Source organism: Cebus imitator, unplaced genomic scaffold, assembly GCF_001604975.1.
Source record: "Cebus imitator isolate Cc_AM_T3 unplaced genomic scaffold, Cebus_imitator-1.0 Scaffold198, whole genome shotgun sequence".
Taxonomy (NCBI): Eukaryota; Metazoa; Chordata; class Mammalia; order Primates; family Cebidae; genus Cebus; species Cebus imitator.
In genome coordinates, this window is record NW_016107513.1 from 126204 (window position 1) to 198292 (window position 72089).

The following is a 72089-nucleotide window of genomic DNA, read 5'->3' on the forward strand; positions in this document are numbered from 1 at the left end:
TTCTGCTACCGTGGGGCCATATTAACCTGGATGCCCCATGAGTACTTCAAATTTGGCAGGATCCCAGTCAAATTCTATGTGACATAGGAGTTCAAAGAAGGAATTCTCTCCAGAAGTCAGTTCGTCCTTTTGATGTTGACATTTCTATTAATAGTAGAAACTTCTATCAGTTATAAAACTTTATGTTCATATTTGACTCATTCCTTCCTCTTTTGAAATGCCTCTTAAACCTGTCCTTATTTTTTCAATACCATTGTCTTTACTATGATTTCTAAATGTCATCATTGATCTAGAAAAAACTACTCTTAAATGTTCTCCCTATCTAGGATTATGATTTCCGTGGTTTTCAATAAATACATATATGATAAATTTATGCATGCATGAATCAATGAATCCTTCCTAGAACTAACAAATGAGACATCTGAGAGTAAAATTTCAATCATACCACTCAAAAACATTCTTATTTTCATTTTCTATGGGAAAAATATTATCTTAGTCACATATTCAAACTCTTTTTTCACTGGACTCTTTTTTCCAGCTTTGTCTCCTAATAATCCTTTATACATAACTCATTTCCACTCAAAGTCTACCTAAGTCAGTGGTTCTCAGAGTGCGGTTTCCAGAGCAACACACGCATTAGGAATGAAATTTCTGGGAGCCCATCCCAGACCTGCTGACTCAGAAATGCTGGGTGTGTTTTAACAAGCCCACCAGGTGATTTCAATGCATGCCAACATTTAAGATTATGTTTTCAGCATCGCATACATGTTAGTGTCATTCTTACAACATGTAATATTCCCTCTGCTTCTCCTTTTATAATGAACATAGTCTATTTCAAGGCTCAAATCGAGTAGTCATCTCTCTGAAAACCTCCGTGGTTTTCTCGTAAGTTTTACTTACTAATTCAGAAACTCTGGATGTGTTTTAACAAGCCCACCAGGTGATTTCAGTGCCAACATTTGAGATTATGTTTTCAGCATCACAGACATTAGTGTCATTCTTACTGCTTGTAATATCCCCTCTACTTCTCCTTTTTATAAAGATCATAGTCTATTTCCAGGCTCAAATCAAGTAGTCTTTCCTCTGAAAACATACTTGCTTTTCTTGTAACTTGTACTTACTAATTCTGCTTAATGGTTGCTTCCCTGAACTCTCCTATCTCTTTCTGGCTAGAGTTAAGGGCACTGATAACATACTACCAGTAAGTTGATACTAACTGCTACTTATTTCCCTTTCAGTCTTCCAATAACACACAATAATTTTGATTCAGTGCCACTATCTTATTGAAATGATTTCTCTGAAATCACCAGTGATTACTCAATTTCACCAGATACTATGGACACCATTTTTAAACACCCTTCTTCTCAGAAGCACTGTGCATTATTGGCTGTACCTTTCTTTGTAAAACTCTTAGCTCCCTTGACTTCTATGCCAACTGCCTCTCCTGGTTTCCTCCTCCATCAATAACGACTCCTTTATATTTGTTCACCAAGTCACTCCATTTTTCTCTGAAATGTGGCTGCTCCCAAAGAACTCAGTCTTCTACTTTTGTCACTCAGTGCACTCGCTCACTTAAACATTCTTAGTTTAAAACCATTCACTACTCACAAATCTGTATGTCCAACTTAGCACCCTTAGATACCTCCTATGGACATTTAACCTAACCATATACTGGATCTCTCCATCTTTATGCCCCATCTACAGGCATCTTAAATTTAATGTATCAAATTCATAGTTGTCTCCTCTCCTGTATTCCAGAAACCTTAGATTTATCATAAGCTCCTCCCTTTAACTCACCATCCGTCTCCATTTGAAACATCTTTTAAGCCCAGTAATTGAAATTGTGTATCTCTGTTATCTGTTTTCTTTTCCCAATAATCTGGCTTCTACTGTCAGATTCCAGGCTTCAGTTGTTCATCCCCTAAATGGTCTCTCCTTTTTTTTTTTTTTTAAATTATGGCCGACATCTATGTTCTTCTCCCCATAGTCTTTACTTCAATAATATACTTTTTTCAAAGTGGTTTTTTAAGAATTACAAATCTGATCATGACGCTTCCTTTCTTAAAACCTATTAGGTGCTTCCCTCATCAATTAGGATAGTAATGCCTTAGCTAATCACCTTAGATTCAAAATGGACTATCTGCCACTGATTTTCTAGCTTCATCACCTGCAAATCTTTGCAAAGATGACATACTTTTTCAAATCTCCACTGGTATCCTTGTTCTGTTGTTTGTCTAATCAACACATACTCCCTTCAGAAGGCCTCCTGGCATCCCTCCAATGCCGTATTTGATTATCCTTCTATGTCTAATTTTATCCTAGCCCATTCCATCTACTCTAATATCCTTCCTCCACTCCTGCTGAAATATTCTCAGGGCAGGGCAGACAGTATGTTTCACTGGATGTGGCAGCTTCAGCTTCCAGCAAACTGCCTGCCTTCTAGAAAATGCTTACCAGATGTTTATTGAGTGAATGAAGATGTGAGTGTAGCTATACTATCTTAAGGTGCAGATACAAAGTTCATTAAAGACAAGCAACACTGAGTACACTGCATTCACCAAGGTAATTAATTGGTGCCCACATCAATGTTAGATCTCCAGCTTATTAGTTGAATCTGTGATCTCAAACATTTCAAAGTTAAATGTACCAATTATCTACATTTTAGATGTGAATACAAATGAAGATATCCTCAGACTTGTTTGAGATGGTTAGATTTTATATTTCGTTATATTGTTTCAACAAAAGTGTATGACAGAACTTGGTAATAGGTGATTGTTTATATCTAGAAATACATTATTAACTTTGAGGCCAAATCTTAATGTATTAAACATAAGACAAGCTCTAATTTAGAAGAAACCATGATTTTGGTTTATTTAATATACAGTAAAGCTGAAATTTTACAAGGTTCCTCAGAAAACCCAGCTAAGAAAAGATAGAGATAGAGCCTCCAGAAAAGCCTGGTGATGGCGTCTGTGGAAGCTTCACAGAGCCCAACCTCCCTCACTCTGCTGCTGAGGAAACAAGTGGCGGGAAGGGCCTCATGGTTAAAGTCTGTCCCCATCCAAATGCCAGAAATCAGTACATTTAAATTCTTCCCTTGTACTTGGAACAGGTCTACAGATAAAACAAGTAGAGTTCAGCCAATATGTATAAAACATACACTGTCTGCCAGATACATTTGGCACCTGGGAATTTAACATGGGAAAAAAAAGTGAGTTAAGAACACATTTTTAATTATAACAGGGAAAAGAGGACTTAATCAATAATTAGGGTTTACATCACACACTTAATTCTTTTCCTAGGGCTTGAATATTTCTGGAGCCCTTCCTCCATTACCTACTTATACTGCAGGATATTAATTTTACTCATATCAGCCTAGAGGGATTGAACATGTGAATCTTCAGCCACTTAAATTGTAACAAAATCTTGCTAATTTCCTCTCTTGTAAATATTTCCACACAACTTCTACAATCTCTCCAATACCTAACTTGTGATTGTCTATTTTATTAAAGAAATGATAAAATAGCAGATATTCTTATACCATTCAGTGTCATTACCTTAATAGATTCAGAGGAGGTAGACAAGAGCAGTGATCCCATTATTGAAAAGTAGGAAATGTAGAAAAAGAACGTGATGCAGTAACACTAATATGCATCCACGTTAATCTCTCCTTACTTTGTAAAATGAAATGCTTCTGTGACCAGTCTGCATGATTCCATGACTGGGTCTGCTTGTCCTTTTGGGCTTGTTGGTCCCAAAATGCACTTTAGCTCAGAGAAGCATCTTGCATAGGTGTCCCATTGCTTTCCAAATGGTAGAAGTCTCTGTATGAGCCACTATAGAAATTCAGATAAACTTTTTTTTTTTTTTTTTTTGACGGAGTTTCGCTCTTGTTACCCAGGCTGGAGTGCAATGGCTCGGTCTCGGCTCACCGCAACCTCCGCCTCCTGGGTTCAGGCAATTCTCCTGCCTCAGCCTCCTGAGTAGCTGGGACTACAGGCATGCGCCACCATGCCCAGCTAATTTTTTGTATTTTTAGTAGAGATGGGGTTTCACCGTGTTGACCAGAATGGTTTCGATCTCTTGACCTCGTGATCCACCCGCCTCGGCCTCCCAAAGTGCTGGGATTACAGGCGTGAGCCACTGCGCCCGGCCCTCAGATAAACTTTATAAGAAGTCGGCCCTTTGCTGGGCTCTAGCGGGCACCATGGAAGATTCAAAAGACACTTTCAAAGATTAATATTTTCTCATGTTCAAGGTCTTAAACACTTCCTCATTACAGTCTGGCTCTATTTAGCACATTTATGTACTAATATTAAAACAAAACAAAACAATCAATTCTAAAATGCAAGACCTTTTGGGTCTGGATCATCAACTTCTTACTCAAGGCTGTAAAATGAAGCCAGCCATTGTTTTATCTCCAACATTCCTAGACCCTGAAGACCTAGATCATGAAGACTAAGCAAAAGTAACAAACAAGTTGATGTGGGAACTGTGGCATTATTTCAAAGTGTATGTTTTTATTAAAAATAAATACTTACATATTAAGAGTGGTACAACATTTAAACCCTTTCTAATTACCTAACAATATCATCTGTTCTAATCACTATAAAAATCACTAATCATTACTGTCACCAATAGCTACAGTGACACCTGAATGCCTCCATGACACATAAAATCATAACCAAGCCTCAAGGAAAATAGATGCTTGGATGTGGATTCCACAAATAGAAAGGTCCAGAAGCTTCAGGACTTTAACTGCAGACCTCATACATGGCACTTTCTTCTGAAAGATAAGGCCTAAAAAGGATTATATACTTTGAGGAGATCAGGGAAGTCCATCCACAAGAATTCATTTACAGACAATCCAGTCAAATTAACTGCAAGAGGCTATAATCAATCTCAGCCATCTTCCTTTTGGCCCACAGAGTCATTTCTTCATTAGGCATTCTTCTACTTATCCACTTTTTTCAGAGACATTCCTATTATTCTATTTTATTTGGGCACAGCTTCAGAGGGTGTACAAGAAAAATAATGGAAATGAAATTAAACCCAGTCAGATTTTCAATTCCTTAGTAGCTCTGGATTTCAATTGGGGATGAGGTTAAAATTACTTGCCTTCAAATGAGTCTTGGTAATTAGTTGTAAAATTTAATTGCCCGTGCTTTTCCTATTCCCAATTCCCAGACTAAACAAAAGTTTGTTGTATTTCTTTTTGATTATTCATTTCTTCCTATTGAAGGGGGGGAAGAAAAGGGGATATTTGCATTTAAATTTCAAAAAAATTAATAACGCTTTTTAACGTCTATATGTATCTTTTTAAAATGTAACATTCCGACATCTATAATTTCAAAATAAAGTGGGGAAAAATCTATTTTTTTCTCCCAGAGAAATGCTTTCCCCCAAAGACCAGCATTCTACTTATTTTTCATTCACATTTAGTAAATATGCTTTTTAGTTATTCTAAATTGCTAAAATTTTAACCTACTAAATCCTTATTTGGCTTAGGAAAAAAATTTTATCAGGCACGAATTTTATCTCTGGAAATATTTTATAATTCCTAAAACATCAATTTATTTTTGTGGAAACATCATTAGTTAATACTCATTAATTTAAAATACTAATTTAATGATCCATTGTCTAAGTAAGCTGTTGACCAATTTTTCTTAAATCTGTTCATCTTTACCTTATGTTTTATTATTAGTTACATTTGTTTACTTTTCTTAAAAACTTATTACAAAATATCTGTTTAAATAAGGCCAAATAAACACTGAACCATTTATCATCTGGGTCTCAAATATGTGCCGCTCTAATGTCATGTAAATGAGATCAAACAAGGAATTAAGTTTTTAGCCCTATAAACTGCCACAAGCCAGGTGACTATACCAAGTAGAGAATATTCTCATTGTTAAAGAAGCTGGTTAGGAAAAGCACTGGAGATCTGGATGATGCTCCTTAATTCAAGTTAATTCCGTTAGTTCAATTCAGCACCTCCAGTTCCTGTTTGTAGGGGCCACGGCGGTAGACCACGGCTGATGTTTAGAAATCCAGATTCAGAGAAGACTTCGAGAATCTACTCATTTTGCTTCAGCCTGTGTTCCAAGGCAGTACCTGAAGAGCCTAGAGGGGAGGTGCTGCCCAGTGAGCTTCCTCACTCTTCAGAAGGGGATGTCGTGCTTTCATCTGTTCTCTACATTGCAGTACAAAATAAGACTTCAGTTATAAGCTGGGTTTTGTCATAAAAACATATGAAAAATCTCTAATTTGGCCCATTTTCCCAAATTTGCAGATGAGAAAACTAAGACTTAGAGAGTTAAGTCACTGGGTAAGTCCTTGTAAATACTTTATGGCAAAATTAGAAGCTCCATTTTAATACAGTCTTCAAGTCACCACAGCAGTTTGAGCCTTGGAGCCTAGATAAGTACCTTATAAGTGTTAGGAATGTAATAAATGTTGTAGTGATTATGCAGAATTTTTTTAATTGTAATCTCTAAGGTATATTCTAATGATTTAGGAACATCTTTCTAGTCACACAAGGCCACTAGAGATGATATGAGAACTGTGATGTTAAATACAAGAAAAGGATTATTTAAATAAAAATAAATGATAGATCTAATTCTAGATGTATATAATTCTACTTTCATAGCACACTAAAAAGGATCTTACAGAAAACACTTGATGGAAACTTATTAGACTAACTGCATATATTCCTAAGCACACTCCAAGACCTGGGAGAGGCAGAAAGAAACAAGAAATGCAAGTCTAGAATATGAGATACAAAGTTTGAATTTACTGGGAAAGCAAAGAGAACACTTCCAAAAAAAAATAAGAAGAAAAAGAAATGGTGTGAATATTGGTTGCATTGCAGTTGGAATGAAGAACAACAAAATGAGGGCTAGAAGCCAAACTGGGGGTAAAGACGGGGTTAAAATGAGGAATAGAATTTATCTTTAGTAGAAAATAATAATAGCCAGAATAATAATAACCATAAGGTAAGTGAGTAACAGATATGCACATATCAGCATATTTGGCCTAATTCAGGAACATTTAGCCAGAAGCTTGATTTGATTCAACATGTATTTAACATCTACTCTGTTGCCGTCATAGTTTCATTAGGATCACAAATAAAATGAATAGAAAACTTACCTATATCTCAAATAATTTGTCTTTATATATTATTCTTTCAGGTATTTTGTATACAAGCCCTATTTAATAACCCTCTGTCCATAAAACATGTATGTTCTGCTGCTTTTCCCATGGAAATGAACTTGTACAGCCTCGTCTGTATCTCAACACCTGATTTACTTAGTGATGGGACTTTGAAATGTATTTGGCTGGATGACAGATGCACTTGGTGTCTGCAGAACAAAGCAAAGCTATCTGACTCATGCAGGGATATTGGACCCAGGACTTTAATCTCATTAGCCTGAGCTAAGTAGCTTCATTTCCCCAAGTAAATAAGTTCTACAGAGAAACTAAAAATTCACCCTAAATTTTGACATGCTTCAAAGAACAAAAATGCCATCATACATATGCATAATTCAAATCAACCTAAAGTAAATTAAATATACTATTCGCAGTTAGAAAACATCAGATTTCAAAATATCATGAAGCAACAAATAAGAAGATAAATAAATGTGGTTTATTCTCTATGCCTACTTATTCATACCACCCGGCATCAGCTTCCATCTGACCTGGCCTATATCTGTTAGGTAGATATTAGTGTGATTGCTAATAAAAATAATTATTTTCAATTCCCCTGTCTACCTGCTCTCACTCTTCCTTTCTCACCTTGACAAGGTCCTGTTCTGCAATAAACAGAGGACAGTAAGATGGTAACGTAGCATTATAAACACCAGAATTAGTGCCAGAACTATGATGCACAATACAAGAAAAATTTTTTCTAAAAGGAAAATGATAGCTCTAATTTTAGATTTATATAATTCAAAATTGTAGAGGAACATTAAAATGAAATGTTACACCTAATGAACCTTATGTAGCAAGGGGAATTTGAATACACATTGCAATATATTAGTTTGCACTACAGGAGAAAAAAGCAAAAGAAAAATTATGAGCACCACAAAGGTGCAAAACTCACTTTAAGTAACTGAAAACAATTGATAAAAGTTATTCATAATTGTTGTAACTCTATTTCTCAGTTGGTGAGCATGCCTTAGTGCCCTATTTTATTTAATGCTAGATTGACATTTAACACTGCTGTAGAGACATATCTTGTTAAGATGGAATATGATGCAATTATCCAGAAAGTTTCTTCAAATTACAAATCTTTGTTTTTATCTGAGTGATTGCATTAAGCTACACATTCTCCGGAGAATGGCACCATTTAAATACATAATGTTGTGTCATGTCAACGCGATCCTCTACTGTGAAGAAACATGCTTTAAGTCTATTGGAGAGGAGCTCTTTATGAAAGTATTTGGAATCTCCACGCCCATTCTTCACTCAGACTTTAAGTACGAGTTTTATAAATCTTTTTGGATCAATAGACATTTTTCTAATATCTTTCAGAAAAGTTTAAATTTCCTATATTTCCACAGTTCTCTGGCCAATGACCCAGATAATAAAATACATGTTCATTAAATTCATGGCATCAAGTTGGGTATAATGTTTAATACTCCAAGAAGCAGTATTATTATTTCAAATTATCTCAACATCTTACAGATGTCAGAAACGAAAGAAGAATGGTGAAAACAGAAAGTCAACCTCAGTACCACAAAACCAGAGATGAGCATGGGGAATAGGTAAGTAGGTAAAATGATTTTGGCAGAACTTTATCTATGATATGGGAGAATTAAAATTGAGTGATTAAGATAATAAATTCAGGAATCAATGAGTAGTTAGTTCTCTTAATACTCCTTGTCCATACAAAAATGATGTTGGAAAGTTCATCCTTTAGAAGGAGAAATCAAGATGTAGATCAAGGGTTGGCAAACTGCATAGTACAGGCAAAATCCAGTTTGCTGCCTGCTTTTGTAAAGACATAAAGTTTTATTGGAACATGGCCATGTTCATTCATTTCGGTATTACCTATGGCTACTTTCATGCCAAAAGAGCAGAGTTAAGCAATTGTGTCTTACTGAATGTCTTCCAAAGCCATTTATGCAACTAGAAGTTCTGCCTACCCATAATCTAGATGATGTGTGGACACCAACATAATATTTGGAATAACTAGTCTGGTCAATCTTCCAAGTCATTCTAATGACAAATGGCTTCTACAGAAGCACTTCATCATTCACATTGTTACTATCCTTTGAAGTAAACCTCTTCTATTTTACTTCAAATTTATAGATTTTTCTCTTCCTTCATGTATCACAGAAGTGATATATCTTACTGAGTCCAAGGTTATTAACCTTTTGGTAAATTCTGCTACTCACTAGCTGTGAATGATCTTCAGTTGGGCTCTCTCTGCTCAAATTCTAGTCGTTATCCTGATCAACTTCAGCATTCATGGAGCTGACACCTTTCACACTGTAGCCTCAAAAAATTCCTTGACCTACTTATCTCCAAAATTCTTACTCACCTTCCTTGAGATGTTTCTTGCTCATTTATAAGATAGCAATATAGTGTCTATCACCTAAGATTGTTATGAAAATCAATGAGATGAGATATAGTGGTAACTTTTGTCACATGGGAATTTAAAAGTTTTAAATTTGTGGTAGGATCCAAGGTGCTAGGGTGAAGGACAATATCTCCTCTGGCTCCTTCCACTACTATTCCATTCTTATCTTGGCCCCACACTTAAAGATATGCTTGCTTTTATCTGATATCTGTTTATAATACATATTTTTGACCTTCTTACTTCAGCAAAACCTGGTTCCCTTTCCATCTCCACCCCAGACCACACATTGAGAGTCCTCAAATTTCTTTCTGATATAGGGCTATCATTTGACCCCTCTTTTGTCGTTTATTCTACCTCAACCCTCACCAAAAAATATATACAAGACACAAAGTGTTGTATTACAAAAACCATATCTTGTTGCCACTTTCAGACTTCTACTTTAACGCTCCCATTCAAAGTCTCTCCTCTTTAAGTCTAATTCCATCCTGCTACTTTTCTTTCTCGCCATAATCTACCAGTTATAGAGCCACACCCGCAAGCTTGGTATTGGCTCACATTTTCTATATCCTATCTTCGAACATTAACCTAGTAGATATTACTCCTTTAAATAATGCATTCAATCATCTATTATCAAAATTTGGGGAACTTTTGAACTCAAATGGCCTTCCTCAGCCATCCCAGTTCAGCCATACACTTCTGTAGTATCTTTAGACTTTATCACTTGGATCTGCTTCACTTGTGAAATATTTTACTTTGATATCCTGTGTTCTGGTCACAGCCTTGTATCTTCCCATTTTCCCAACCCTCTACTTTCACTTCACCTGCTCATAATTCACTAAGACACAAAATGAGCTTAGAGTCTCTGTTTTGTTCCCAGTTTCTCCTCTCTCAAAACCTCTAGTTTCATGTCTCTTCCAGTCTAGCACAGACATCCTTTTCCTTTATAATATCTTTATTACCAAATGTCATTTTGCCACATTTACCACAAACCCTCACTCTGGAGTCAATCCAAATGTCTACCTTCAAGGAGTGGGCACCAAAGACAGTCTCAGTAAGAATGGACCCAGTGGAGAGAGGCAGTGGATTCTGAGAACAAATGATATAGTGGGCATATTATTTCTTCTTTCACCAGTTCATTCTTCTGTGTCCTCAGTTTGTCAATGGTAGCATTACTCTGCTATTAACACAGACGGCAAATTTTAAATTCATTGGTGACTTTTTCCATACTGTTGCTTATCACATTAATACACTTGCAAAGTATTATCAATATTTACATTGGTCTGTTCCTTTGTGTTTTCCCTGTTACCACTGAAATTTAAGTTTTCATTATCAAATATTGAAATCATCGCAAGATATCCCAATTCACTATTCTTTCCTCACCTCCTATACAGCATTGACAGAGTAGATTTTTTAATACCCAAATCATAGTGGATAAGAAATAACACTCAAAAGCCTCCAATAGATTCCTTCTGCATTTATAATTAATTTCATAATCCCTAGCCTCACTTTGAGGAGCTCTGTAATCTGATTGGCACTGCCATTCTAATTACACATCATGCACTTACATATTACCTACATTTTTGTTATCGTAGACTTCTTACCCATTCCACAACACAGCACATTTATTTCTCTGAACTGCATGCCCTCATTCAAGCTTTTCTGCCACCTGAAGTGCTTGCTCCATGTTCTCCTCCTCACTTGTGCCTTGTGAAAAATCTTCCTGCCAATCAAGGGCCCGTCCAAATGTTACTGCTTTCATAGAGCATTTCCCACTCCTGAACTCTTTTCTCACCTCTGTATTTCTATAGCCCCCTGCTGCCCAAAGTGTGACTTTTGAACCAGCAGCATTAGTTAACATCGCCTTGGAGCCTAATAGAATTGCAAGATCTTGGGTTCCACCCCAGATTTACTGAATCAGATTCTGGAAATAAAATATACATATAACATACATATAATATATGTGTGTGTATAAGTATGTATGTATGTGTACATATATGTGTATATACCTATATGTGTATATATGTGTGTATATATGTATGTACTTAGGTGATTTATATGCACACTCTAGTTTGAAATGCATTGCTATAGTACAACTCCTGCGAGGCAATGGTGCCTTACATTACTTTGTGTACATAATTTCAGGAAAAAGGGTGTTAGAGTCAAAAAAAAAAAAATACTAGTGTCAGTGCTGCCTCCACCTTCCCATGTTATATTTTGGAAGTCTCTTAATTTTACTTAATTTCAGCTTTCTTTGCTACAAAAATAGAGGAAATAATACATAGCTTCAAGGGATATTTGAAGATTAAATGACATTAGTTTTGTGAAAGTGCATTTCACAGTCCCTGGTACCTAAGTTTAATAAACATTGATTTTATATTTACCTTCCCTAGAGTGAAATTTCTTAGAATGGAGGAATTGTGTCGGATACATTTGTCAGGTTCCCCAGTGACTTAGGTCAGTGTAAAGCAGGCTCCAGAAGGCAGGGATCCTGGCTGTTTGTTCACTGCTCAATCCACATAGACAGTGATCAATAGTATATATCGGCAGGGGGTGGGGAGCATGGAATGTCTTATAGTGAATGACCGACTATTATTTGAGAAAGTCATGACAATATAATACCTATAAAAAGGGTTTAGAAGTAATAGAGTACTTAGTTTGGAGAAGAAAAGCCTTGGATAACTTTAATAACTGAGTTCTAACATATCTTTATTAAACAGAGGACATGTTTCACTTTTTTTCTATTCTTACTACTTCTTACAATATATATGAGAAAACTACACAAACTTTTTAGACTATCGTATCCATAATACCACTATTTGTTTTAGAAACAGAAAGATGTACACAACAATATAACCACAACGTGCTAAAAGTATGACATTGTCTGAGTGTCCTGTTTTCAGTTACCCAAATGTAACTGGGAGATAGAGCTGAGTTGGTTATCTCTGAGAGCAAGAGGAAAGAGAGTCTTGTTCCTCTCCAGCAAGTGTTTTCTTAGGAAAATAACAGGTAATTCCCTACATACTGAGACTCCCAGGCCTAAGTCAATGGGAGAAAGAAATTTTAAATGTCTCCTAATTTTTGCCAACTAATTTTTCAGGTTAAGTTCAAAATAGTTAACATGGATAAATCCATTTTGTACATAAAATTAATTTTTTACTAAAAAGGATTATTTTACAAACTGGTCACAGTGAAAAGTTGTAATGTTTTCTTTCCTTGGGATCTTTGTTACTAGGACTGACTTTGATGGGTTTAAATTTGCTGCTAAGAGTTAGATTATTTCCTCTAGACTTCAGCCCTAGAATCCTGTCATTCTGTATTTCAGCAAGACTAAGCTATGAGCAGTTTAAAACATACAGGTAAACAGTAGGCTTCCTTTGTTTCCATGTCCCTGTTCAACTGACATCAGCAATTAACTTTATTCTTATTCTTTAAGAATCTACAAGGTTCTGTGAGCTGTGAGTGTTCACATCACAGCCACTGTCCTAAGTACATCCTTAACCCAAAATCAGTATATTTTTTCTTTAGCCCGCTAGACTTGATATGTCACTTCACACAATGTTATTTCCCATAAACCATGAATGACCTTTAACGCATCAGTGACTGCATCAAACATTATGATAAGTTTTTTAATGACTGAATAATTTGGGGACCATTGTAGAAAAATGAAATGACAAAAAAAAAAGAAGATAATATGAATTGTTTAGTAAAAAGAGTTAAAAGGATTTTTCTCCTTGTGTCTGTGACGCCTATAAAAAAATGTAGATTTATGTGCCTTCCTAACCTCTGTTTTACCTCTTCTTTTCAGCATTTAACATTATATGTAATCTACAAAAAGCTAACTGTCTTGAGGCCTAGACCTGCCTATCATCAACCATACCTCATACCCCACAAATTCAATTCCAGATGCATGAAGAATAATGTAGACCTTTATTGCAGACTTTCCAGAAGGGGAAAGAATGGTTCATAGAAAGCTTTGAGTAGTGCTGAGCAAAACATGCTTAGTACTTCACCAGTCTCAACCCCCAGGGATTCCCACACAGACTGTGCAGAAACCACTCTGTGTCTACTAAGCTCACCCTCTCCATGCAGACTCCACACTGCTGCACCTCTCCAATTCTTCCACCATGAGCCCTACACATGGTCTCTCCGCCAGTACGACTCTCTGCAAAGTACAGCCACGTGGAGAAGAGTCAGAAACTTCTCCAGCAAGGCCCAGCCTCCTAAAGATGTGGGGAATAAACTTTTAACTACAATTCAATTTAATTAAAAAAATTACAAAGTGCGTAATCTGTGTTAGGTCCATGGCTAAGTGCTATGAAAGCCAGGTGAAGAACAAAGAACATTTGCATAGTTTTGGCCCACTGAGAGCATGCAATGTAGTGAAAGTAAAAAAAAAAAGGAGGACTGCTAAAGAAAGATATAATTTAATGTTGTATATTGTAGAAGGGCTGAGAAAAAAACAATTAAGTTTTAGAGAGGAGATGAAAGAAGCAACTAATTTAAGTGGGGACATGAGGAAATGAGTATCAGAGAATAAGCCATGGACGCTATGAGTATAATTTCAATAAGCAGAAAATGCATTTCATACTGAAGGAAGATGATAAACATTGGCAGATAAATACGAAAGTACATTATGTGTTTGGGGAGTATCATATTGTCATTAAGATAACCGGAAGATAAGGAGGATGCGGAAACGGGAGGTGGGTGGGAGATAAATTGGAAAGTGAGTTCCAATCCATTCAGTTATTTAACAGATAATATTGGGGTGTCTACAGTGCGCCAAGCATACTGTGTTAGATGTTAGGGTATATGATGAGTAAAGGTGCACACATAACTCCTGCCGTCATCTATGTATCATAATACATGCCATAAATAAACAAGAATTGTAGCCTGCGGCAGGCCAGTGAAGAAGAGGTTAACAGAGTGAGGGTACATTGCATGGGGGCCTGGCATGAAGGCCTACCCTCTTCTGGGAGTTCAAGGAAGGCTTTCTTCAGCAGGGTTACTAAAGTGGAGATCCAGAGGATTATATTTCACCAGGCAAAAAGGTGAGAGAACAAGAACATGACGGAATGGCACATTCAAAATGGCACACTCTGTGGATAAAAATTAAGACCTAAATCTAGAGACGTAAACAGGAAACAATTTATGCATGGCCTAAGGTCTGTCATCAGAGGATTGAGGAATCATTGAAGGTGATGGGTAGTATTTATCTAAAAAAGAAAATTTTTCCCGGATCAAGAAAGTCTATCAGTCTAAGAACTTGGCATAGAAAAGATACATGCAAATCCCATTTAGCATAGGGAATGCATTTTTATAAGCAAGAGGGCTGAATCAGCAATAACTGAACCACCCCTGCAGAAATGTATGCTCTCAGCATCATCTAGAGAGAGGGATGAAGTCACTCTGTCATACTCTTCCAATCCTCTGAAATCATGGCATACCTACAGCTTTCAGTGTTTGCAACTATATTTTGTAAATATAGTTGGTCAGTATTTCCATGCTGTGCTGATGTTTTTAATGCCCCTTATAATGCCAAAGCCCTAGTCCTTAATTCCCTGCCATCTTTACCTGGATTTTCTTACCATTGAATTAGGTTTTTTCAGCCACTTGCAAAAATTAATTTTTATGCTTAGTAAGATATTCTTTGCTTGTGTTTTTTGGGGGTGGGCAAATTCATTGCATTTTTCTGGCAGTCATTCTAAGTAAAAAATATTTGCAGGAACATACAATAATGACAAAAGAGAGACTGAAATTGAAAGAATTTGCAGGATGGTACACTGACATTCATTGGCAGAGAGAGTAAGTCTAGCACAAACTGTCACACTAGCTCGTATTGGCTGAGAGGCTCTGTTAGCACACAAAGCATGGAGAGCTATATCTAGACAGTATACGGTTGTATTATATATAAGTATGCATATAGGTTATTCTCAGAAAAAAAAGATTTGGAGACAAATAGCATTATAGTATGTTAGTGGGCCTTATAACAAATAGGGACACCAAATTGAGCTTGTGTATTTAGACAGTTTGTAATAATACAATCATATTTTTTTTAAGTTTGGCAATATTTTTGTGTAATGTTAGCAGAACTATAATAACTGATTTGGTACATTTAGAAGAATGTGTCTCGGTGTACAAGATATATGAAGGCATTAGTGAGGTAAGCCAAAAAAGGAAGATTTTTTGCAATAACAAAAAATGATAGCTCCAAGTTGAGAAAAGATCGCACCTAAAAGGAAATGCACAGCGTCACTCTTGATAACTTCTGTTATAATATCTACTCTTCAAGCCAAAAACATTATAATAAGCAAACACATATGCAAATGTATAACTAATAATCAGGGCTAAAGTAATGTGTGATCTTGTGAAATTCACATGGAGGGGCGTTGGGGGTAGTAATATAAAGAATTTAAATAAAGGGAGGACAAAAAGTGAGATTGCAAAAAGGGGTATGACTTGAATGATAAATACAGAGGAATCCAATGAGGACTTTAATTTTTTTGTATGCTGAGCATTAGCTTGTTCATTGTCACTAAACGAACAGACTCTAGGCAGAAAGACAATGGCATTTATTTACCTGGTGGCTTTTGTTCATTGACTTAGACTATAGCAGTTGTGGTCATTTCTCCTTTTGAAAGTTCCTCCTACTCCTTCATACTCCAAAGATGTCTGAACCAGGCCAGGAGAATGAGAATAAGAAAGTCAAGAAAGCAGTATTAAGAATATGTGTTTGGGGAGAGAAGTCCAGTTTCAGTGTGGAGAAGGTATTTAAAAGGGGCAAGAATAGATTAAGGGACACCAGCAAAGATATCACAGCAACAGCCTAACCAAGAGGATGGTTTCTTGGACTAGCTCGTTTCTATGCTTATTTTTCCATCCCTGATAAGCCATACTGAAGTTCCACTGCACAACCAAGCCTGAACAGCTTCTTATTGACTCAGCTTACATTCAAAAAGAAACACTTGCTTTTTCTCCCCCAACTCCATGCTATTCCAATGTGTTGCCCTCTGATATTCCCAGCCGTTTGCTGAGCCACATTCTCTACCACCCTTTCACCACACACTCTCATAGCTGTTGGGCAGCTCTCCAAGTCCTCTCCAGTCCAACTTAATCTGCAGCTTTAGCAGTAAGGTGGCAAGCCACTATTACTGATAAAATTGCCTTGTGGGCACCTGGCATTGTTCACTGCTATTGCACGCATCCTTACCATAACTCTTCAAAGAAAACCTTGTTCCCACTCCCTGGATGCAAGAAAAGGAACCTTGTGGGGAGCAAAAAGGCTTGGTTCAAGTCACACAATGACCGGACTGATTTGAACCCAGGTCTGTCTGACCTCAAAGTCCTGGACCTTCTCACAACATTGTGCTGCCTCCTAGTGGAATGTTTGCCTTTGGCCTACTTTTGTAGTATACAGAACAACAAAAAAAGTTGATATAATTTTGAACTGCTTTTAAAATAAAAAGAATATTGATATCTAGTTCCTGTGTGGGGCATGCTGTGGAGCTTAAAAGGAGGTTTACTTTTTTCTTAGATTTTCAGCTATCTACTTTTGGTGAGAGAGGGTAGATCAATAAGCTGTCTGCATCAAATCTGATGGTTACTTTTTGTGGGGGATAGGGCATCATTTTTTTATAATTCTAATATAAGGTATCCTATGGAAATCACTGGACATGGCTTAATAAAATGAGCCTAGGATCATAGATACTCAACAGAAACAGGATGGAGGAATGAACAAGAACTCAAAATAGCAATGCTACAAAAATAACAGTAACAATACCACCTAATTGTACCAGCAGCATTCACATTACTTTTCAGATGCTGAGCCCTTTAATCTCCTATGAGATAGGCATTCCTGTCTATTTTATATGCGAAGAATCTGAGACTTAGAGAAGTCAACTAACCCATGCAAGGGTGCATAGCTCATGAGAAGAGAAGAGGGAATTATAACCCCAGGTTGCATTGCTTCAAAATTCTTGCTTTTTCTACTATGTGATTCTATCTTCCTGCTTAGAAATCTCTATACAATAAATTAAATAAATTTTTAAATGTATTTTGTAAAGCACTACAAGAAATACCAAGAAGAAAACAAAGATGAACAAGACAAAAATAAATTGTAGTGGCTCCCATCCAAAAACTCCCCATCCAGGAAACTACTTCCAAAATATTTAGTAAGCCTTTCTGACATTCTAGTGATCTAACCAGACCTTCAAAAATCCGTTTCCCTTATCCCAAAGAAGGGTACTTTTCTCATTATACGCTTCCCACTTTAACTGAAACAGGACACCACTTCAAAATAAACTCATCCATATTTTTAACTTGACCTTTCTATACATTTATCTATGTATAAATATGTAGACATCTTTATATGCATCTATATGCGTAGATATCTATTTGTTCTACATGTAGATATATGTATTAGATTTAAATTAATTTAAAAGTAATTAATTTTTAAGGCATTCATATATAAAGACAATAATCTTTATTAAAAATCATTCATTCTTTATACAAAATGAAAAAGTAAAGAGCTACTTTTGCTTTGTATGATCAAATGAATGGACTCAATGTTATTAAAATGTATGGCATTTTTATTATTTCTTCCCCATTCATTCAATTCTCTAGTCATAGCATCATCTTTCACTCAGAAATATGTACAAGTCAAATTGACATATTCTATTTTTTAAAATATTAACAAAGGGCCAGAACAGTCTCACACATTGTTCCATCACAGTTAAACTTGATCTTTTTTCCAAAATGATTATTGGGGAAACAAAAATAATGGTTTCCATGTCCAGGTTATGTTGCAAGTATAGATAGTAATTTTGATGACGACAGTTGTATGTCAACTAAACATGGGACCAAGATGATTAACACATTTTATTTTGATCATCAAGTATCAATCAAAAGACAATGACTGGCACTCATCAGTGACTAGTTCTGGATTTGAACTTGTGACCTGAAAGCAACAGGCTCTTTACTTGCTGCTCCTCACCCCATTCCCTAAAGTCATGCACTCCCCCAGTCTGGTATCCCCAGATTAATAATTGGACACGTAACAAAGCAACAGATGGCCTGTAGATTTCTAGAGATGTAATATTGAAATGGTTTGTCTTTTCTTTTTGGTCTTCCTTTGCCTTTCCAGTTTGACAGTTAAAAAAAAAAACAAAAAACTTACAGCATCCTGTTTAGATGCTGCAAGTTGAAGTTTTGGACAATCAACCATCAAATATGTTTCAAATGGAGGAGAAATAAATCCTTGCTGGAGAGCCTTTGCAATATGATGCAATCCCCAGAGAGTGAGAGCAGCACTCAGAGAAAGATGCTCAGTGAAGTAACTGTCTCCTAACTGCAGGGGTGGCCTACCTCTTGTATAAATGTAAAGCTCCATGAAAGCTAAAAATAAAGGGAACATAGAAAAGTAATGTAATGTCTTCCCCATTTTGGGCTTCAGAAGTGCTCTGGCAAGATTCCCCTTGGGATCACTCCACTTTGTAATTTGTTTCTCTGCATGTCCTACATCATTACCTTCTTTCAGACACCTGAACAGTTCATGTTTCCTTAACTGGAGCTATGCCGTTGAGAGCAACCCCCAAAATCCTTCATTGCAAAGCAGGTCATTATATAGTAGATAGAAACCTTAAGAGGAAAAATCCTATATCAACTGGTGGTAAAATCCCCAAGGGGAAACAGACTTTAGTTGAACAATCAGAAACCTGGCTTGCTTTATGGTGTTTACACTGCTGCTTGCTAATGGATCGCCATAAAGGAAGCAAAAGGGCTCTTACACCATTGAGTAGGCTATCATGGGAGTCTTCTGAGTGTGCCTTTTTTATTTGCTGCAGTCAGGTTAATGAGCTCACCAGCCCACTTGATGTTGAGGACTTTGTAACAAAGCAATCTCTCATTAAATGCTGCCTGGCACCACTCTCTTGAAGCAAAGGGACATTCAGATTATTGAATGCCTTTGTACTCCTCATTCCTACCAGGCTATGGAGTCCAGCAGTGGCATCAGGCCCACACACTTCCTGGCAGGCATCCAGTCATCCGCCTGCCCTCTTCAAACTGCATGGGCATTTGCCAATCTAAGCAGCACTGGTAGGCAAACAAGCATGGCACACGACTCCTTTGGCAGAGAGCCAAATGTGCAGCTGAACAATCTAATTTGTTTCTACTGTAGAGGGAAACATTCTTCCCATTCTTTCCTATTCCGTCGAATTTACATGTAAAAGTTTTGTTTTGGTACAAAGGAATGTGCATTTATCTACATTTCCTTTCTGCTTTTACACCTTTTCACTCTCAACAGTGTAGGTCATGATTTTGTCTGTGGCTTTATTTTAAGTACCTCCTGGCTGACAGTTCTTCAATGAAATGACCCCAGAGTGTTATCAGCTAGCTAGCAGGTGTGTCTCTATTCAGAATCTTGTAGACAGAAGTGCATCCTGGGTAAAGAGCAATCTATGCACACAACCAGATCTTTTCAACATTACTCGTGAGATTTAATGGTTGGCTGTGCTAAAGAAGAAAAAAAAAAAGCTAAAAAGATTTTTTTCAAGTTTGACTTTTTTAGATTGTTGATAATGCCCTGAGACATACTAAGCTAAAATAGGATTACACAATTTTTTTAAAAATGTATTTCATTATATTTTAATAAACAATTGTATCTTGTTATTAGTAATTTATCTTTCTAAGCTATTAAATGGTTACTTTTAAAAACTTGAGAGCATATAGAACAGATGCTCAAAAATTAAGTGTAATTTTAACCGTGATATCACATATGAGCAAAGATGAACATGTAGGGGTATTTTGAGATGAATTAAATAGCCATAGTTATACACTGTTATTCTATTCAGTTTTCAAATAAAATCTGTACAAAATTCTTCTCACTATTTTAGGATGGCTCCTCAAAAAACAATTTTAATTATCATAATCTTAAAAAGTCAGGACATTTTAGAGATCTGCACATACTCAGAAAGATGCTTGCCTATCAAATCTAGTGAAAACAGTCTACCTATATTCTTAAATTTATTAACAGGCTATGGAATGCAAATTCAAAACCACTCCCTGACAATGATTCAAATTTCAAACGAAACCGAATTAAAATTAAATATTAATATGTGGTTTAATACATATCAAACAGCTATGAGAAAGTCATCATAAAACTAGCATACTTTTCTCTCATGCTTTCTGAATACCAGAATGGGGGAGATAGTGATATAACAATACTAATTTAATTTTTTTTATGGTCAAATGCTAAACCATGTTTCCATTTATTTCATAAGATATGAAGTTTAAGGAATAGAAGTCTTGTGGAATATAAGCCTAGAGTCCTGTTCTATAGATTTTTCATACTGCTTATTGTATAGTTTATATCTGCATGTTTACAGTTTGCTTAAATAATGTTAATTTAAGTTCTTCTAAATTTTGAAAAGTATTAGTTGTGTTCATGCAACTTGGTATCAAATCTAATGTTTGTTAATTTTTACATATTAAATTTTATAATAATTTTTCAAAATACTTTCAGATCACTGTACTACAGATTACTTTCATGTCTGGTTCTAGGTGTTGTCTGCTTAAATAATAAAGTAAATATTTATTTAAAAACAAATCTATCTTTTTCAATTCAGTCACTAATTTAAAACATCATTTGCAATCATTTTTATGAATTATCAATTAAGGAGGAATACTAAACAGAAAAACCATGTTAATAGTCTAGTATATCTGGCTTATTATTTTAAGAAGAGAGTAGATTTAGATAAAATTTATGTTGATCATCGTAATCTTTTCTAATGGAGGGGATGAAAGTATTTTAAAAACGCAAGCTACTGGCAACAACAATAAAAAAACCCAAGACGATAGTAAGAAATTAACTGGTACGTAGTACGGGCTTCTCCTACTACATGGGTGTTCTATACTGTTCTTAAGGATGCTTCAAACTGATGAATGTTTATCCTGTTTTCCAGGCATACATATTATATTCACATCTAAGTTTACTCTGGACGTTTGAAGTCTTGGAAACAAGGCGTTCATGTACTCCTTTAACTAGGTTAAGTGAGCTGACCACATATTTTTGTTAAATTGTAGACACAGTCTATAATAGCTTTCAAAGAAGTCTGTCTTGACTATTTGAAGTATGAAAATTCTTCGTTACAATGACCTGCGTAAGTTGCTATCATCTCTACTGGCACAAAATCTATGGAAAACTGAGAAATGCCTCAATAATAGAACATTGTACTGTTATTAGTCTAATAAAGTCTGCAATTTCAGAGTATTTTTCAAAGAATAGATTCATTTTAAATATAACTATGCAACTATCTGAGAAAATTTCATTCAAAATGTTAAAATATGACTGATTACATGTGAAATATGATTAAAGAAAATTCATGTACATTCTTTGTCTATTTATTCTTTTCAAATATTATTGTCTTTATTACCTCAGCTGATTTTTAAAAATCTTACAGTATTATAATTTGATGATAGCCATCTTGTCTGACATATTCTTATTTATTCACTAAATTTGTGTTGCTAAAGTAGCAAGTTAGATGATAACCAAGAACTCTGTATGTGAACATGCATTTTAGGACATAGCCTACACCATTAGATGCTGGACAATGTTTGCTCAATTTTTTTAAAAGGGTCACACTATAACAAAACTACATGTACATTAGCACATTTTATATGTATGCTAAAAAGGATTCTGCTATTAAAATAACAATTTATATCGAAAAACATCAGTACCAACTGAAGATGTTTAAAACTCAGAATCTTAGACTATCTTAAATGATTCGAATAAGCAGATTGGTTGGCCAAATTCTCTGCAAGTAGTCTTCAATTTTTTATCTGGCTATTTATAGAAAGCTGCAGAAACAGCTGAGCTGACTGAAGTGATGTCACATTTGCTGATGGAATGGTTTGTTCCAGAGCACGCTCGGAGGCTGCATGAGTCTTCTTAAGGTTTGGTACACAACCCTAAGCAGTGAGAAGGTGTAAACATGGGCATTTTTCAGCCCCACCAATCAATACTGCATTGATGACTTTCTACTGACCTTTAACCCCACAAGGAATACCAATAGCACCATACTGAATCTTCCCGTCTTAGAGGGCTGCCTGGCATAAGCTACCAATTTTACAATCGATCAAAAGTCATCTCTGTGAATAAAGCTTGAGATTTCAGGCAACAGCAAGCAATTTTTGAAAGGTCAGGGCTGGGTTTTTATTTGCTTGACCTGTGCTTTCAACTTGTATCATAGTTCTTTATAACCACTAAAAGTAGTAAGAAAATTTCAGATTTTTTCCTCGTGTATTTTTAGTAAGCCTTTGGGCATTTTCACTGTCCCTAAAAGAATATGGTTGCATGGCAACCTTCACAGTTGCTATGGAGACTCCATGTGTAAGCAGCTGCTGCAATCAGCATTAACTCCAGGCTTGCAGGTTTGTCATTCCAATACATAGGGAGGGGAAACAAATAGGACAGCACATTGCCGTAAAGGGGAAGTCACCTAGATAATGTCACTCACAAACATATGTTCCACAATTATTCTTTCCACTGTTTTATTGCTGCAATTATAGCTAAACTAAGATTACAAAATTATATGGTTTTAATTTGCCTCTATTGACTATGTTTCACTTCCATTAGAATTAAGTCTGAACTCATTTACGTAGAAAACCATTGGCTTTCAGGAAAAAAAAATTTTTTGCTTTCTCATTTAATGTCAATAGAATGAAAAAAAAATCAATGCCCATAGAAATCTTTGTATAAAACAAGCAACTTAGCCAAAATATAAATTAACCTAACATGCAAAATATGGTCTCATCCCAAAATTCCGTCTGTATTTCTAATATTTTCAGTTGTTTCAGGCAAGACCACAAAGATGGCTCTGATGACACTGATCCAAGTCTTTAAAATGTAAGCAGAAATGACTGTTAAGCCATATTAAGCCCCTATCCTTAACTCATCCTATCAAGCTTAAATACTGCCGCATGTGATCCCAATATCAAAGTCCTTAAGAAGAAAACTCAAGCACAGTGGTAGGAAAACTATTACAGACACTTTTTCTTTCAAACTAATTTTTTTCTAACCCTGGTGAGAGAAAATACTGCAAGAATCCTTGCCATCACAATATCTGATAAATTTATTACATACATAAAAGACAGGATCTCTTAATGCACAGATAGAATATTACTAGCTTAGGAATCACTTGCAATGCAGCATTAGGTGCCCATGTTTTTGCAAATATAGGCTTAACATCCCCAAAATAATAGTCATTTACTTTTCTTATTCTAATATTCTAATTTCTTATTTGGAGATACAATACATCTTCATAGAAAGCCAGGATTATCACTAAAAATTAGTGCTTTATTTAAGGGCACTATAACCACTTTTTAATTTGTATGATTAAAACTCACTGGCAAGCAAGCAAAGAAGCAGGTTTTATTATATTTAATCAGATTCTAGTGGCATTGCAGTACTTTTGCTCTACCATATAGAATGGTCATCATCTTATTTGCAGCTTTGAGAGTTTTTTAAATAATTCTGAATCCACAAAATAAAACATGTATCGAACTTATTTCTGTACTTACATAAATTACCGAAATACAGCTGTGTTAACACAGAGCTTTATAAAATGTTAAGAAAGACATAGGTGGTGTCCAGTGTTTAAATCAACTATCTGATTTTAATATTTATGTCAAAACTGATTCTTACTATTTTATTATATATCATTTATAGGCTTACATGCAGAAATGTCAGATAAAATATTTCTTGAATGAAATCCTAGTATACAAAAACTGTCTCTGTATAGAGATATACATGCAATATTAGTGGCATTATCCTTATATTGGTAGAATAGCACATGATAATAAAACATAATTGCCCATTCTAAAAAGCCTTACTTAGACATATTTAAAAGGTGAAATTTAACAATAGCTAAAAGGTACACATTAATATGTTCATGATTAAACTAAAACACACAAAAATTTCAGAAAATTGTAATTACCATTTTAATGGATCTTTAAGTAGATACCTAATTGCACAATTCACAGATCCTTTTTAAAAGAACCAAATGTTGAGTTAGCCAATGTTAGGATAATTTTGTTAATTTCATGTTTTCATCTTTCACCTTTTAGCATATATTAAAGCAAACATTCATTTTTTAATTGCAGCATAATATAAGAAATATGCATTTGCTGCAGACCTTGTTCACGACCATTTGGATAAAAGCATATTTACGTTTAGAGTATAAAGATACAGTCTAGAAACCCTGAAAATGAAAGCTCCGATAGACCCTTAAACATAGCAGCATTAGCAAGTGCTGCTGTAATACACAAATCCAGATAACATTAAATGACCTATTTTTAAAGGCTGTCGAAGAAAAGTGACATCAAGGAATTGAATTCTTTGCCCTTTACTCTAATAGTTCCTTGTCATGCAATCTTCCAATCGGAAAGGGTGATCACCACAAAACAAATCCCAACCTGATACATGCACCAGGGGCATCTTCTGCAATCCTGTAGACTGGTATTTTAGGGCCTATTTATTGCAGCTTACAGAGAACTCACAATCAAGTAAATGCAAATTTACTTACCGGGATTTAAAACCAGATCTTTTAGATAATATGAAATGTAAAATCATATTGGATTATTTAAATGTTGATTATTTCTCAATACATTTTATATCAATCTGGAAGATACTACATTTCAATTTGTATAATGAAGATACTTTAACAACAAACATTTTAGTTTGCAGAATTTTAAAGTAAGAATAATATTTATATTTGCCATTGCTAAACTAACCAAAGCATTAGAGTTTTTGAGTTCTGTAAGAATATATCCCCATTAATACAGCAAAGGATACTCCTATAGTTGGAACTACAAGCTACACTTCAAAATGGTTTTCTGATGAACAAGCCATAAGTGCTATTTTCTGTAAAAGTGACATGAATCCATAAAGCAATTATTTGGATAATTTGAGCACTAAACCCCGTGACTGTGAATGAGGAGGTTTTATTTGGCTTGAGTAATAGGAATTAGCTGTGTACATTGAGTACAGTATGCCAATTTCAACTAAATCATTTTTATAGCTCACTAATGTAAGGAATAAATGTAACCTTTTTCCAACTTGTTCAAAACACTTCAAAGCTATAGGAAATTTGAAACAGCATAGCAACATTCTCATGTCCTTCATTTAATTTAACAGTTGCTAACATTTTTGCCGCATTTGTTTTCTCTCTCTCAGTCCAAAATTGTTGAATATTGGCAAAATCATGTTTCAACCTAAAACATATTTTCTTACATGGAACCATTTGAACTCAAGTTACAAGCATCATGACATTTCACCCCTGTGCACTTTAGCATGTGCCTCCAAAGATCCAGGGCATTCTGCTACATAAACTGCAATATCATTATCACACACAATAAATTTAATATAGTTGCAATAGTATTCTCTATTATAAAGTCCATATGTAAAATTTCTCCAGTTCTCCTGAAAATGTCTTTTATAACTTATTTGAGAGGGAAGACTCTGAATCCAATCAAAGGTTATATACCACACATTGCATTTAGCTATATGTCTTTTTCTTCACCTTTTATCTAGAACAATTCCTCAGCATGTGTCTCCTATGCATTGAAATTTTTGAAGAACCCATAACAATTGTTCAAATGTCCCACAATGTAAATTTCTTCCAATTGTTTTTTTAACAATTAAACTTAGGTTAAACATATTTGGCAAGAGCACTACAAAGGTAAAAGATAATGTAATGTATGGCCATGAAAGATTGCCTTCTGATAAAGAACTGTACCCAGCCTCTGTCCCTGGAGTGTTCATTTTTCTATTAATAATTTGAATAAATTGCTAGGAAAGCACAGTCATTTGCTACTGTCACTGAAAATATGAAATCTTACAATTCATTTAAAATAATTTGGTTTATTATACTTTGGACCTGGATCCCTTAGCCATTTCACTTGTGTGACTTATAATGAAAATTTGGGTTATCTGAATACTTTGTGATTAAATTTCCTCCCCCCACTCACCGGCTCCTGACAGCTGATAGAATGACCAGACAAAAACTAAGGAGATTCACAGCACCTTTGTCCTCAAAAGCTAATACAGCGAATTTTTTTCTCTAAACATTATTAAAGTTTATTTAATACTATTATTAAATTATGGAATTTAAAAAAAATTAATGCAAACAATTTTGTTTAGTTTCCAGTCTCTGGAATAGACTAGGAGATCTTTTTTTTTTTTAAAGATAATTTTAATTTTCTGCTTTTTTTTTTTTTTCTGGATGTTCCAAAGATTCAGTGGTGATATAATAAATATGCTGAAGTGTTTCGCATAAAATAAACAAACTTCAAAAATTCTCAGAAACATCCACAATCTACCTATTCTCAGTCCTCCTGGCAATTTATATGTGCAAATCAAGTTCCGTCTTTTTTTAGAACAAAAATCAAGAGAGGATCCTTAATACTTCCTTTCTAATCCCATTCGTCATACATTATCTAGTGCTTAGTTCTGATTTGTAAATAGAAGACTACATTTGAAACACTTATGCTCAACAGGCCACTTACATTGAATAAAATACGTGGATTTTGCATCCTGTTTAAAGCCTTTCTATGAAATGTAAAATAATATGCATTTATCACTTGTCAACTCATCTAGTGTAGAGCTACCCCAAATCCCATTAAATTCATTTGCTTTTTAAGCATTTTAGAAATTTTTGTTCTATTACAACTCATGAGCTTGGAATCTTTTATGTCAGGATGCTTTGTAAACTTTAAATCTTTATCCAAATGCTGGGATAAAGAGGGTGAGTGTATTCAAATGAACATAGTTTTAAAATTCCATCTCACATTTATTGGTTGCATTACTTTTGCCAAATCACTTAACCTCTCTGAGCCTTAATTTCTCTTATAAAATAAAGATGTACATAGTTAGAATTTAGGAGTGAATGTATGAAAAGTACACAACTCAGAGAAAGTACTCAGTAGGATGCAACTATTTGTAATCTTTCAAAAATCATGACCACAGTCTAAATTTCATATGCTAAGCTACTAATAATAGACTTGTTCAAATAGGTATGTAGCATATATATATATATATATATACTGTAACCTTTCTTAACTAGCCTCCTTAGAAACCTATGGCTAATTTAGACACATATGTGTACACACAATTATACATACTGTGTATCAACGGGAAAATTTGCTGTAACTAAAGCTCTCCAATAATATAAGGAATGCAACTGACCTCAGGAAGAAAAAAATAGCCATTTACTTTGTTTCTCAGAATTCTGACATGCCTGTATTTGATGACCTATGAAAGAAATACAGGATGAAAAGCTAGAAAATGAAAGCTCTGCTTCTGAATTTGCAGCCCTGAATTTTGCCCAAAATCACATGTACAACTTATCCTCTTAATATGCATATCCAACCCAAAAGAGGAATTATCTAGAACATGGTGAAAGCCGCTGTTAATTCTGCATAAGCGGTGCAAAGCAGCAATCAATACTAATGTGTAAGTAGGGCCTTCCTGAATTCAGTTAATGTGTTTTGTTGTTGCTGTTCTGTGTCCTCATTTTTAATTCAATTTTTAGTTTTACCTGCACCATTCAAAATAGTCAGCCGGTATGTTTTTTCCTTCTAATCTGGCTTAATATTTTTCCTTTAAAAATAAGCCATAAGATTTTTTACCATAGAGGAAATAAATGTTTTTAAACGTTCCTTTTTCAACAGATTTATGTTGTAATGAATACAAATAGTAGCAGTATGAAAGTAAGGACACCTTACCTCGTGCAGCCTATGTAGTAAATATATGTTTCAAAGGAAGAAGGGAGGGAAGAAAGAAGGAAGGAAGGGAGGAAGGGAGGAAGGGAGGAAGGAAGGAGGGAGTGAGTTGCTTCTCGGCCTTTTGGCTAAGATCAAGTGTGGAAGGAAGGAAGGAAGGAAGGAAAAGAAAAATTACAGCAATTTTTGAATGAAACAAACTTTCTGTGAGTGTTTAACTGCCATTTCCATACATCCCCTACAGCCAACTCTGAAATACAAATTTATAATAAAATTAAAATACAGAGTATTCTTACACAGAAAAATTCAAAATGTATGTCTTTTTAAATAATTTTGTAAATCAAAAGCTAATCCACTACAAGAACAAGGCTCTGTTCTCTGACTGTAAACTTATGAATCTCACTACTTTATATTTGGAAAGAAAATGGTTTAGCTGATAGCCCTCCTTTATTATCCTTAATGTCAAACCTGCTAAACTTCCTACTGAGTGCAATTATATAAATTAAATAATTTTAGTATAATTTTTTGCAATAGGAAAACATAAACCAATTAAAAATAGTGCTAAGTTACAATAGAGCAAAGTTTCTATACTTTGTGGCAAAATGCAGAGTATTATGTGTTAGATTATTAAAACAAAATATTTATAGCTGTGAAGAAGCGAGTGTTTAAAAGCTGCCAGTTTTTTCTCAAACAAATGATAAAATCATTGTCTATAGTCAATATCACTCTAAGGTCTAAGTGAAGATTATTATGACTCACAGTATATATTCCCACCAAACATTATTAAAATGGTCTCTGTGAGAGTGATTATACAAAATACAAATTTATTGTTTAAAACTACATTAATAGCATTAAAATATAATAATAATTACACTTAAAAATACAATTATTTATTCTGATGCTCAACTCAATGGCCTTATCAAATTCTAGTTTTTTTCTTAATAAGTAGGCTTGAACTAGAGATAATTCATGTGATTTAAAAATAATTTTTTAAACCTGAGCATCCTAAAGTAAGTACATAAAAGGATTTTTTTTAACACTTTTTCTCCTCTAACCTCTTTATCCACTTAATTTTTCCAAGATGGAGAGAAAAAATGTTTACATTATTATCTACTATGACCATAAAAATTCACCAACTTGTAGTCTATTGAAATGGCATGGTTTTCTATTATTGTAATATTTTGTCCCTTTGTGTTTGAAAGAATAAATCCCCTCTGGTCCTAAAGACTATAATGCCCACACTCATTTGTGAAAAATTTCCTTATTACAGAGCCTGGTGCAAATTAAATCATCTGAACAGAGGTGAATACTGACCCAAACCCATCAAAATTTTCATGGAAAGCAGATAATCAGATTCCAGGCTACTTTTTGTGGTGCTTTCATGGAAATTCCTTTCAACAAAAAGTGATATAAAAACGGTATTCACACAGCAAGGATAAGAACAGCAACTAAAGGTTTGAAAAGCCCACCAGGAGAGAAAATTCAACTCACTTGTAATAAATCAACTGCTATATATTTTTCTATGTTTAGTACCCAAAAAGAAGATGATATGAATCCATTTTCTGTTCAGATTCTTTTTAATTCTACAGATAAAAACTATCCTACTGTTTCCAAATGCTGTTTTATTCTAATGGTAAAAATAGCCACCAAAAAGATGAGGTTTCGCTAGGAATCTCTTACCAAGTACACATTATTACAAAGTATAGAATATATCCATATGCTTTTTTAAAGTAACTAATTGCTAACTTAGTTGTTTTAAACATGAAATATTTTCATACTATTAGTTACGTTATCAATATTCCCTCAATAAAGTAAAACATCACGTACCAAAATAGCATCAAAGAATTCCACAGTTAGACAAATTTTTATGCACATGCCACTGTTAAAGCAATATAGCTCTCAAAATGAACACCAACACACTGAGTTTGTTTGGCCAACTACTCACCTGCCTAATTTCAAGTTCTTACTTCTTAAAAGCATGATACAGATTAATCATACACTCAGTAAAATACTACAAAGAAAGAGGCTTTTGACAGACTAATCAAATTGACTCATAATAATCCTTCTATTTGGGAAGATGGCAAAATTATGATAAAAGATCTTAAAACAAAAATCTGATATTAAATGGTATCTTCTACTTGCATTAATTGCTCTAAACAGAAACTTTAAAAAGAAATGAAATTATATCATCCATCCAATCTTCCATAGCTGTCAAAGTATTATTCTATTTTGTAGCTTGCCTTTTTTCTTCAATATTTTTAAATACTTATTCAAAACATTTAACTAACAAAATGTATTATCTTAATAGTCTTATTTTATTTATTATTTTGAAAAAGGAATGACCCATATTGAGACTTCAGAAATTATTTTGAAAAATATAACATTACAGAAATCTTACAAAATATATATTTTACTTGAGGTGTCGGCTGTAATACTTGTGAAGTTAGTTCTCTAATTTGGGAATTCCTTCTTTTAGCAAGAGTAACAGCCATTCTGATTTTACTCTCTTGCGCACTCACTCTCACTTCATTCACAAATATATTTATCATTTCTGAATGGCAAAGGTGTGCTTTTGAATTTTTGCAGAATCTCAATAAAAATTAAAAGCTATTAATGTAAAAGTCAAATTCTTACTTTAATGTTTTTAAAGACTTTCTGATAATCTAAACTTAGAACTCCTAACATTAACCAGTATTTACCTTCTAATTCTTAACCACTTACAGACTTTAACCCATTTTTAAAAGTTAAATGATTATGTCACTATTTTAGATTATCCCAAATCATAATTATTAATAGCTAAGTTTTACTTTATTCTTATAATATGCCTTATCAGCTAGCTGCAGCTGTTTTTCAAAATTGAAAGAAAATACTGATTATTCATTATAGCATTGTATCTCACACATATACATGATCTTTCTATCATTCTGACTGTGTTAAAGTAGATTTTGATTTTCAATGTAAGTTTAAATGTATGTACTCTAAGAGCTACGGTAAAAAAAAGTTATCATATAATATTATGGCATTTTAACAATTCCCTAACTTTAAAGTTAAATCTCCTTCATAATTAGTCGATGTTTGTAAATTGATTTTTAGTACTTTTAAAGAGCAGAGCAGAAGGCAATTGGAAAATTGAAAATATGAGACAAAACTTTAAAGTAAGTTAGGTTAGAAAGAATGTGTTGTGTTGTGTTGAATGTCTTGAACCATGTCCCTTATTGACCATGAACATTAGGTATCTTTCTTTCCTGGTGTGTCAGCAAAGCCACACACATTCTTTCTTGCTACAAATCTGTAAATCTGGAAAGAAGTAAAGAACATGAATAGAAAATCTCTTTATAGAATAAAAAAGCCTGCGGTGTTATTAAGGAGAACTGTAAGCCCTATTCTATTCATAGTAATTACTGGATCAGATCAGGTTAATGTGGGGACCTCGGTCAATAAAGTACTGTGGGTTCACTGCTTTAATCTCTTTCAGTCCTATAGTCTGCAGTGTTAACTGCTCTGCTTGACTCACCAAATCACTATAGGTAACATGGATGTCACGGGAATTTTTGGCATAGAGGAAATTTATATATTCAGTCAATCACAAGTTTCAGAAGATGAAAAAAAAACTAATTTCTCAGAGCAATTTGACAAGTTTTTTCTCTTTCAACTCAAATAATACAGGTCAAATTTCATTTCAAGGTAATGCCACTTTTAGTCTTCTTTTCACAATAAAATCTGTTTTCTTATTAAATTTTTCGTCTACCCATTATTCACAGAAGATATTACACAATCTTGATAAACATATAAATGAGAACTAAAATAGATTAGAATTTGGCCTCGTGAACCTTGAGATAATCCTTTTTGTTTTTTTCCTGCAATTTTCTCTAACATTGCTGTATCGGATGAATAACCAAAAATTTAAAAATTGATATCTCATGCATGCCTAGAAATAAATTGGTAGGGTTTTCTTTTGCAAGTTTTTTTCAGGTTATATTTCTTTCCTGAAATTGTAAAAAATTTCTGCCAATAAAGAAGTTGAAACCTTTTGTTATAAAGTATTTAAAATTATGATTTGTTAGGGTTATGACATTTGGTGGTTTTTTTCCATTTTTTAAATGGTTTTGGGGGCTTGGCACCAAGAACATCTTACTCTTGAAAAAAATTAAAGGATTTTATGCTAAATGTACAGTTCTTTAAACACTTGTTTCATTGCACAGTGATCCACGTAATGCACATTTAAAAATTTAAAGACACCAAATTTTGAAAATGTAGTTGATCCTTTGATTTTAGTGTAGCTATGAATGAAATATACATTGTAGTAATACTCGTCCTAGGTCAGTAGTCTTTAATGATTCTTTTTCAGGGTTTTGGTAACTCCTTTTGCTACTGTTTCCGTCTTAAATTATCAGTTACTGTAAAACAGCTTATATTAAAAACATGTAAGTACTAGATCTTGGGATTAACCTATATGAAAGGTAAAGTAACCTTGAAAGGTAATCTTTAAAATAACCTTGAAAAGTAAAGGCAAGAGAGTGGGTACACATGTAATTCTATCAACTGCTGCACGCTGGCTCGTGTGTATATCACACTTTTCTCTATCTCTCCCTTCAACTAAGAAGAGTGTTGATGAACAAAACAGAGAACCACAATGAACGAAGGTTTGTCAAAAATATCCCAAGAGGGTATTAAGGTATTGTTGTTAGAATGAAATAGCCCACTCTGGACCCTGGTCATTTATGTTTTCACTACTCAATCACTTAGCTTTTTTACAGATTGCTAGGTAATTATGTCCAATATATGTATATAAGTACTTATGACACCAGTATTAAACAGACACCCCACTTGTCTTCTCCTCCATGCTAATAAGCAGCACCTCGAAGGTAGACACTGTGGTCTCTTTCTCTTGAAAGTTATTGGGTACTTCTGATTTGAATAATAGTTACTATACTCTATGAATTTCTACTCAACATTTAAAGAGGTAACTTTTTTTGTGAATTTTGAATGTTTATCATTCAATATGAGTAATTTAACTGATGAGCGTAAAATAGCGTAGTGAAAGTATAAATTACTTTTTTCTAAATTTATGAAACTTTTTGGAAGAACTGACCATTTGATATAACAACAACAAAAATAGTGTATTTTAAAGCAGAGGTCATCCCAAGAAAGTTTTTAAAGATGGGTAACAAAAAAAAAGAGAAAAACCCACAAACCTACCAAATATGCTAGTACTTAAATGATGTGAACTCTGGTAAGCGCCAGCATGCAATATGGCAAAAACGAATCAATCAGTTCAGCTTAGTTCAGCCTCTGCAACTGGCCATCTGGCACAAAATCAACCGAATGTATCCCTGCATATTCATCTTCATTTTCACAAATGCTCAAGAGAATGTCATTCTAGGGCAAAATAAAATTAAATCACCATAATTTTTAAGACATCTTTCCTTTCATAACCTCTTGAGAATACTGTGTTTATATGTGAATACTTATTGCTATAGAGTTGTTGTATAATTTTTAGTTGAACATATTCTTCCTTTTCAAAAAGTTAAAAATATAACATTTAATTATAAAACATTCAATTTTTCAAGTAAAATTATTTTAGAAGAGAGAAATTTCTATAAATATGTCAGTGTAATTTTAGTTGAGTCAAGAGTAGATCAACAGACCTTAGTTACTCTCACAGACCATAATTTCAGAATTCAACCAATCTTAAACGAAGTTGGCCTAACATATGATTAGTTACGTTTCAACATGATCAAAATGCATTATCCCACATTTCAATTTCTATTTACATAAGATCAGAAACTAAAATTTCAGTTGATCAAATGAAGTTTTACATAATAATCATATTACTACATAAAATTAATCAACCAAACACTTTCTGAACAGATAAGGCTAGGTGCTACATACTGCATCATTTTTGTAATAATTTTGTAATTCTATTAAATGTTTGTTTTTCAAATGGAAACTAGCAAACAGTTTGCATTTGGACTCTTTGGTAACTTTGAATTAAAATAGTAGAGTAAATCTCATACTCTATTTTTAAGTGTAATACTGAGTAAAGTACTGGATCAAGTTTATTAATGAATTCAATCATTTAATTTTGTCTTAGAATGATTTGTTTAAAGTAAATGAAGTTTAATTAACACATCAAAAGCACACTAAATAAGTCAAAGTTTTAAGTAACTTTGTTTCCCAAATTATGTTTGTAAATATAACAGACCTATACAAAACATTTAATTTTAAAAAGATAGTATTTAAATTCTACTGACTATAATTTTGTTCATTAAAATAAAACATGCGGAAAGTAACTTTCAAAGGATGGAAGGTAATAGATTTCTTCTTTGTGCTTTGCTCTTTTTTACACTGTACAAAAGTTTAAGTTGAAGATAATTCATTCTGTATTTGAGAAAAGAAATTTGTTAGCAAATAATATCTGAACTCAGTGTATTAATAGACAATTTTTTGAGAATTATATACTGATTTACATCAGTCATGGTACTTGTTTCAATTTTTTTATCCTATACTCTCTTTTGTTTCAAAGGTACCTTGGCAATGTTTCCTTAAACAATTTCAGAGCAGAGCCAGCTAATGGCTTAGAATTGTTTCTATAGATCTTGGTTTTCCTTTCTGTGTGTGTGTGTGGCCTTCAAGAGATGTTACAATTTGCTGTTTTATAAATTGATTCTCAGTTTGAAAGCATTTTTTGTGATTAAAACACACATGCAAAGGGGGGACTCTTTCCAGGCAAAATGCGCCATCATACTGAATGGACAAAAACTTGGAACTACAATCACTATTAAGAATCCTGGACTCGTCATCCTCAATCTGCTCACGTTGGAAAAAATCAGAGTCAAGTTTATTGTGGCTCATTTTTCTGTTACATCATCTCTTTAGAAATATTGCCAAGTACATGCAAATATAAAATAAAACAAAATTGGCTATGAAAGATTTTTCATTTATCTAGTTGTGAATCACTGTGCCCATATTAATGGAATCTTTTTAAGTCTTGAAATTTTGAGTTCATAAACCTTACAGATTTTAGCCTCTGAACATTAAGTTTTTATCCTAGCAAAATTCATTAAATATTGATGAATGGCTTACATGTATGTATATTATTTATATTTCTTTTAAACAACATAAACATACATTCTCTGACTTAACCTTCATTATAACTTGCAAAAGGGTAAGTGCCTTTCTCCTCATTTAAAAAGCAAAAAAATAGTCACATAAGTTACCCAGCTTGCTCAAAGTTATCTTCTAGTTAGTGGGGAGCTCAGTTTACAATGGGCATATCGAGACTATCAGCGTTTCCATTGTACCACACTCCTGAGTGCTTCTACGAGGCCAGCCCTGCAGATGAGCTTATTAAGTCCCCATGCCCTTGGTTATCTACCAGCTTTCTCTGTGAATCTCTGAGCTGGCTATAGCATGAATGAACTATCATCCAGAGTCCTCTTCTCATTCAGTTAACAAGACAACCACTTCCAGTCTTTTATAAGCAATGTTTTTGAAAAAGTTTAAAAATACTACCTTCTTTCTCTAGTCCAGTCACTGCTCATGCCTCTCAGTCTGGCATTGGTCTGCAATCCTAGCCTGGTGGAGCCACCCTCTTCCCTGAGTTCTTTCAGCATCATAAGTACACCTTTTCAGGACACATCTGTGTCCCTCGCCAGACTGAACTCTTTAAGATTGGATCCCACCCTCCCAACTTCTTCGTTCACCACACCTAGCGTAGCGCCTAGCCCATTACACACTTTAACAAATATTTGTTAAATAAAGGCGTGAGTAAGAGCATTGCAGTAAGCCGAAAACGACATTATTTTAAGAAAGGAACTGACTTGGTAAAATAGCTTAATAAAGTGAGGTAAAAGTGAGACCTGAATGTGTGGCTTATACAGCAAAAACCAAGGCAACAAGGTTAGAGAATGGCCCAAGATGAGGAGAAACTTGGCTTTTACAAGAGAAACGGAGAAAGAGCAAGTACAGGTATTGATCGACTTACGACCTATGCAACTTACGACCATTCGACTTTACGACCACAATCGCTAGCCATGACTGCTCCGCATCTGGCAGCGCAAACGTTGCCCAGCTGGGCGTATGACAGTGCGGACCAGCTTCAGGCAGCACTACCATCTCTGCGTGTACATAGCCTACTCAACTTACGACCAAATCGTGTTACAACCGGTCTGTCTAAACCAATCGTGGTTGTAAGTCGAGCACTAGCTGTAGAAGAAAGGAGCGTAGAAAAGTCAGTGAAGGTTGCCACTGACGTGGGCCTACTAGCGACCCCTGCTGGTGGCAGGTTCCATGGGAAGCTGTTTGAACTGCTAGAACCTAAAACCCTCCATCTCTCGCACTGAACCCTCCTACCCCATGTTTCAGTAAACTTTCCCATACTCACCATTATTATATATAAGGCTCTTTGAAATGGCAAAAGGATCTGAGCTTCTTATATGGGCTTACTTAATACAGAAAAGAGCTAATAGTCGCAAGAACTGGGGATAAAGTACTCATGAGAGCAAAATCCTACCAGAAATTTAATAGAAATTTCAGCTCAGCTTTGAATTTCTAGTAACACACACATATGGGTTTAAGCCAATCTTAGATAGATGTTAAGATTAGAAACCGTAGCTGACATACAGGTTTCATAATAAATGAATGAACAAAGTCAGTCAATATAAATAGAAAGGAAGGAATTTAATTTATTATTCACACAAACATTTATTCATTCAGTAAACTTTTGAAGAAGTTCAGGACCTACTGCCCCAAAACATGACTCCTTGGCATTTAAGAAGATAGCAGAAGCAGAAAGTTCTCTCTGCCCTTTTCCATGCCCTTCTCCCCTAAAGCAGGGCACAGGTTCTCTGATCTTCCTCTAGAGCTGGTCAAAAATCTTTCATTTCAGAGGTGCCCACCCTGTACCTGGAGAAAAGGAGCTTCTTATCTCTGAAACAGAGACACAGAGAAGCATCTGAACAATCAGGCCTTGCCAAGTTTCCCCCAGTTTATTACCATTGCATCATACCCTTTGTCTTCTAATTATACTTCTGCCTGACTGTCAATAAAAATACACAGTTTCCCCTGTTTCTTTGGATCTTCATTTCTGAAGACTCCTGTGTCAGGTAAAACCTATTAAATAAATTTGTATTTTTTTTCTTGTTCACCGTTCTTTTATTGTCAGTGTCTCAGGCACAAACCATGCATTGGGTGAGTAATCTTTTCTCCCCTACACTTTCAATAAGCCTCAGTATATTCTAGTAGATAGAAATATAGCTGCAAAAAAACATGGCTTACTCCATAAAATCTGGCAGTATAGGGGAAATATAGATGAGCTCTGATAGAAGCTGCAATGGGTGAAAGAACAGGATGTTATGGAAGCATATAAGAATAGAACCTGAATCTGACTCAAGTTATTAGGAAAGTCTTTTTTGTAAATGACGTCTAAGCTGAAAACTAAAAGCTCAAGTCAAGGGATTAGTAAAATATTCCAGGCAGAGGAAACAGCATATGTGAAGTCCCAGAAATGAGAGGGAACCTGGTATGTTGAGGCTTCAGAAGTAGGGCTGCAAGGCTGGAGCCTAGATAGAGAGCTCAAATTGATGAGAGATGACACTGGAGTGATAAGCAAGGGATAAACGGTGAAGGACTCATAAGCTGTGTTAAAGAGCATGAGCTTTATTCTAAAGGCAATGTGGAGTCACTAAAATGTTTTAACTTGGCTGAGAAATATTACTCTGGCTGCAGTGTAGAGATGGGATTAGAGGGAGGCAAACTGGAGGTGAGTAATTCAGTTGGATTAGTCATCCAAGTGAGAGAGAGAGAGAGAGAGAGTATTGAGTGAAGGAGGAAAGGAATGATGTGCGCTGAGATAATCTGAATGATTTGAGGGATATTTGGAGGCAATATCCATAGTACCGGATGACTGACTGAATGTGTACATGGGAATGGTGAAAGAAGAGTCCAAAATGATGCACAAGGCTAGAAACTGTGCTGTGCTTCACTGCTAGAAATCCCAGGAAAAGAAGCACATTGGGCGGTGGGGAGAAATCATTATTTTTTTTGAAGATACATTAAATTTGATGTTTATATGAGAAATGCAAATGGAGATCTCCAGAAGACAGCTGGGTACAAATGGAAACTCAGAGGAGAGATCCAGATATAGATTTATATTCAGATATAGGTATGTATATAAATTATATTATAGGCAAAGAGTTATAAGCAAGTAAATAGTGCTTCAAGGCTAAACAGTGAATAAGATCATTAAGGGAACATGATACAGTGACAGGGCCTTGGCCTCTGAGGAAAACACTTAAGGGAAAGGCAGAGAAAATGGAGGTAGCAAACCAGTCTAATTCAAAAATCTAAAGAGGTCAGAGGAAAATCAGAAGAGAGAATTGTCCAGGGAGCCAAGAGAAAAGTTTTTTTAAGAAAAAAGAAGTGATCTACAATTCCAAACGTCACTCAGAGATCAATAACATTAATCCCGAATGGTATCCACAGGGTTTTTCTACAAAGAAGGCATTACTGGCTTTTCTGAAGGAGTTTCAATGGCAGAGTTAGATTGGAAAACAATTCAGCATATTGAAGAGTGAAAGGAAGATGAAGGTCCCAAAATAACAGGAGTACATGACATTTAAAGGATGCTCAGCTATGATAAGGAAAGCATAAGCTAGAAAGATTGTAAAGATTTTTAATATATGAGAGATTTTAACCTGTTAATGCTAACAGAAGAAGCTAGTAGAGAAGGAAGGTGGAAGAGATATTATTAATAATACGGAGATCCTCCTGTTTAGGTAACAAAAACACAAAAACAGGGAAAAGAGGAACTCAGAAAAGAGAAAGACCTTATATAGTAACAAAAGCTGAGGGTTGGGGGAAGAGAATGAGGACATTCTTGCCCAAAGACTTCTAATTTTTCTATGGAACAAGAACCAGTGATCATCTGCTGAGGTGAGGGATGGCAGGGAAGAGGACATAATGAGGATTTTTTAAACCCCACCAATTTTAAAGAATGCTAACATGAAGCAACATTGGTGGAGAGAGTAAACACTGACTGAAGAAAGATGGGAATACTCCTCAGTGTCAAAGGTGAAGGTGAGGGTGGAGACAACAAATTTGTATGTTACTGTATCTAATTCATTTTCTCCAGCAGCATTAAACAGTTTAGGAGTAGGTATCAAAAAGACAGATACTTAAATTAATTCAGAGTGGAGAATTATTTGCCTTAAGAATGCAATAGAAGGAAAACAGGGCCAAAAATATCAAGATTTTGCCAAAAAATAGGTTATAAGCAATGATGTGTCAGTGAGACAAGTTACACAAACTGTTGGGCCTCAGGAGATTTCAAGGAGAGTAGGAGGAGCTGGTACCAAAATATTCTTGATGCCATACATTCTTCCCACTTGGAAACAACTTTAAAATTGTGAAGCTGTTTATTTTTGAGGAAAAAAAAAACGCAATTACATCTTTCGACACATTATCTGAATAAATGGTATCTCTATGACTGTAAAATTTAATTATATTCATTTAGGAAATGGACAATGAAGAAAACAAGCTATCAATCTTCTCTTAGCTGTGGAACCAGTTAATCAGATGCACTTCCATAGGTCTTTAAGAGCGTTACCTGCTTCACACTATTCAACATGAAACAAACTAAAAAACTGGTCTCGGTTATGCAAACAAATGTGCACTTTAACACATTTATTAGACCTATCATTAATAATACCATTAATACTGAAAACATTGCAGATGCCTATAATTACTGGATCTCATAATTCCAATTTATTTATTCATTAATTGAACAAACGCATTGTAACTTGTTGCCTGACTCTGCCTCATTAAAAGAATTAAGGAAGATTTTCACTGCAATTCTGAATTCATTTACAGTTAAACTTATTTTCAGTTATGCACATAGTTATGGCCACATTACAAGGATGAGTTGAAAGCATATCCTGAGAGTCTTACAACAGTAGATACTGACCAATCTAGATCCATAATTCAAATATCACAATATTCTATGTTTATATGTCTATGATACATATCATAGCTCTACGATATGTCTATGCTCTATGATTTTTATATGTCTATGATACATATGATAAGCTCAATCACCTGAGCTTAACCCCCAATAGGTTTGCAAAAGCTTAACATCATTTTTAAAAAACAGGATTCATCTTTCTCTGTTACATTATTGTTTGAGTATAGTCAGCCATCTGGTATTTTTGAGTCAATCACAACATTTCTGGGAGAAGCAGAAACCATAGCAAATCTACCCTTGCTGAACACTAAATACTAGAATTGCAAGGTTCTGTACACATGAACAATGCAAATGGCAGAACTAAGAACAATTAAATGGATTTTTTGTTTTTGCAATCTGTATTTGGAAGCTTATGTTCCAGTGCTGTAGGTCAAGGAAGGTACTAAATATACAATTCTCCATCCATTGTTATTCAGTGTTTTAAGCTCCTCTACAACCAGATTATTAAAAAGTACAAGGGAGATATGAAATGAGCTGGTAAAGCAAATATTATATTGGAAAACATTTATTAAATACAACATGTTATCGTAATAGTTGAAAATACATTAAGTCAGATTCTCTCAAGTGCCTACACAATAGTGGAAAATTTGACAATTGATGTAGTATATTAACTCTTTCATGGTAACTTTTAGTCAGTTATTTCTTCAGTTCTTGTGCATTAGTAAATAAACCTCATAAAACTGCTTTCATCCAGAGAAATCTGAATTATCTTACCCATTAGAAGATGTTACTATTTTGACAGTCAGTTGTAATTTGAAAATAACTAATCTGGGCTCTTGAAATTTTATATTCCCTATTCCTGTAACTCAGCTTCCAACACTGATGAAAAATCATGCACTTGTACAAATTTGTGCAAAAATAAGCTCATACTTTTCAACCTCAGTTGGGTTCTGAACACTTCCTGGTAAGAGTTCCATCTGTTTAATTAGCTTTCCTAACCATTTGCCACAATACTTTTTATTAGCTACAATTGACATATACTAAACTGTACATGGTTAAAGTGTACTATTTTATAACTTTTGCCGTAAATAAGCACATGTGAAACCATCAACTACAATTAAGATAGCAGACATACCCAGCACCCCCAAAGGCTTCCTTGTACCCCTTGTTACTCCTTTCCTCTTATTCCCTCCATCTCCAGGCAAACACTGATCTGCTTATCTGCCATTAAACAATATTTTACATTTTCAAATTTTATATAAAGAGACTCATTCAGTATGTACTCTCTTATGCCTGCCTTCTTTCACTTTATATAATTATTATGAAATTCAGTTATGCTGTACCATATATCCTCATTCCTTTTTACTGATGAGTGGCATTTTATTTTGTGAATAATCAACAATTTATTTATCTGTTAAACCCTTGATAGATAATTTATTTTTTTCCAACTTTATGGCTATTAGAAACCTAGCTGCTATGAATATTCATGTATAAGTCTTTGTATAGACATACGCTTTCATTCTCTTGCAAAAATACCCAGTAGTGGAATGTCTGGATCATATGGCAGTTGTATATTTAGTTTTTAAGAAAGTGCCAAAATGTTTTCCAAAGTGGTTGTATCATTTAAAATTCTCATCAGCTTTCCTTTGATTAGTGTTAGCATAGTATATTTCTTTCCATCTTTTTACTTTTAACCTATTTGTGTCTGTGTATTTAAGGCAGGTTTCTTGAAAGTAGTACATAGTTGGGTCTTTGATTTTTATCCATTCTGAGACTCTCTGACTTTTAGTTGAGGTGTTCAATTTAATTTTAATGTGATTATTGATATGTTGTGTTTAAATGTATCATCCTGCTATAGGTTTTCAATTGATCTCATCTGTTTATTGTTGACTTTTTCCTCTATTTTGCATTCTTTTGAACTAATACAGTATTTCCTCATTACACTTTGTTCCCTTTGTTGGCTTACTGGCTACAACTCATTTGTATATGTGTCTGTGTGTCTGTGTTAACAACTGCTTTTGGTTTATAGTACACATCTTTAACTTATCAGTCTCTACCTTCACTTGGACTTTGCCCTCACAATCATTGTGTTATTGTTTCATATATATATATTTTCACATATATTTTATTATAAAATAATAAGAGGTTTATAAAATCTTTTTATGAAGATTTTATAAACCTCTTATTACTTTGTCATTACTTTTATTTTAAATATTCAGTTATCTCTTAAAGAGATTTTAAAGATAATTAAAGTGTTATATATTAACTCACATATTTAACATTTCCGACACTCTCAATTTATTTGTATAAATCCATATTTCCATCTGGTATTATTTGCCTTTAGACTGAGGACTTTTAAAATTTCTTTCCATGCAGGTATGCTGATTAATATTTTTCAGCTTTTATTTTTCTGAAAAAGACTTTATTTCACATTTATTCTAAAAAATATTTTAAGTGATAGTTTCTCTTTCACTATCCCAAAGGTTCATCTTTTCTGATCCCTTGTTTTCATTGTTTCTGTCAAGAAGTCTGATGTCATTTTTACCTTTATTCTTCTGTATCGCATATGTACTTTTGCTAGGGGCTCTTAAAGATATTTTTCTTTAACATTGATTTTAAAGAATTTTATTATGATTTGCCTTGATGAAGTTTTCTTCAAGCGTCTTGTGCGTGGATTTATATTTTCCCTCAATTTTGAAAAATTTCAGCTATTATTTCTTCAAATATTTTGCTGACCCGTCTTTCAGAAATTCCAATTTTGTATATATTATTCAGCTTTTCATTGTTCCACTGTTCATTGGTTATTTCACTTTAAGTCATTTTGTTTTTCCATGTACCACTTGGAAAGTTTATTTGGCTTTATCTTCAAGTTCATTAGTCTTTTCTTCTAACAGTTTTGATTCTGCTATTAACACTACCCATTATGTTTCTCATCTCAAACAGTGTATTTTTTATTTCTATAGATTTGATTTGAGTCATTTATTTTACATTGTCCATGTCTTCACTTAATATGTTCAATCTTTTCTCTTCTTTCTTTAACATATGGAATATAGGCTGTAAGTGTTTTATGTCATCTAGTGAATTTATTTTCTGTCATTTTGGGACCTGTCTCTATTTGCTGACTTTTATGATGTGTCATATTTTCCTGTCTTTTTGCATACCTGGCAATTTTTTATTGCATGCCATGTGAATTTTACCTTGCTGAGTACTATATGTTTTATAATTCTATATTCTTGGGTGCTGGATATTTTTGGATTCCTATAAATAATCTTGAACTTGTTTATCAGTCACAGTTAAGTTAGTTAGAAATAACCTGATCCTTTGAAGCTTGATTTTATAGGCAGGACTGTGTCAGCCTTTAGACCAGGGCAAATTGTGCCTCACCACTGTACTAACACACTTTTGAGTACTCTACCTGATGCCCCATCAATTATAAGTTTCCCGCTAAGGCAAGTAGAAACAGGTACTTTTCCTGGTCCTGGGTGAGTGACAGTTATTCTTTCCTTAGTCCATTTTAAGTGAGTCTTTCCCCGGCCTTGGCTACTTTCTTCATGTGTATGCTGTGATCCGTGCTCAGAAGAATGGAAGGAATTCTGAAGATATCCATAGCACTTCATATCTCTCTTCTTCCCTTCCTCCTTCCGTTTCTCTCTGTCTCTCTCTTTCTTGCTCTCTCTTGCACACTCTCACTCTCTCTCTGTCTCCCTCCCTCTCCCCTGCCCTCCTCCAGGACTCTACAAACTCTATTTACTTTGGCCATCTCAATGTTCCAATTTTCTTTCTTCAACTCAGGGATTTTGCTAAGCTCCATGTAGGTTCTCCCACTTGCATTATGTCTGGGAACTCTCCAGACAGCAAGCTGGAATCATCAGAGGGCTCACCTTACTTCCTCCTCTCTCTCAGGGAAGGGATTACTGAACTTCCTTACCTGATGTCCAATGTCTAACAATTATATTTATTATATTTGCCTGTGTGTTTAATTATTTAAAGCAAGAAAGTGAATTCAGCCCCTATTGCCCCATCATAACCAGAAGCAGAAACCTGCAATAGCTATATTAAATATTCAACATTTTCTTCAGAAGAGCTTGTAATTGATGGGGAATCAGGTAGAGTACTCAAAGGGGTATTAGTATAGTGGTCAGGCAAAATTTGCCCTAGACTAAAGGCTGATACAGTCTTGCCTATAAAATCCACCTCAAAGGGATCAGAAAGAAAGTTTCCTACCCTACCTCCTTCTTCCCACTGCCTCTCAGATGACAACTTTACTCAAACCTTTATGTGTAATTCATTATATTCTTGTCTCTACATTCTACAATTTATATCAAGTCATAACACTTTTTAAATTCCTTCCCTTTTTCCCCATAAATCCTCACTTGTCAGGTTCATCAGTGTCCTCGGTTTCTAATGAAATCTTTCCTTTCCATCTTCAGTGTCTTCTTCTTTCCTGTTTTTTTCCACTGGCTGGTCCTTCTCAAGTACAGCAGTTATAAATAAAACTTTGTTGAAGGATGCCTTAATAAATAGAGAGATGTGCTTGATCCCATTGATTCATAGATATATTCGATATAACCACAAAAACTCTAGAATACATTTTTATGTGTGTACAAGAAACTTGTATTTTATATTTCAATATGAGGGAAATAGCCACATTAGAAAATGTATTGCTGAAACAATATCACTTAAGTTTTAGTCAACCAGCATTTACAACTCTACTCTCATGTAGGAAATTTCCTTACGCTTTTGTCTTAACTATAGGTCAGAGAGCTATTGAAGAGTAGATAAAAAGACATTCATGTGGGCTTGATGCAGCTTGTCATAACAGTGAAGCATTTGAAAAGCTATGCATCCAGGCTTCATTTTTAAGTCAGCTGAATGATGAGTTGATCCCAAATCCTCAAAAAATACTATTCTTTGTAAGTCCTCAGGGACCCTTACAATCTTAGCTTCAGACTAATATTACGGTGTCAACCAATTGCAACTCACTGATATTTTCCTACCTTTTTTTTCTAATCAAGCAACTCTCCTTTCCAAAATGCAGACCAAATGCTTTTCAGATTCAATAGCTTCTTTTCTGCTGTTCCCTAACTTCCCAGATATTCACAGCCAACATGAGCATTTCTTTATCCATCTGTGATGCTCTTGCCTTTAGTCTTCTCATTCATTTCTAAACCCTTCCTCAAACTACCCTTGTTCTTCACATTATCTTCCAACTTTAAGTGCAAAGTTGCTCCACATCAGGTAAAATCATCACTACCACACAGGCTGCCTGGCACAGAAGTCCTGCATAGAACAGAATGCTAACATTCTGAAATCTAAATAATACCATGACTATTCCCACTGAGGAAACCTCTCAATCTCTTCTATGCAAATTTTGCAGAGGGACATTTTCAATATACCCTGCATTGGGTATGTGGATCATAATGAAAGTCAATGCTGATATCACTTATGCTCAACTCCTCCCCTAGTCACAGGGATGCCTGTTACTGCTGAAGTCCCATTCTGTCAAGTCAGAACCACTTAGAGCCTTATGTTAATTGTGGTCTATCAGGCCTTGCAGCCTTTCACTTGCCCAAGCAGCTAGGACAAGTTCCATTATTCAGACTATCCCAAGCTGTGAGATCAAACCAGATCTTCAGCTTCAACAGAAAGTTACTTTTGTTACTTCTCTGACCTAGAACATGGGCCCCACATCTGATGTTTGAGTTTCTGGTTTGCTACCGGAACTCTGACTCACACTTGCTGTAATGGTTAATTTTGTGTTTTCAGCTTGCTTGACTGGGCCAGAGGGTGTCCAGATATCTGATGAAACATTGTTTCTGGGTGTGTCTGTGTGGGTGTTTCTGGATGATATGGGAATTTGAATTGATAGTCTGAATAAAGTAGACTGTCCTTCCTAATGTGGGTGAGCCTCATCCAACCTGCTGAGACTTAAACAGAACAAAAAGACAGAGGAAGGAAGAATTCACTTTCTCTCTGTCTCTGCATGACTGGTTGAACTAGGACATTGGTCTTCTACTGCCCTCGTACTGGGACTTATCCATAAACTCTCCTGGTTTCAGGCCTTTGAATTCAGATTGGACATATGCCACCAGCTGCCCTGCTTCCCTAGTTTACCAGCTGAGGATGAAAGGACTTAGTCTCCATATTCACATGAGGCAATTTCTTATAATAAATGTGTGTGGGGTGTGTGTGTGTGTGTGGGTGTGTGTGTCCTATTGCCTCTCTTTCCTGAGAGAATTCTAATACATTTGCCTAATCTAAGAGTTTGTTCTAGTTCTCCATAGCTGAGTTCTTATCAACAAATAAATCTTGCTACTACTCCATACTTGGACCATTTTTGCTCTTGCCAATATACTCCTTTCACCCTGGAACCTTGTTCCCATTCTTGTTATCCATCTGCAGTCTGACTTCTTTAATGTCACATGCCTGCTGACATTACCATATACCTCTTTTTATGCTTCTCTGCTCCCCTTCATGCAAATTCCAGCGAAACCACATATTGAGAGATCATTCACTTCTCCCTTTGATGTTAAGATGCTGAGATCTCTCCATCAGATTGGATACTCTCCCAGGCCTATACTTATTTCTATTCTGCTAAGACCTAACTCAGTATCTCTTCCCTCTGATCTATAATTAGTATAAAGTGTAATTTGGGAACCAGTCACTACCCAATCCCCGAGTTACATAAAATATTTTAACAAAATACCCAACGGAACTTTTTAAATGAGAATATCTTCAGTAAATTTAAGAGATATCAGTGTAATTTAGTTATTGAGAATAAAGTACAAGGTATGATAGTTGGCTGAGTGCAGTCCACAATTCAAAAACTAATCAAAAATTTGACCTTTTTCATTTCTAAACTTATTTAATTTTCCCTATTTAATTTTTTCTAATAAAGCACTAATTACTTAGTGGGGATTTTTTTTTTTTTTGTACTTGCAATCAACACAAAATAATGAAAAGGCCCTAAAATGAGAAATAGTTATTGAGGAATGGTAAAAGATTCTATTTAAAACAATTTCATTTCATGAATGCATACATATAAAGTGATTATATGTGTACACATACTTAAAACTAATCTAACACCTTTGACATGCTATTTTCTCTTTCAACAATATGGATATATATGTAATATAATTAGCGTTATATATAATTATAGTTCAATAAACATGATTAACAATAAATTTTGCATTAAAATAATATGTTGAACTCTACTAAACACAAATATCCTAATCTATTGAAACATCATAGAATAACATGATAGAGAAAGTAAACTACATGAAATGCTTTAATATAAATAAGTTTTTATGTTGAACAAGGTAAATTATGATACAATGAGCTAATGTCTAAATACTAGTCTTCCTGACCACTTCCTCCCTTAAAGATTTAGGGCTCCCGCTTAGTCCCCACTATCAGAGTTGTACAGTTAGTTGTCTCTCACTTTCTATGATCTTTCTCAAAAGAACTCATCAGTAGCCATAAATTCTAAGGCTGAGTTTTTTTTTTTTTTTTCTTTTTTGGGTGCTTAACTACAGGATGAAGAAATGAAGGGAGTATGCAAATATGGATGAAGGAGAAGAAAGAAAAGTGAGAATAGTTGGGAAAGAATTAGCATTTATTAAAAGCCTACCATAAGTCAGGCACTATGTTGATTCACAGATATTGTATTTAATCCACGAAACTATCTTAGCACTTATAATCTCCATTTGGTAGTTAACGAAACTGCCTTCTCACAAATAGCATGGTAGGTTAGTAACAGAAGCAAGAGAGGAAACACAGGTGTCCATGACTATCAAGTCTACGCTTTTTACACAAAACTGTTTTGCGCATATCCATACATAATTCCAACGTGCATCCAACATATATATTTAAATCCAATATACATAAATGAATATTCTTTATAGATGTGTAGCACTACCCAAAATAATAGAGGAGTCTTGCTGATTGATACATCTCTTTATTCAACACTTATTTACCAAGCAGTTACTATTGTACTATGCTAGTCTCTGGAAATACAAAATGAAGGAGGTTCTTCAACTCAGAAAGATTTACAGTCAAGAGCGGCAGAAAGGAAAGCAAATCTACAATTTTAGAACAGTCTGATAAGCACTGGGGTGAAGCACATACAGACCACAATGGGAAAGTCAACAGCTGACTTGGAGACAGGCATGGAGACAAGAGAAGACAGACCGTTTTATACTATTTGGATGATGTTCAGATTCACAAAGAACAGATATAAATCCCCCGAATGGAGAATTGGGAGGGCATTTGTGCAAGACACAATGGGGCACATGTGCAAGACAGGGAGGAGAGAAGGGCCAGACCACTTGGAGAAATGCAGGTTGGTTCATACGACAGATATGAGAGACAGTAGATATGAGAGTCGGATATGAGAAATCAGGGGGAAGGGCAGGACTCCCATTCTGTTGGTTTGAATAACTGAGTCGAAGATGGTGCCATCTTTGGGGGCACACAATTATGTCACTTCTCCACTGAAAACTCTTTAATGACTTACATTGCCATTTGACTAAAGCCTAAATTCCTAAAAATGACAAGTAAAACTTCTGCCATTTTCCGAGCCTCCCACTTCAGTGTTATCCCTATATTTACAAAGCACCTGCTTTTTTCCCAGCCTGGAATCTTCACATATCCTGATCTTTCTTCTTGGAACAATCTCTCTAAACCCCTTCTCACCCACACTCTCAGCCTAAATACTACCTACTCAGGAAGGCTTTCCCTGACCTACAGATTCAGACAGATTATCCCCATGATATCTTCCCATAACACTTTGACTTTTAGCTTCATAGCCCTTACCACAATGGAAATTTAAGAATCATTTTGATTAGTATATACTCAATGCCTGTCTGTCAAAATATGTGCCTGTTTTGGTCACTCTTTATCTATACTGCTTAACCCAAAATTAGTTACTTATGAGGACTCTCTAAGTATATGGAGTGGTGGGTTGTGACAGTAATACAGAAGGAATGTGGCAGTAGGATTAGAAGTTTGGGATAAACATGAGTATATCTGTGGAGCATCCACATAGAAATGTTTATAAGGCAATTTTTCTTTTTAGAATTTTTGTTTCAGTATTTCAGTGAGACTTCTGGGCAGAGCACAAATTTAAAACAAATTGGTAAATAGGCAGCACTTAAAACTATGGGAATTGATGAAGTAAGGCAAAAAGAAATAAAAGCAGGAAGAAAGCATGATCATCAGATACAAAAGCATAGCAGGGGCAAGTAGAGAAATGAGATCTAACAGGAGTGGCTGAGAGTCAGGGAAAAAACTGGGGATATGGGATTCAGTAGTCAAGGGGAGAAAACTTTCTGATATGAAACACATAGTAACACAAAGACTTTTTATTTACACTTGAAAGGAGTCAAGTAACAAGGTCTGAATATATAGTGTTGAATTTTGCAATTCTGAGGGTCACTGACAGCAAAAGGAATACTTTCCAGGGGCTATGAGAGGAAAATCCAGTGCAGTAATTTATGTACTCAGTCATTTCACAAGTCTTATTGCCTGTCTATTAAGCACTAGGGCTTGTTCTTGTTGATAGAGACACAACAGTAAACAAAATAGAAAAGCTTTCTATCTTCATGGAAGTTAATGCACTAGGACCAAGACATAGATTTAGCTTTGTTGCAATACAAGCAGTTTAATCCTTATTTTCTTATACCCAGCTGCTTAAGACATTTATGCGGCCTGCCTGGCTCTGATGGGCATGGGTTATTGACTCCAGAAAAGAGTGTAAAAAGTATAATAATCAGTTATAATTGTACTTGTAATTGTACATACAAGAAGAACTGGCCCAGTCATGAAGGTCAAGGAAATAGTGAGTCAGGAAAATTAGAGATGACAATGATCAAAGAAAGGAAATTGTTGCTATAATCAAATGGTAAGATCCTCAAAATTGAATGGGTTTTAACAGGAGTATGCACAAGTGAAAACAGCAAAAGGAAGTAAGTGAATTTAACACCCACCGCATCTCTGCGGGTTGCAGATGGGAGAAGAAACAACCTCCACTTAGTGCAACAGAATATTTGATCATAAAGCTCGATATATTTTTTGTGCATAAATAGACTGTTTCTACCCCTTACAGCCTCCATCCACCCCATTATTCTTAAGGGGAGATCCATCTGAGCCTGTGGAGGATTGGGCAGGCTTTGCAAGGTCACTTGTTTTAGGTACTCCATTGAAGAAATACACACAGCTAAGAAGACCACCATGGCTTCTCCTCTGCTTTTTAAAATCTCATGTTTCTAACTCATATCCTAAACTATTAAAGAACATAAATAAATCAACCACATTGCCTTACCAATGTTCTCAAAGTGTAGACCCAGCTACACTTCCTGAGACACTGTGAAAGCCTAAAACAACTCTTTCTCAAGATTTCCTTTCAAAAATCCATTACTTGGTAATAAAACTAGGGTTTTTTTTTTAACATTCTTATGAGATAAGAAATTCTTATTGCCTATCTTTTTTACTTTATTTGTACATATTTTATTAATTTTTTGGAAAAATTCTTTTGAGATGGTAGTCCAGAACATTCATTTATGGAATAGCATCTGATGCCAAGTTATTTGTCAATAGAAAGGTGATAAACATGGTTATTTGACAGTTATAATTCAATAAATTATTTATGATGTCTTTAGTAGCCATTAGTTTAAAAAAGACTATTTTTTATATTATTGTAAAGTTATCCTTTTAAATCAATAAAAATGGAATTGTCAAACTTCTGGGCTATTTACATTCTGTAACTGCCTAGAGTTTGATATGAAGAATGGTAATATTTACATTGAGAACAAGAAATACTGTTAAATAGTAGCAGAAGAGAAGCCAGAGGGTGTGCCTTCTTTTAATCAGGTGCAAGGTAGCTGGTGAAATACTCCAGTGGAAGCGTCACAGCATTTTCTTTAAATGCATGTGCCCTTTTACCTGATCTTTTCTTTATTATCTTTCTTCATTCCTCTCTGTGCTTTTCCTTAGTCATCCCCTAAAATCACGCTTTAATCATGCTTAACATCTTTCTTCTGATTTTTCTCCTAATCTTAGCTGATGAGGTGAGAAAATTTAAATTGGGGGAAATATACAAAACAATTTAAATTAGTATTTTAAATATATCAGTACTCATGGAGTTTTCCTATATTTTTTTTTCTTCCCTCCCTCTCCTTCTATGTATTGTTGGAGAATCCTCTTTTCTTATAGTGTTGGTATCCGGAAAGCCAATGCTAGCGCAGATCACCACAGAAATTTAAAGAATCTTCCCAGGGAAACAGTCAGCCCATGCTTTTTCTAGGGAAAGCCAGAGAGGATTTTTATTAGAACAACTGTAAAAGGAAAAAGTCTAGAATAGCTTCCAATAACTATCTCGGCAACAGAGTAAAGACAAGGGAGAATGCTTTATAAGACCATCACAATATCCTCCACACTGAATACTTTCCAGATGAGTTCCCAAGAAATTGTGTCTGAATTTTAGAAAGAATTCGCTATAGAAAAGTAACTGGTAAAAGCTATTATGTGAGCTCTCCACTCCACACGGAGAGCATGAGGCAGCAGTACGAAGCAGCCGCTGTCACAAAGGGCCTCATCAATGGGAAAAAGGCTGTTTCTTTATTTGAATCCAAGACTGAGCCCAAAATGGAAACAGTGGAATAAACCAGAAGCCAGACCCTCCCAGATCTCCCAAGACTTGGAAGGGCAGCAGGCTTCAGCAAGCTCCTAAAGACATCAGGAGTAATGATGGCATTAGCAGGAGAAGAAGCAAGGGAAGCTACCACCACAGCAACTCAGAGCAGGTACAGGCAAAAAGCAGTGACATGACCACAGTTATTCCAAGCACAAGAGCTAACTCCGGGTGCTGAGTCAGTGGAATTGGGGAAATATGCTGTCTTTACAGAGTCAACAAAAGTAGATCCAAAGAAACTAATATCTTTGAGCATGACGCTGTCCTTGCCTCTGTGGTGATATTGTCATGGCCATAAATTATATAATTTACTTAAAGTTTGTTATTTTTATATTTTTAATTCTGATGAGGATTAATGGTTATAGCAGACAACATTGATTGAGTACCCTTAGGGACACTGTACCAAGTCCATATGCATTATCTCATATGTCCTTTACAACAGCCCGAGAGGGTAGGTATTAATACTATCTGGATTTCATAGATCAAAAAGGAAAAAAAATGAGGCTCAGAGAGTTTTGAAAACTTGTCCAAGTTTACAGAGCTAATATGTGACAGAGTCAAAATTCAAACCTGGTCACTCTGGACACAGAGCCCAAACTCTCGATCCCTTTACTATCTGGCTAGGTTCTAGAAGCTGAGAACTGGGACCCGGCAGAATTGCCATGTACTTGGAATCCATTTCAGAACTAGAAGGAACCCAAAACATAGAATGGAAAACAGTAGATTTACAAAGGAAAGAAAGGTATGCTCACTTCTTACAGCTTGTAACAGAAAAGAGAAATAGGGCTTGAGAAAGAAAGCTAGTCCTAAAAATGTAACCTGAACCTTCTCAGTAAGAGTATTAGCCTATTCCCCTGCTGCTACAAAGACTAGGTAACTTATGCAGAAAAAAATGTTTAATTGCTCACAGTTCCACATGGCCGAGGAAGCCTCAAGAAACTTACAATCATGGTAGAAGGCAAAAGGAAAGCAAGGCACATCTTACATGGTGGCAGGAGAGAGAATGAGAGAAGAGAGAACTGCCAAACACTTTTAAACCAGCAGATCTTGTGAGAACTCACTCACTATCATGAGAACAGTATGGGGAAAACCACCCCCATGATCTAATCACGCCCATCAGGTGCCTCCTTTGACATGTGGGGATTACAAGTCAAGAGGAGATTTGCGTGGGGACACAGACCCAAGTCATATCAATAGGTAAGCCCGTCATTGTTCCTTAGTGGCTCCTATAGGGATACCACCAATTCCAATTTTTAAGGACGTGAAACACAAATTATAATACCTAAATATGATAATTCAACAAAGACACAAGTCCCTGCATCATCAAGTGTTCATTGAGAATGTATTCTATTCTCAATCTATCACATCCAAGCCTGGCATGCCCACTGATGTGCAACTGTCTGCATGGGAAGCTCCCTGAAGGCAAGGGTGGAATTCTTGAGTTCAGCATGCAAGGCTTTCACAAGCTGTTTCTAGTCTACGTGTCCACTTCACTTCTTGTCATGTCTCCCTTTTGTCCTGAATATCATGTTCTCTCTTCTCCCTAGAAAGCCTTTTTCCCATTTCTACTTGGCAAAACTCTCATCTCACTTTGAAAGCCCAGCGTAGATGTCGTTTTTGGGGCAGTGGCAGTACCATGAGTACTTACTTCCACAAGTTGAATCAGCCTCCCTCTCCAACACACTATCAGGACAAGGTCATGGACTCTCTGCTGTGTGTAGTCACCCTGCAAGCCCTCAGCTCCTCAAATGTATGAATACTAGAATAATCACTGTTTCCAGGTGCCCTTGCTCTGTCCTCTGGGATGACTGTCTCCTTCTCTCTGTTCCCACAGGTTTTTAAGTATAACTCCATTACAACACTCATCACATCATATTTTAATTGCTTTTGGCATATTGATTTTTCTGTCTGAGAGCAGGAATTACTACTATACAGATTAAGTGGAGTGCTTAGAACACAATAGCATTCAAAAATGCAGTTGACTGACTGACTGATTCAAGACATCCTATCTCTTCTAGCCTTACATCCAGCACTTAGAACTTTTCACATAATTATTAATATAATTGCTAAACACAGCATGCATAAAACATATAAGCAAGGAAAAAATAACCACTATTAACCCACAACTTGTTCCAAGTATGCTTTTTCTACATTTGTTTATGCTCCTTCAGCTTACATATTTCCAGTCTTCTCACGGTTTTGGCAAATGATACCCAGTTGTTCAAGCCAAAAATCAAGTAATCATCCTCACTTCTCCGTTTCTCATATCCTCTACAGCCAATCAATCATCAAGTTTGATATATACAATCAAATTCTGTTGATTGCACATATCTTAAATCTATCCATTGTTCTTCACCTCTAGTCCTAGTGCCATCACTGTCTCTTGGGTGGATAACTAAAATAGAATCCTAACGTATTTCCTGGTTTCTCCTCCTGCCTTTATAATCTAATCTCCATACAGCAGACAAGAGCTATCTTCTTTATAGTCTAATAAGACAAGTTACCCTTCTAAAAGTGTTTCAACAACTTCTGACTGCCTTTAAAATAAAATCCAACCTGGTCTCCATAATCTGACCTTTGCTTCTGCAACCAACTTCATCTCCTACCTCTCTCCTATTCTTTGACTGAGCACCAATCACAATGGCATTCATTTGCTCCTCAGAAGATCAAGCTTGTTCCTACTCTGGGCCATTATACTTACTCTTCCCTCTGCCACGATTGCTCTTTCCTCATGAGTGCTCTTCCATGCTTCAGGTCTCAGCTGAAATGTCACTTCCACTGAGAGTTCTTCCCTGCCCACTCCTCCAACATATTCTCTGCCTGCCTATCACATCCTCTTGCTTATTTTCTCCATAGCACTTACCATAATCTGTAATTATCTTGTTTACTGGATTTCTTGTGAAAGCCAACAAAATGAAGTCCCCAACAAAATAAATGTACTTCAGGGCATAACTTTTTTTTTCTTAGACACTGACTCTCTAGGGTCTATAAAATATTAGGTACCCTCTACAAATTTCTTGAAAAAGCTTACAAATATATATTTAATATTTATTGTATAACTTTACATTTATATAGTAAGCTCTTTGCAGGCAAAGACCATGTCTTTTTTGGAAAGAATTTGATACAGCATCCTGAAAAGTACTATGTGATGACAGATACAATAAATGTTATCATAGATTTTGAAAAGTCTATCAGTATAACATTTAAAGTGATTCCAATCTCAGTTTTCATGGTAGAATATCAAGCCAAAGAAGCAGTAACACAAACTTCTGACAAATATATAAATACATATATATGAACATGAATCTACATATATATGGTCTTAAATAATATTAATGAGAGGTGAGAGTCTGAGAATGCTTTGAAAATCTGAAAAATGTTAATGCTTTTTGCAAAGAGCAGGTTTCTGCTGCGTTTATCTCCCTGTGTGCTCTAAGCACCCATGGATTTCAGCAGTTTTCTTTTTAAGAGGCGCTTGATGTCTAGAGGATCACGTGATCAAGAGACTTGCATTTAGTAATTCCACAAGAAGAAAGTCCAACTGAGGTAATGTATCTGAATTTAGTGCCTAAATTAAAAGTTTGAGACTCAGCTTTCCCAGAAGTAATTTCTTCTCTCATCAGGGAATGTATATGCTATAAATAAGATTATGTAGCTCAAAAGCTAATTGTTTGAGAACTCTAATTGAAAGTAATAGCTAATGAAAGGGTCACATTAGTGACTTAATGTTAGTGGTCACATTAGAATCCTATATTTTATACAAACCTGGTTTATTTTCTCTTACATAGCTGGCATTAGTGGATAAGTAAATTATTCTTGGATAGCTGCAGCAGCTGATACATGCTGAACCTGGATCAAAAGACATTAAAGAACATAACAAAGAAAGCTCCACTTCTAACTAAGAGATGCTTAGAATTAGGGTGTAATTCTGTCTGAACTAAAACAAATAAAGGGTCTCTGAAAGCATCCAACAAACATTAGGAGCAAACAGTAGAGCCTTTGTTTTAAACCAAATGTGTAAGGAAATGTGGACAAATAAGAAAGCTAGAAAACAAATTATACGCCACCCTCTCCCACAGTCTCTGCATTATACTCATGTGTTCCACACAGGGTGGGATTCGGATTTAAAAATGAGAAAGTGTTTCCTCCATCAACAAACCTGGTCTTGGATAGAGGCATACAAAACAGATTCACACATCACTGTCTGACAAGATGTTCACTGATAATTTTAGCAATGCTGAAGAACTTATTGATACACTTTTCCCTCTTAGAAAAGCATCTTAAACTCATGGGGAAAAAAGTAATAAAGTACAAAAAGCGAACAGAGAGTTTGAAACTTTGCAAGAAAGTGGGTGTCTGAAGTAGGACATCTTTAAAAAGGTCAGGCAATATGGTGGTGCTTATAAAAAATTGCCTTATTATCAGCAAATTTTTACTGAAATCTTTTGGACATAAAATCTGTTCCATAAAAATAAGCTATTTGCAATATGTTAACAACAGGTTGGCCTTTAGTTAAAAAAAAATTAAAGAACAAAGTAACAAATGATATAGCTTTACATATAGTGACATATAAGGCTTTCCCACCAAAGGCATTCCTGCTCCCTTTACAATGACTTTTAGATGAAAAATAAAAAAGTGTCAGTGATTGTTCAGTCTGGGTGCACTGTATCAGTCATAAAAAGCAGTTTCCATTATTTGTTAAATATATTTACTAGTAAATATGCTAATGAAAGAATAGACTTTGGCATCTAATTCTTCTGAGTTTTGGGCTTTGATTATCTGGGAAAATATTCCAATTTCTATAATAATTTTAAATGTATCTTAATATGGTTGATTTATTCACTAATCCACTCATTTGTTTAACAAATATTTCTGGAAGGCTGTTATGCAGAGGGTCAGGAGTGGAAACATTGCATTGAAAACAGCTTCAGGGAATTATATCTCTATTGTTTTATATTCTTTCTGTGTAATATTTCAAATTGCATTTTCTCACCCAAAAAGAAGTTAAGTATTATCTCTTTATATTTATTTTTGCAGAAAAAGAGGGGCTATCTCAAACAAATGAAAGGGAAAGTATAATGCAACAGTAGATCTAAACCTATTAAGAAAGTCGAGCTGGGAGACAAGATGGACAGAAACTCATGATGCTTTAATAAGCAAAAAGTCTGAAATACTAACCACCACATTTAGGGCAACAAAATTATTTCCAGATACCACTTACTTGTGATGATAGGATTTCTAATTTATCATCAAAGACTCTGGAGAGAGTGGGCTTGAGAGCAAAATTTCTCAATGGTAAAGACAGCGAAATGAGGCCAAGTAAATTAGAGACATAGACAAAAATTATTCTTAGACCGCTGATGTATGTGCCCTGGAAGGCCAACCCTATTCCCATGTAAAAGCTACTAGTCACATCCATTTCCACCTTGGCAATATTCATATAAAAACCTGAAAGTGACAATGCTTAGGAAATTTTGAGGGATAAAACTGATTCTTCCCTTTCACATCTGAAAAATTATAGCAAAGTTTATAAGTGCCTGCCTCTAACTACACAGAAAAGATTTTCTTAACCTTTAAATATTTATACTGTCCAGTCTATCATCGATGGGCATTTGGGTTGGTTCCAGGTCTTTGCTATTGTAAACAGTGCTGCAATGAACATTCGTGTGCACGTGTCCTTATAGTAGAACGATTTGTAATCCTTTGGATATATACCCAGTAATGGGATTGCTGGGTCAAATGGAATTTCTATTTCTAGGTCCTTGAGGAATCGCCACACTGTCTTCCACAGTTCTCCCTCATAGGCGGGTGTTGAACAATGAGAACACCTGGACACAGGGAGGGGAGCACTACACACTGGGGTCAGTTGGGGGGAAATAGGGGAGGGAGGGTGGGGGGAGGGGAGCAGGGGAGAGATAGCAGGGGGAGAAATGCCAGATGTAGGTGATGGGGAGGAAGGCAGCAAATCACACTGCCATGTGTGTTCCTATGCAACAATTTTGCATGTTCTTCACATGTACCCCAAAACCTAAAATGCAATAAAATAAATAAATGGGAAAAAAAAATATTTATACTGAACTGCTCTCATCTGGGCAGGGAAGTTATGCTCTCTAGATATTTTGAAAAAATATTTAAAAGTCGTATATGCTATAATATCATTGTATTGATTTGTCTGCCTGTGTAAATTATAGTGGTGTTTAAGTTTGTAGTTTTATACTCAATTATGACAATATAGCACAGATGAATTTACGTACATTTATGTATTAAGATGATATTATTATCATAAAGTATAATTTAAAAAAATTAAATGTTCATGCATTTTGTATCAAAATGCATGCATGATTTTAAATGAAATACTAAAAACTACCAATACTTGATGTACAAAAAAAAAAGAATAGTTTATAAACAACCCACTATCAAAGTTCTAAAGGCAATTTAAAAAAAAAAAGCTATTCTACATATTCCAAGAGAAGAGAACTGATAAATGAGTATAGATCCTAAAGCTGTCATTAAGTCCTCTATGTTCTCAAATGCCAATCCTCAACTGGGGAGAGAATTAGCTCTTCATGATGTAGACCACTAATGCTAGGAGAATACCAAATCCCAAGATCTTGGACAGAGATAGTCTTTAAAAAAAAAATGCAAGAAAATGTAGACCTACATTTCAGTGAAGCAGATGACTAATAAAAACCATGCACCTAAGAGAATGTAAAACTAAAAAGTAAAGTGTGACTATTTAGGTCAGCTGTTTTTTGATCTGTTTCAGAATTTAAATCAGGTAACATGAACATAGTTATTTCATTCTAAAGCAGGCCAGTCCCTGAATCATCAACCAAATTTAAAACTGGTACATAATGTTGATATACACCATTATAAAAATATTATTTTCTCTACATTACTGATATAGTTCACTAATGCAAGTTAATGTTGAAAAATTATTTAAGCATCTCTATTTCAAATGAATTCCCACAGATCATATAATGCCACCAATAAGTGTATAGTGTATTTACCCAGCGAAGAGCAATAACAAACATAGCTAAATATCTAGAATTTAATGTCACATGTTTTCTTATGAACATAATGAATTCAATTCTCTTTACTATGCTTGAAGAAGATTCTATAGGAACACATAAACACAACCTACTCTAATGTATGGTCCTTTGGTACTAATATGCTTAGTGTCTCTCTACGTTATGATTTCAAGCACATGGCTTGATATTATCTTTATTCATGTTTTCATTCAAGAAATGTTTGATGGTTCCCTGTTTCAGGCCAGGTACTGTTCCAGAGGCTAAGAAATATAAGAGCACAATCCACAAGTTTCCTTTCCTTATAGAGCTTACATGGTTTGGGGAAATGGGGAAAATTACACATGAAAAAAATATTTTTAAGATAATCATAGATTGTTATAAACTCCATGAAAGAAAAGAAGAAAGAACTAATATGATAGTTTAAATAGTGTAATCAACAAAGGCTTCTTTAAAAAGACAGAAAATGAGAAGGAGGCAGTTTGTAGAGGGTCACAAGATGACTCTTCTAAGTAGGAAGAACAAGTACAAAGCCTTTAAGGCAAAAAAGTAATTTGATTTTCTTTTTTGTAAGAACAAAAAAGGAAAGAAAGAAAAAAGGCCAGAATGGTTACAGAAAGTCTGCTTCTGATTTGTACTTTCAGTGCAGCTACCTGCTTTTCCAAGGTGAACAACTAAAAACTGGTCAAAACTATGAAGAAAACTGTTTTCTGACTTGAAACAGGCAGTGCAAGGCTGTAATCCCTAAGTGAAGGGAAATGAATGAGGTAATTCCATTGCCTCCACTCTCTTCTGGAAGTTACAGACCATGTTTGGAGGAAGGAGGAAAAGGAGCTGAGCACAAGGAGATGGAGGTAGCTGCACTTGGCATAAAAGAGTGCTAGAGAGGCGAGAGAAATATATCTTAAAAGCTCCAGATCTGAATAAGAGTCTCTTGCCTCTTTGAATACAAAACTGCCGATGTGTAGGGTAAAACTTCAAAATTTCAAACAAAGAGTAACAGACTGAACAACTTCCAGAGCTCACATAGAGCAGGGAGACATTTGCATTCCTACAAGCCAAGTGGAGAGTATTTGTTCAATTCCTAGGGCATTCTGCAGAACTGCTCAGTAGAGAAGGATTCTACATTAGAAATAGGGCTAAACTAGGTCTAGAGTAAATGCCTTTTTAGATCCACAGAAGGATGAACTTGGCTGCAAGTAAACTAACTGCCTGCCAATACAAGATAATTGTTAAAGAAAAATAACAAACTCCAGACACTCAAAAATATATTAAAAATTCACAAACTTTAACTCATGCCCAAAAATAAGCAATGGAGAAAGGACACCCTATTCAACAAATGGTGTTGAAACAATTGGTTACTCATATGTAGAAGAATAAAACTAGACTCTTGTTTCATACCATACACAAAAATTAACTCAAGGTGAATCTAAAACTTAAATGTAGGACCCGAAACTATGAAAATCCTTGAAGAAAACAAGAAAACCTCTTCTGGACAGTGGCCTAGGCAAAGAATCTATGGATAAGACCTCAACAGCACAAGCACAATACAAAGAAATAGGCAAATGGGATCTCATTAACTAAAGAGTTTCTGCACAGCAAAAGAAGTAATCAACAGGTTACACAGGCAACTTACAGACGGAAGAAAACACATGCAAACTAGCCATCCTACAAAGGGCAAATACTCAGAATCTATAAGGATATCAAACAAATCTACAAAAAAAAATCCCATTAAAAAGTGGGCAAAGGACATGAACAGACATTTCTCAAAAGAAGACATACAAGCTGCCAACAAACGTGAAAAATTGCTCAACATTGCTAATCATCAGAGAAATGCAAATTAAAGCCACAGTGAGAAACTGCATCATGCCAGTCAGAATAGCTATTAAAAAGCCAGAAAATTTACAGATTTGGAAAGGATGCAGTGAAAAGAAAACACTTACACACTGTTGGTGAAAGTGTAAATTAGTTCAATCCCTATGGAAAACAGTATGGAGATTTTGCAAAGAACAAAACACTACCATTTGACTCAGCAATCCCACTATCGAATATCTACCCAAAGGAAAAGAAATTTTATCAAAAAGACAAATGCACTGGTATGTTTATGAAGCACAATATACAATAGCAAAGTGATGGAATCAAGCTAATCAATCATCCATCAATGGATGATTGGATAAGGAAAATGTGGTATATGTACATCGTAGAATACTATGCAGCCTTAAACAAGAATGAAATCATCTCCTTTGCAGTAATATGCATGAAGCTGGTGGCCATTATTCTAGGTGAAATAACTCAGAAACAGGAAATCAAATACCACATGTTCTCACATATAATGGGAGCTAAGCAATGGGTACACATGGGCATGAAGATGGAAATAATAGACACTGGGGACTAAAAAAGGAGAGGAGGTTGAAAGGGGAGTGAGGGTTGAAAAATTACCTATTAGACACAATGTTCACCATTTGGATGACAGGTTCACTAGAAGCTCAAACCTCATCATTATACAAAATATATCCATGTAACAATTCTGCACATGTAGCCCTAAATCTAAAATTAAATAAAAAAGAAATAATATCAGTCAATAGAATCATGTCCAAATGTGACAGAAATGATGAACTGAGCAATGACGAACTTCAAAAGCTATTAGAAATATGCTTAAAATCTTAAAGAACTATATGACTATAAGGAAGAGAGGAATAAAATCTATTAAGAAAAATCAAATGCAACTTCTAGAGCTGAAAAACACAATATATGAAGTAAAAATTCAGTAGATTGGTAGATTAGACATTGCAGAAGAAAAAGATTAGTGAATCTGAAAACATAATATTAGAAATTTTCCAATCTGAAGCACACTGAAATAAAATGGTAAGAAATAAGAAAAAAGAGCCTCAATGACCTATACAGCAATATCAATGTGTCTAAAATGCACACAGTTGAAGACACAGAAAGAGAGAACCAGAAATAATACCTCAAGAAATTTGCTAAATTTTTTCCAAATTTGATGAAAAATTAAATCTGCAATGAGATTTAATACAATGAGTTCATCAAATCCCAATTAAACAAATACAGAGTGAACCAGGAGTAGCAGCATCATAGCTAAATTATGAAAATCTATGAATGAAGCCAAAATCTTAAAAGCAAGCAGAAGAGCAAATATTGCATAGATGAAAACAGAGATAAGAATGCATGCCAATTTCATTTTTTAGACTTTTAAGTTCAGGGGTACAAGTGCAGGTTTGTTACACTGGTAAACTTGTGTCATGAGGGTTTGTTGCACAGATTATTTCAACACCTGGGAATTAAGCCTAGTATTCATTAATTATGTTCTCTGATTCTCTCCCTCCTCCCAACCTCCACCTTCTGAGAGGCCCCAGTGTGTGTTTCTCCCCTCCAGGTGTCCATGAGTTCTCCTCATTTAGCTTCCATTTGTAAGTGAGAACATGCAGTATTTGGTTTTCAGTTCCTGTGTTAGTTTGCTAAGGATAATTGTCTCCAGCTCCATCCATATTCCTAATCACAATAGCAAAGACACGGAATCAACCTAAATCCCCATCAATGATAACCTGGTTATAGAAAATGTAGTGCATATACATCATGGAATACTATGCAGTCATAAAAAAGAATGAAGTACTTGCCAATTTCTAACAAAAAAATATTGCAAGCAAGAGGACAATGGAGATAAATCTTAATATATGGAAAGAAAAAAAATATAAAACTTATATTCAACCAAAGTATCTTGCACACACAAAGAAATAAACACATCTTAAGTAAAATAATAATAATAATAAAATGCTGAAAGAATGAAACCAGCAAACTTGCACTACAAATAATAGCAAAGAAAGTTATCTGAGTTGAGGGAAAAGAATGACAAATAGAAATTGGTATCTGCACAATTGAGTAGAGTGCAAAGGAGGGTAATATGTGGAAATACAAAAATTTAGTATTGTGTATTTTTAAAAATTAAGACATTTGACTATTTAAAGCCATAACAATGTATTTTCAGGCTCATCACATTTGTAGAGGTAAAGTACATGAAAAAATATATAAAGTCAAGATGGGGCAAATGGAAGTATTTTGTTGTAAAGCTCTTGTGTTGTACAAGTGGTATAAGAGATGAGTACAGATTATGACAAATTAAAGGTACATATTATAAGCCATAGGACAACCACTAAAAGAATAGAGGATTAACCAGGCAAGGTAGCTCATTCCTGTAATCCCAACAATTTGGGAAGCTGAGGCAGGCAGATCACTTGAGGCTAGGAGCTCAAGACTAGCCTGGGCAACATGGTGAAACCCATCTCTACTAAAAATACAAAAAGTAGCCAGGCATGGTGGCACATGCCTGTAATCCCAGCTACTTGGGAGGCTGAGGCAGGAGAATCACTTGAACAGGAGGTGGAGTCTGTAATGAGCCAAAATCGTGCCACTGCACTCCAGCCTGGGTGACTGAGCAAGACTTGGTTTCAGAAAAAAAAAAAAAAAAAAAAAAAAAAAAAAAAAAAAAAAAAAAAAAGACACAATAAGCCAATAATAGAGATAGGACTTAATACTAAAATTTATTCACCTAATTCCAAAGCATAGAAGAAAAGAAGAAAGGAGGAACAAAGAACAGATTAAACACATAGAAAATAAATAGCAAGATAGAAATCTTAAAACTAATGTATCAATAATCACATTATTCAATAGTGTGAATATCCAATTAAAAGGTAGATTGTCTGACTGTATAAAAAACAAGACCCAACTATATGCTGATTAAAATAAAGCTACTTTATAGAGACACGCATAGACTAAAACTGAAAGTTGGAAAAAAAATATGCCATGCAAACTCTAAATGTGACAAAGTAGCAATGACTTTATTAAAGACTGATATCATAGTTCAAAAAAAAGAGACATTACTATAGATAAATAAGGATGTTTCATAATGATAAAAGAAACAATTCATCAAGAATACATAACAAAACTACATGTCTATGTAGCTAATGACAAATCTTTTAAAATGCATGAAGCTAAAATTGAGAAAACTGAAGAGACATACAGCCACAGTTTCAGGTAAAGATTCTAATGTTTTCCTCTCAGTAACTGATAAAATAGATATGCAGTAAGTAAAAAAGAAAGAAAGTTTAAATTTCCACCTTGGAATGTTGAAAGGCAAGAGCAAATTAAACCGATAGTGTGTAGAAAGAAGAAAATTTTAAAAAATAAGGCTGAGAATTAATGAAGTAAGCAACACAAACTATAGAGAAAAGCCAAAAAATCAAAGTTGAATCTTTGAAAATAAATAAAACTGTTAAACTTAATTAAACTATCCAAAAAGAAAACATAAATTACCAATATCAGGAATCGCTACAGATTCTAAAAATATTAAAAGAGTAAGAGAACATTATGAATAATTTTATGCTGATTGATTCAAAAATATAGATGAAATGAGAAGATTTCTTGAAAGGTACAGATTATACAATGGACAAAAAATATAGGAAATCTGAATGGATGAAGGTAGTAAATAAAGGAGAGAATAGTACAAAATGTAGTCCAAGAAAAAAGTAAGAATCAGATTATTTACAGTTGCATAGAAAAAGATGAGGAGTTTGGATTTAATTATCAGTGTAAAAAACCAGTGAGAGATTTTGAAGAGTGGTGTAGTCTAATTTCAGTGTTTAAAGATTGCTGGCTACGGTGAAAAGAAGGATTCTAGAGACACAAGATTGAAAGACAGAAGATTGAGAAGAAGGAAGTTAGGAAATTATTTCAGACAAGAGACAATAGTGGCTTAGACCAATGCAACATCAGCAGAAAGGGAAAGAAGTGGACAGAATTAAGATATATCTTCAGCTTAGCTCACATATTACAAAACTTACACACACACACACACACACACGCACACACGCACACACGCACATTAGTATATACACAGACATACATTTCTTATTCAACATAATACTTGCTTTCCAAAAAAAAAAAAAAAAAAAAAAAAAACTATTGAAGTAAATTTATTTTCCCATTGATTTCTTGAGATGTTTCTTCTCTGAGAAAAAATTATTCCCATATATGTAATAAAATTACAATCAAAACCAACAGTAAAGTTATTAAAATGTGCATTTTTATCATTGGGGTAAAAAATTGGAACTACAACAAAACACTAATAGTGACTATCTCAGGGATATGGTCTTAATACTGATTTTGCTCGTTCTCACATTATGCTTAAAAATCATAAGCATAAAATATTAGAGCTATTTTTTTAAAGACTAGAACAATGTTTTTGGTCATTTATTATAAAATACTGTAGTTAATCATTCTAAAATACAATAGTAAACTACTAAAACGTTAATAATAGTGCTTTGTTGCATCTAAAATGAGCTACAAAATCATACTAAAATAGTCCTATGGAAATTCTCACTTGGCTTGTTCTGCCTAGGGTATAATTCCCACTGAAGACCTGATTAACCATAATGCTTTATCACAACTATTTTTAATCAGCACACCACAAATTGCATACCTTTTTATGACTGTTTCATCACTTGAACAACTTGGCCTTATAATAAGATATTATATTACCTATGTTTTTTATTTTAGAAGAAATACCTATGTTTTTTATTTTAGAATCCTTGGATGAATTGACAGATACCTAGAAATAAAGACTGAAATAGCTAGCTGTTACTTTCCCATTTTGTAGCACTGAATGACCAAGGAAAGGCCATCTTTCTCCTAATACAAATAAGAAAGCCATTTTAAAAGTCTACCTTGGGAGAGAGTAAATGAGGAGATACAGGTCATAGGAGCAGATACATAGGAAGAACAAGCCTAGAGATACAATGTTAAAAATGAGGACTAAATTTAATAAAATTATAATTGTATTTGGGATTTTGCTATCTATGTGTATCCTATAACATCATGTATATGCACAATAAAATTTATTTTTTTAAAAAAAGAATATCTGAAGGCAGGCTAAAGAGCTGCAACATCAACCAAAACCTTTATAGGCTGAGTTCTTATTAGACACAGAATACTGTGGTGCCTAATATGTGGTGTCATAAAAAGGTATGGAGTAAGGCTTTGGGAAACCTGGTAATGAACCCCAACCTTCAGAATGGCTCCAGAAGCAAAAATGACCTTCTAGAAAACTTTGAGAACCTGGTGATAAATAAAATCTGATATTTCAGTTCATTGCAAACCCAGTATACTTTCTTCTCTTCTCCTAGCTCCAACATGCGTATTATCAGATTTGGAGTGCTTAGAATCAACCTGGAATTGAACCAGACACTAGGAATAAGGTGCATTTCAGTTTCCACAAATTGCTACGAATATGCACAAGCTGAAGTTGCTAAAATCTTTTATCTCTATTTTATGCATGGTAAAAATGTATGGTTAAAAAATGAATTTTTGAAGTAAGAAAATCTTTAGTTTGAATTTTGGCTCTACCACTTACTTTCAAACTGTGTAATTTTAAGAAAGTTATAACATACAAATTATTACATGTAAATTATTGTCACGAGCAATACCATACCTGATACATAATTTCAATTACTATTTTTATTTTGTATAACATCCTAAGAAATTTAGATACTTTGGTATTAGTTTAGCCAAACAAAAATGTGTAATCCTTTGAAAATGACCATACATTTTAGATTGGCATACATGTTATATCTGGGTGTAGATATACAATCAGAATACGTTTTAGTTTTGAATTGACTCTGTTCCCACTATAACCTAGATCGTTATTATGGAATTCTTTACATGGGTATATAACATTACTATAACCGCACCAATCCCCAGACAATATGCAAGGGGGTCAAGTCATAGGCAAGTTAGCTGTAAAACGTATATTTTCAAGTGGCCTTTTAAAATAAGTGATATATTAAGCAACAAACTAAATACACTGGTTGGTGAAGACTTTTCAGCATAATGTCACTAAAAATGTCAGATGCATACTACCAACTGAATATATATTTAGGTAGATATAATAGATGCACACACACACACACACACACACACATATATATACACACTCACATATATATACACACATACATACACAAATATATTTCATATCTTTAATAGTCAAATATTTGTTGTGTGTTATAGAATTTAATGCAGCAATACTCTAAAATTAAGGCGGTCAAGATTTGGATGACCATTTCACTGTAAAAGGCATCACAAAAAAATGACCTTGCAGGATTTGAGGCTGACTAGCCAGTCTGTAGAGTCCAGACATAAACTTTTTCTCATCTTCGTGAGCATAAGTGACCATAGTTCCCTGTTTTATAATTTTATTTAGTTTCTGTTATTCAATGTCAGAAAGTAATCAGCATGCTTCTTGGCTTAGTAAACCATTACATACACATGTACATATTCATATACAAATGGCATTTAATAAAAATATCCATACCCTGTTAAGTACAGGATGGTAATGGGAACAGAGCTATCATTTTAGATACAGATGTTTTTATACTTACACATAAAACATCCTGCCAAATGTGTCTCCTCTCTCTAATCTTTATTTGCATTCTTATTTATTCTTGTGACTTCTATTCTTATTTTGTACATAAACTTCAAATATATATAATTGCCCTAAAATTTTCTCTCGATTTCCTGTTGGAAAATCCCATACATTTATGCCATGGTTATATCTAACTTACTGCCCAAAACCAAAGTCACTCTTTGATTTATCCTTACATTCCATAGTATTTGTTGAGCAGTTACTCTATTCCAGGAACTCTTTTAGACACTGGTGAATAAAACATAAAATTCTCTGCTCGTGGAGCTTCCATTACAGAGGGAAAGGAAAGTAATACAGACAATAAATAATCACAATACACACTCTGTGACATGGTGACAAACGATATGGAGAAAACAATGAGTAATTGGAAGAGAATAAAGAATACCAAGGAAAGTGAAATATAAAAGAGGTTATTAAAGAAGGACTCATTGAGAAAGTAATATTTGGGCAAATATCTGAGTCAGGAAGAAGGGATGGAATCTAGTACACAAGTGGAAGAGTGGGAACAGATTGTTTATATATAGTAACTAGAAGCTGAGTATGTGAGCACAGCTACAGGTAGGATTGCTATGGGCAAGAAAGAAAGTGAGGATCTGAGCAGAGGGAGGTGCTGTGGGGAAAAGTGATAGAAGGATCAATGGATTATAAGTCCCCAATGAACCAAAAAATTGTTGGACCTGGGTATGAGAGGAAGTAAGCTAGAAAGATAAGAGCTAAGACTTGAGTATACTTCTTGACACTGAGATTATGGAGAGTTTCTGGATGTTGATAATTAGAACATATAGGGCACAGCCCTGTGAACAAGTGGCCCAAAAGGAGAGCAAGACAAAATCACTGGTGAGAAGAAGGAACTGAAAATCCAGGGCATTAGAAGGAGCATTACAAGGATAGTGAAATTACCAAGAATTATGCAAGATGTAGAATTAGGAACAGTGCCAATAAGCCAGGAGTTTAAAAGCCAATAAACTTTTCAGGGAATGAGGAGTGCTTCGAGGGTTTGCAGAAGATAGCAGGAAGAAGGAGTGGTGGGCGCTTTGATGGCATGAGATTTAAAGCTGGGAGAGTTTGAGAAAAAGGGAGAGAGAATTGGCTGGTGGAGCAAGGAGAAAGCTCTCCCTATCTCCATCCCTGATGGTAAAAGGTTATGGGAGAAAAATAACTAAAGCTTGAGAGGGTTCATAAAGAAACATGTTCCCAGGGAAAATGAGGTTCAGTCAAAGCAAGAAGGTGAAGGAAAGAGGTCACTAATAACTATGAGTTCCAGTGGAAGGGTTTCAGAAATGAGGTGGGTGAGAAATGTGGTCAGAAAAGAGGTTGCAAACAGACATGGGGAAATGAGAGTCTATGAAAGGAGAGGTGAATTCTGAGTCCAGATTGTCCTGGAGAGACTTACCAGGATTAAAGTCCATAGTGAAACTAGTTCTAATCCTCTCACGGTGGTGCAATTTGGATGGGCCAGAATGGTGGGGGCAGAGAAAGAAGGAGAAAAACAAGGGAAGACTCTTCTTTATTTCTTTTGTAATTTTTGGCTTTATTTTTAATTGACAAATAATTGTATATATTTATGGGGCTCAGTGTGATGTTTAGTTACATGTACACATTGCAGAAACATCAAATCAGGCTAAGTAACACATCCATCACCTCGAGTATTTGTAATTTCGTTGTGGTGAGAACATCAAGAATCCTCTTCTTTAGCTATTTTGAAATGCACAAGACATTATTATTAGCTATAGTCACCATGCTGTGCAATACATCATCAGAGCTTATTCCTCCTGTCTAACCAAAACTTTGTACTCTCTGATTAACATTTGCCCTCTCCCCATCTACCACACCCTCATCCTCTGGGAACCACAATTCTACTCTCTACTTCTGTGAGTTCAAAATTTTAGATTCCACATATAAATAAGATCGTATGGCATTTGTGTCTCTGTGCCTGGATTATTTCACAGAGCATAATGTTCTTTAGGTTCAACTATGCTGTCTCAAGTGACTGAATTTCCGGGTTTTTAAAGGCTGAATAGTATTTCATTGTGTATATATACTACATTTGTAACCCATTTGTCCATTGACAGACACTTAGGGTGTTTCCACATCTTGGCTATTGTGAATAAAGCTACAATAAACATGGGAGTGCAGACATCTCTTCCACATACTGATTTCAATTCTTTTAGATATATACCCAGAAGTGTGTGTATCATACAGTAATTCTATTTTTAGTGTTTGAGGAACTTCCATACTGTTTTCCAGAGTGGCTGTACTAATCTACATCATCACCAACATCCTTGCCAACACCTTTCCTTCATCTTTTTTTGATAATAGCAAATTTAACAGGTATGAGATAAAATCTCACTATGCTTTTAATTTGCATTTCTCTGATGATTAGAGATGCTGAGCATTTTAAAATCTACCTGCTGGCCACTGCATATCTTCTTTTGAGAAATGTCTATTCAAGTCCTTTGCCCATTTTTTTTCACAGATTTGTTTTCTGGTTATTGAGTAGTTTGAGAGCCCTGTATATTTTGGATATTAGCTTCTTATCTGATATATGATTTGCAAATATATTTTCTCAATCTGTTGGTTGTCTCTTTACTCTCTTGTTTCCATTTCTGTGTAGAAGATTTTAGTTTGATGCAGTCCCATTTGTCTATTTTTGCTTTTGTTGCCTGTTTATTAGGGGTCTTCTCCAAGAAATCACTGTCCAGACAAATGTCATGGAGCTTTTCAGCAGGGTAAGAATCTTGACAGGACCAAGCATATATCCAACATTCTCTTTTGTCTTGACAATAGAGGTTTGGAAGCCAGGGCAGGAGCTATCTTATAGGCATAAACATAGAACTCAAGCTCTAACTGCTTCTCACTTCCAGAGCTCGGGAGCTCAGGAGCTCCTGTTCACTCTGCCAGGAAAGTGAGGATATATAAGAGCTGGAAAGAGGTTCTCTTGGAGCATTTGGAGCTCATCAATACTCAACATCTCATATCTGCTCTTTCTCCCGTATTTTCTGTTAACAGTGGATCCATTTTCCATTTCAACCAGGTTGGAAGCTAAGAGTTCCAGACATGGACAACTCTTGTTGATTCTATACCTCTAGTAACTCTTGCCCTTCACGTTATTGTGTTATCATGAGTGTCAGGTGTATACCCTAATGGAAAAATTCTTTCAACTAGAAATAGCCAATTTTGAATATTAGTGCTACCATTTACTAGCTCTGAAATCTTGGGTAAATTATTTGATCCCTCTGTGTTTCAGTTTTTTGTGTTTTTTTTTTTAAATAATGTCATTCTCACACATTTGTAAAGAGGCATCATTAACTAACAAATATGAATACTAACGCATGTGGCCAGTTTGTGCCTTTGCAGTAATATTTACAACCATAAAAGATAAGCGGCAATCTAAATGCTTATCATTAGGGAATTAAACTAAAAATTGTGATACATCCATACAATTGGAAACCATGCAAATGTTCAAAAAAAGGGACAGTCTTTAATGTACTGATTTAAAACAACCTCCAAGAATTATTATTAAGTGAAAAAAGCAAATTACATAGAAATGTGTATATATGTTTATATGTACATGTGTATATTTGCAGATATATGTATTTGTGCTTGTATATTCATAATTTTTTCAGTGTGATATGATACAGTGAAACCTGACTACTTTGGTTTCAATCTCAGCCCACCACTTGCTAGCTGTGTTACATAGGAAAAGTCATCTAAGCTCTCTGTACCTTAGTTTCCTCAGTTGTAAAAGAGTAAGAATAATATTATTATTAATTATTCATAATAATAACATTACCAATGGATGCTGTGAGCATTAAATGAGGTAAACATTTTTAAACACTTAAGAATCTTGACAGGTATTAGTAAGGGATTTATAAATATTAGCTATTATTATTTCCATTACACAAGAAATGAGTAAATAGTAGCTGCCCCTGAGGAGAAAATTTGGAAATGAAGAGAGAAATATGGAGGCTTATTTTGCATTGAATATTATTTATTGTCTTCTAAATTTTGTATTTTATAAAATATATTCCCTATTTTTTAACCAAGTAACTTAGTACATTTTTTAAAAGTATCTTACACATAGTAGGTTCTTCATAAATGTTAATTTCCTCCCTTTTAAATTCATTTTTTCTGTAAATAATTGAATCTGTCTTTTACTTAACTTAAAAACCACTTGTTAATCTTGACTAACATTTAGGTATTTATCTTTTAAGGTATATTGAGCAGTCATGAAGCATTGGTGATGTAAAGTGAAAGTATTATATTTATTTACAATTTAAGAGGAAGAAGGTTGTATATTACTAAGAAATGGCATGATGCCTTGTAATCAGAGGTTTCTTAGTAAATGCAACTTAAGCAGACAATGATGATGATGATCTACAAATGGTCACATTCTTCCACTTCCTAAGTCACTCCCTGTTTGTTAGTAAGTAGGCTACTGTGGGGAAAATTGCATTATTCTGATACTATTTCCTTTCAATACCATATAATTCAAAGAAATGTTGGTCCTCAAGTCAGTTAGGCACCTTACTGTCTTTCATGTAAGTACAGATCAGTACAAA